This window comes from Vanellus vanellus, assembly GCF_965231255.1.
Source record: "Vanellus vanellus genome assembly, chromosome: 2".
In the NCBI taxonomy this organism is placed as follows: domain Eukaryota; kingdom Metazoa; phylum Chordata; class Aves; order Charadriiformes; family Charadriidae; genus Vanellus; species Vanellus vanellus.
The window spans coordinates 142,745,042-142,817,130 of record NC_138906.1 but is presented as its reverse complement, the minus strand read 5'-3'; the positions used below and the strand labels follow the sequence as shown (position 1 = coordinate 142,817,130).

The window sequence follows — 72,089 nt, the reverse complement described above, 5'->3', positions numbered from 1 at the left end:
TATTTTAATTGGGTTTAAAATTATTCAAATTGAGCAAAAAGCTTGGTAATGGAAACTAAATTTGTGCTTAAGTGTTAGGGCATTGCTATTGTTCTTTTACATTCTTATCAACAGATCTTCTACAAGAAGTACAGTGTCAAGCACAAAGAAATGAAATAGATTTAAAGCAGAATCATAAGGTGATGGCCAAACACTCTTGCTATATAGAACCTACCAATTTTTAGACCCCCCCCCTTTACAATTCTGTTGAAATGTAAATAATTTTCGGATTTGTATATCTGGACTTGGATATATAATATATTTTACCCTTACCTCCACTTGCTTTTTCCAGCCTATTGGAATAAAACCAGATCACAGACCAGCTAGAAAAAAAAAAAGCCTTATCCAAAAGGAGTGAAGGGAGGGGGGGTGGCTTTTAGCTAGGAAAATAGGTTAGCACTGGAAATTGCTAGGGTGTCCCTCTAAATATTTCTGTATGCTACCAGCAAATCCAGAATAAGGACAAATTGGGTTAAATTTGCCTTGACTAACGTATATATGTGCTCTGTATCAGTTTGTCAATGACATCTCTTTGTCTGCACCTGTAGGTGTATATGAATATGCTGACATTTAATACATGTTCTTAAAATGCTCGATATTGAAAAATAATAAATACTGGTTTATACCTTCTGCATTGTAGTTTCTTTTAGAACTTTATAAATTTGCAGCAAAGAAAAAAAAATGTCTTTTTACTATAACAAGACACTGTAATCAGGTGTTCAGACATAATACCCAATCCCATCCTTCAAGCAGGCTGAGCTGTCCTGTGTTTTGGTGGACTACAGACTTAAATCTTTCAGAAAAAAATGTACCAGAGGCTCCTTCCCTCCAGATCAACTATCCCCAGTCAAAGGGGATACATCCAGGGAGGTCTCTGCAGTGACTACTGGTTTTAGTCCAGATTTAGCAGTAATCCAAAAGAATATAGAATAAATAGCAATGACCAAATATGAAGTGCTAAGTGATGGTGGAGGTAGGTTGATTAAAGTGATCTTACGGTACGCTAGCCTCATTTGAACAACACATATCTTAATACAGTTGAACTCAAAAGTTACGCAGGAATGGAGATTTTAGGGCACACTAAGTACGAGGCAGTACGTTTTAGAGAATAGCGGTGCAATAAATGCTGGCGACGTCATGCTGCACAGCCAGCTAAAGCCAAGTTTCTTCTGCTGCCATGAAACCTGGGATAAACGAAAGCAATTAATAAGAGCACTACCCTTGCCAGCAGCAGGCCACAGGCTCAATGCCAACTTCACAAGGCCTCAGTCCTGTCCTGCAGGGCTTGTTACCAGCCTATGGTGAGAACCTGGTCTGCGAACTGGAGCTTTGTGCCAGACAGCTATTGTGAGCTGGAGTTTAACGTGGGATAACAGCAAAGGCCTTGAAAATATCGTTCAAAACAGAGGACCCAACCTTATAAACAACTAACTGATGGCCAGCTACTGGCTGAAAAAAAAAAACGCAACAGAGCAAGTTATGAAGACAAATGCTTTGAGCACACCACAGGAACGCAGCAGCTGCGCAAGAGAAAAACAACCAAACACGAGGAGGAGGCATTTGCTGGGACCTGAGAAAGTAACGCTCTCCAGTATCACAAGGTACGTGTATGGCTTAGGGGTGGAGACCAAAGGCTGCCGGCTGTTTGCAAAGCATCTTATAAAAGGGAAAAAAAAATTCATTTGAGGAAACCGTCATCATGGGGATGTGTAGTCATGACGTCTCTGTGGGATTGCCAGGGCTGCAAAGCATGCCACCTGCTCTCCCTGCCTGCGCCAAGGGCCCTGCCCTCCCCCCCACGCTGCCTGCTACGGGGGCCCTGCCTCTCCCTGCCTGCCCGCCCCAGCATCCCTGGCTCCTCAGGGACCTCTTGACCTGCCAGCTCATCAGGACCATCATGTCATGCATTTTTTCGAATTCTGTGCGTTTTTCATCTCTGGCAACGAAATACTTAAATAAAGCCTTACTGCATGTAAGCTCATCTTGACTAATTATGGTTCCTGGGTAGAAAGGGTGGTTTAACAGGTAAGGTCATAACAAAATATAATGCTTAGGAGCTGAAATGAAGAAAAAAACCCAACACTCTGATGTAACTAACTGTGAAGCACTATATCTAGGATGCGATAGGTTCGTTGTCACACAAGTCTTTAAATCAAGACCAAATGCCTTCCTATGCTTATGTAGTATCTCAGCTGTAAGTTATAGGCTCCATGCAACCAACATTTACCGATGTTGTTTCAGAATTCAAAGTCAGACTGGATTACCATAACAGCCCTTTCTGGTATTAAAATTTATTACTTCATTAATCTGTTTTGAAGGAACTTGAACCTCCCATTGGAATCAATGATAGCTGTAAGATGCTCTGTACTAACCGTAGTCTGCATCTTACACACTGCCAAAATTGGAATTTTTAGAATTAAAGGGCACTTTTGAAATGTGACTGAATATTGCCAGGTTAGTCACTGAAGTCAATGACTGAGGGTTACCTTTAATAACAGCAGACTTGGACATTGAATGAACCAGCTGCCATGTTCTCTTTGTTTCGTATTTCTTTTCTGGGGAGGAAAACATAAATGACTATTTAGATTATTACACTTTGAGATGCTTTCTAGTATCTTTCTCCCAGTGGTTTCAAACTGTTTAGTAAGCGTGCTGAAAATCAGGATGGTTATTTGTTCATTGGTCTTTTATAAATTGGGGTAGGACCTCTGGCACTTCTACCACTCTCTAAAAATCAGACTTTGTTTCTTCGGTTGCAAAACTAGTAAGCTAAGGCTGTCTACCAGACAGGTTTCAAGACAGTAGTAAAGAATATCCAAATCTTACTTCAGCCAAATGATATAAAATGTTGGCCAAGCAAAGAAGGTGTCTTACTACTTTTAGGGAAGTTTGTATCTCATTTCCCTCCATTATCTCCAAGATGTTTCTTGCTGAGCATTAAAGTGAATTGCAGACCAGTTGTAGCCATACACAAAACTCTTTTAAAGTGGCTCTGTTATTTCACTGAGGTTTTGTTGAGAGTTTTCTGATTTATGTGCTACACGAGCAGTCAATCTGGGTCCCTTGATCCCAGATTTTGAAGTAAAAGAAGCTAAACTTTTCTGTGGGAAACCTCAGCTGGTCCGAGGGATCAGAATGTGAGTTTAACATTGACCTTGAGCAGATACCCGTGCACCCTTGAAGAGACTGGGGAGTCCTGAGAAGAGCTAAGTAAAAAGATAAGGGTTGGCAAACATCCTGGCTTTGACCAGAGCATGAACAGCATGTGATGTGAGAGCGTATTGGGCAAAAGTAGAATGCTAGAATATATGCATAGATAAGCACCTGGGTAAAAGAATATAAAAAAGCACTGCTTGTTAAATAAAGAAATTGGATTGCTGCAACTTGATGTTCAGTGTCATGTCCGTCCCAACAACGACAACTGGTGACCCCGACGTGATTCTAAGGAAGAAGACAACTGGAAATAGTCGTGGGGACGGAGCCCAGTGAAGCTGAGGACAGCGGGCAGAGCTGTTGATGGATCCAGATCATATTTAAGAAGACACCTGTAGTAGGTGAGCCACTGGGGACATTGGAGGGAAGTTAACTAAGGAGGAGCAGACTATACTCTCCACATGGACGCTGTTGTTGAAACGGCAAGGTGTAATCCTCCCTGAAGTGACTTTGCGAAAAACGCTATTGCGGGGAAAAGAACGGGGAGTAAAAGTAACATCGGTTACAGCATTTAGTATAACACAATGGACAAAGCTAGGGCAGACTTTATTTGAGGAAGCTACGCGCGGCTCAAAAACGGCTGTTGAGTTGTTAACTACGTGGCGACTTTTATTAGAGACATTAAAGAACTTTAAGGAGCAGAGAGATTTAGCAGGAGGTTGTGAACAGCCGTCCGCAGCCCCTGCGCCGTTTGTCTCTAAACCTTGTGTTGTTGATTTAAAGGGGCAGGAGGTTGCTGCTCAGGAAAATAAAGGACTGCTCCCAATGAACGCAAAAGATAAACAATATAAATATGTATTACCTCGCGACCAAGTTGCAAGTGAAGGTGCTAACCGATCGGGATTTGTATTGCCTAAAGACCAAATTGAGAGCAGTCAGTGAAGAGGTCCAAAAATCCCCCGGAGGAGGTGCCTATCCCTTGTGAACCTCCTAATCCACTGTTCCCTTATCCACCTTTGCCCCCTGAATCGGACAATGAGGAGGAAAGCAATTTGATCAACCGGAGCAATTCTCCTCCAGTTTCTGTCCCTTCTGCCCCACCTCCCCCTTGTCCTTCTCCAACTGATGTAAAATCACAAATAGAACAAGGGGGTCCTCTCTGTTGTTCAAAGTATCCCCGAACTTGGGACTTACCACCAGTTCAAGTGACAGTTAAACCCTGAAACCCTGTCCGATTTTGGAGGGAGGTGAAGCAAAAAGCGATAGAATTGGGTGAATGGGACTCGTTGAAGAAAATACCTGTTTCACTTTCTCATGCCGAGTCTCCTAGTACTGAAATTGCCGAGCCTGCTGCTTTTCCTGTAGTAAAGAGGTACACAAGGTGCCCCTGGACGCTTGGGGACCAATTGGCAAAGGTTTAAGTGCCTTACTGATAGGAAGATCTAGTACCACCTTACAAGGCCTCATGGTACATGTTGGAGTGATTGATGCTGATTACACAGGACAAATATGTGCCATGGTATCAACAGCTACACCACCTGTGACTATTGAGAAGGGAACTCGACTTGCTCAGTTAATCGCATTTCAAAGTTGTGTTCCACGAACGAACAACGTTACACATGCTAATGGTGGTTTTGGCTCTACAGGAAAGCCACAAGTCTATTGGGTGCAAAGAGTATCGAATCAACGCCCACAAATGCATTGTGTTCTCGAACTTAATGATGCCACCCCCAAGAAGATCCGGCTGACTGGATTATTAGACACTGGAGCAGATGTGACGATCATCTCTTTACGGGAGTGGCCTGTTACTTGGCCATTAACCTCCAATGCCTTGGGAGTAGCAGGACTCGGAGGAGTTGCCAATAGTTATATGTCCACTAACCCTATTGTGATTGTAAACTCAGAAGGGCAAAGGGCTACAGTGCAGCCATATGTGACGTCAACTCCTTTAAACCTATGGGGAAGGGACTGCTTAGGCCAATGGGGAGTTCGCATAACTACGGATTTTTAGTCGGGGCCACTGTATTGCAAGGTGTTTCTCAACCCACTTTAGCTCTAAAATGGCTAACAGAAAAACCTGTGTGGGTTGATCAGTGGCCCCTTGGCCAAGAGAAATTAACGGCCTTGCAGTCTCTGGCAACGGAACAACTTGTTGCAGGACACGTAGAGGCCTCACATAGCCCTTGGAATACCCCAGTATTTGTTATCAAAAAGAAATCAGGGAAATGGAGATTGTTGCATGATTTGAGAAAGATTAATGATGTCATGGCAACAATGGGAGCACTACAACTGGGATTACCTTTGCCTACTATGATACCTATGGGGTGGGAAATTGTTGTAATAGATTTAAAAGATTGGTTTTTTACCATCCCTCTGGCAGAACAAGACAAAGAAAAATTTTCATTTACTGTTCCATCTGTGAATAACTTGGAGCCTACCAAAAGGTATCAGTGGAAAGTGTTGCCACAAGGTATGAAAAACTCGCCTACAATTTGTCAATGGTCTGTAGCAAAAGCATTGACCATTTACCTTCACACCCACTGATTAAATTGGGCACACAAATAACCTTTGGACAAAAAAATCTCAGTTGTAGAAACCCAGTGGAGGGCCTCACGGTGTTCACAGACGGGTCAGGAAAAACTGGAAAAGCTGCCATTGTCTGGAGACAAGGAACACAATGGCGACATAAGATCGAACATCAAGAAGGTTCGCCCCAAGTCGTAGAACTACGAGCGATGACCATGGTGTTTCAGAGTTTCCCCGGCCCAGTCAACATTGTGACAGATTCAGCTTATGTGGCCGGTTTGGTACAATGTTTAGATAAAGCTGTTTTAGGTAATGTAACTAATGAATTACTGCTTGGTGTATTGAAACTGTTATGGATAACAATACAGAGGCGACAGCAGGAATATTATGTGGTGCATATTAAAAGTCATACCCAGTTACCCAGATTTATTGTAGAAGGCAATGCACAAGCTGATGCTTTAGTGTCTGCAGTGGCCCTGGGACCTGTGCCCAATGTTAAACAGCAAGCGATAGCATCGCATAGTTTTTATCATCAGGGATATCATGCTTTAAAACGTCAGTTTAATCTTAGTAATACTGAGGGCCGCAATATTATTGCGTCCTGCCCCGATTGTCAAGATGAACATGTACCTGTATATTATGGCACCAATCCACGAGGATTACGCGCTTTACAGCTTTGGCAAACTGATGTCACACATATTACTGAATTCGGCTGTTTGAAGTATATACATGTATCAATCGATACCTTTTCTTCTGCCCTCATAGCCACTGCTCACGCTGGAGAATCAGCTCGAGATGTCTTACGCCATTGGCAGCGTGCATTTTCGGTTTTAGGTGTCCCACAACAGATCAAAACTGATAATGGTCCTGCTTATGTATCGCAAAAGGTAGCTTGTTTTTTACAACTCTGGGGCGTGACACATGTCACAGGCATCCCCCACTCACCCACGGTCAGAGTATTGTTGAGCGTGCACACGGGACTCTAAAACGTCTTTTACAAAAACAAAAAGGGGGAATGATAGGGGAAACCCCTGAAGCACGATTAACTAAAGCTGTATATGTATTAAACTTTTTGCAGTTTGCTGATGATACTCCTGCTGCGATGCCGCCCCTTCTTCGGCACTTTGGTTCCCTTGTGACCCAGGAACGGGTGGGTCCTGGAGCAAAAGTGCTGCTGCTAGACCTAATAATTGCAGCATCCTTTTTAGCCCCTGGAGTGGTGTCAGCTAAAGTGCTCGCTACACTTAACAAGCTTGGGTGTTGGCTGGCTAAGCAATCTAATGCTACATCTTCAGCTTTAAGTAGTTTACTACTAGATGTAGACTCAGTTAGACATGCTACACTGCAGAATCAAGCTGCAATAGATTTTCTGTTGCTGGCTCAAGGTCATGGTTGTCAAGATTTTGATGGGATGTGCTGCATGAACTTATCAGACCATTCTCAATCTATTCATGCACGTATACAAGAGTTAATGGAACTAACGAAAAAGTTAAAGGAAGACGACGGGTTCTTCTCTTTTGATCACCTTTTGCAAAATTGGGGACTCTCGGGATGGCTGGTTTCAATGGTCAAAGCAGGATTAATAATATTGTTGATAGTTGTAGTTGTGCTAATGATGGTGCCATGCCTCATCTCCCTACTGCAAAGGGCCCTGCAGCGGGTGATGGGGGCGGCATTTGTAGCACAAATACAAAAAGGGGGAAATGTGGGAAACCTCGGCTGGTCCGAGGGATCAGAATGCGAGTTTAACATTGACCTTGAGCAGATATCCGTGTACCCTTGAAGAGACTGGGGAGTCCTGAGAAGAGCTAAGTAAAATATAAGGGTTGGCAAACATCCTGGCTTTGACCAGAGCATGAACAGCGTGTGATGTGAGAGCGTATTGGGCAAAAGTAGAATGCTAGAATATATGCATAGATAAGCACCTGGGTAAAAGAATATAAAAAAGCACTGCTTGTTAAATAAAGAAATTGGATTGCTGCAACTTGATGTTCAGTGTCGTGTCCGTCCCAACAACAACACTTTTCTTTACTCATTGTCATAAAATTGGCTGGTAGTAAGATTTGCAATTATTCTACATGAATTAAAGAGTATACGTGACCTTGCAATGAAGCCTCCACAGAACATGAGGATCAATATGGCACATTCTGTTTTACACCTGAAATCTAGCATGGTATACGTGCTGCGTATTGTTGTCTGAAAGTTCATGTATATCTGTAAATGAACTTGCTGAGCTTTTCCTGATGTTAGTTTATGTTTGCTGGAAACAGTGCTAACAGGTTTTCGCGGCGGGACATCTGCAGCTAAGATTCCTCATCTGTGAAACTGTTTTCTAATAATTTTTCAGCACAAATCTGACAAGCGTGAGGACCTAATGCAAATCCAATTACTTAATAAAATCTGTAATGAGTCATATTTATCAGTTAAACAAAATAGTGGGATTTATTTCTGGAACTGACATTTTGGAGCTCACAAATCCCAGTGTATTTACCTTTTCTATTTGTAGCATGAGAAGGTGTAAAAAGAATCTCAGGTCTCTGTTAAGGCAAACAGATTCAGGGTAACTCATTATTCACAGTTATCTTACGAACGCTGGGATGCAGAGAAACTGTGGCTGTTACCTAGAGACATCCCTGATTTCTATGAAGACTGCTATGGAGAACTCGGTGTGTTAATGGTAGCGCAATTTTGCCAGCCTCTGCAAGGGTATTGTGAGCTTTGCAGTGTTTTGCTTTCTTAAATCTCAACAGCTGGAATGGTGAGATTTCATGAAAACCCACGAGTCTGGATTTTTTAAGCAGTTTTCTTGGCTATGTGACTGAGAGATGTGACCTATGTTTGACAAGAAGTGACTTGAATGCATCCTAAATGCTCAGAAACAATAAGCAAAAAGAAAAAGCCCAGCTCTTCACACTGCTTTTTAGCAGAAAAAAATTTAAAAATTGGACACTTGGGATTTCCAGTACTTAAGTACAGTCATTTAATGCATTCAGCAGAGACTGTCAATCGGGTTTCACAGGGTTAGCACTGACTGTCATCGCATTTTGCTGGTGTAGTCTTGGCAAGAATCTTGGCCAATAATCCACGCTCTGCTAAACCCCTTGAAGCTGCTGTCATTTTCACTATGGTCTTTATTTACTTTCTAGACTGTGGAGTTGCCAACTATAGTTCCTGTCATTGCTATAAAACAATGAAAGAGAGTGTCGCATGTTAAGCAGACATTTTTTTGCTAGGTAATCTTTCCAGACCTCATAATATTAAAAGAGAAAAAGAGAGGGACCCTAGGTACTCTTTAAACTGCTAAGAAGTATAACTGGACAGTTACTATAATCTCTGCGACTCTCAAGTCACATTAAGCATTCCAGCTAAAATTGTATTTTACTTGTACATATATGTCAAGCCAAAACATGGCTAAAAATTTGTACTGTTATTCATGCAATATAATTTCTCATATCAATAAAATACAATTACACCTTAGTCCAGACCATTGCTGTCCAGCATACAGATGGATGGAATTCTCTCCATCATTGGCACAACTCAACCAAAAACATATGTCAACATCAGCTGATATGCTTGAGCAGAGAACCAACACATGCATGCATACTCAACAGCCATGGGGGGGTCATAGAGAGGTTAAAGAGTAAACCTGCTGGGTGACAATCCTAAATGCTGGTGGTCTGTGAATAGTTTCAAATCCCACCTAGTGTACAGACCCCCATGCATTTAGATCTGTAAGTAGGACCTACAATGCTGTGCAAAGAACTCAAAGCATGGACTAAGTTTTTGCCCTAGTAATTTAATGTTTGAACACAAAAGCGAGGAAGCCACCAAAACAGGTCCTTAATTAGCTTTGATATCAGAAACACCTTTAGTATGGACATGGCAGATAGTATGATTACCAGAAAACTTTTATTCTTAGATTCATTTTTTTCCAAGTTGCTTGTCAGAATGCAAGATTGCATGAGCAGCCCTGGTGCTGCTCCAGCTGGGTACAGCTGGTCCCGCAGGCTGGTGGAGCACGGTCTGGCCAGGGATGAAGCACCAAGCCAGAACCATCCTCTAATCCCAACACTGGGCTGCCGTTACCCTCCACAGGGCTGAGTACTGGAGCCCACCTCTACTGCTCTCGTCTGCTGGGTACCCAGGGAGAGAAGAAAGGAATCTGCCGAACTCAAGTGCCCTAAGGACAAGAAAAAGATAAGCAGAAGATTCAGAAAGGGAGACTGGAGACCCTGACATGGGGAAGGGAAAGGGAAAACTCTGACTGAGAGCTGTGAAAGGAACATTGGCCTAGAGGGGTGATGGGTGGAGAGAGAGATCATGGCTGCAACAAAAGGAAGGAAGGCCTGGAGCTAGTATGAAAAAGGGAAGAGGGAGTTGGAGAAGGCATGTTTGACAAAGGGAGGGGAACTTGGGGGACAGACATTTTAATAGGGCCTGTAGCAACAGGACAAGGGGTAATGGCTTTAAACTAAAAGAGGGTAGATTCAGACTAGGTATAAGGAAGGGTTTTTTTTTACAGTGAAGGCAGTGAAACACTGGCACAGGTTGCCCAGGGAGGTGGTCAATGCCCCATCCCTGGAAACATTCAAGGTCAGGTTGGATGGGCTTCTGAGCAACCTGATCTAGTTGAAGATGTTCCTGCTGACTGCAGGGGAGTTGGACTAGATGACCTTTAAAGGTCTTTTCCAACCCAAATTATTCTATGATTCTATTAATTTTAAAATGGGGATGAACAATGGGAGTAGGACTAGTCAGAGAAGGAGACAGGGAATCCCTGATCCCTATCACAGATGGGTGGAGTTGGGAGATAGTTCTGGCAAGAAGCAAGGCTGCAAGAGAAAATTGGGATAAGCTGAGTGAGAAGCCAGAGAGAATCAAGGGATTGTGCACATGGAGGTCAAAAGCAAAAGGTAACGCTGGGTAAGGACCTGGAGTGGAAAACCATGAGTACTGGGGTAGGGGAATGGTTAAAAGATATTAACAAAACAGATGGTTGAACTCCAAAACTCTGTAGTGCAATCCCAAAGCGTGTGGGCCGCACAAATATTCTGATTGACACGCAGAGACATTGATGCACACACTGCAAAGAAAACTATCACCCTACATTCAACATTTACAAACAAAGAGCTGATTAAATAGTTGATGAGTTTGGCAACAGATTTTTGTTTGCTTTTGCAGCGTGTTGGGAGTAAACACCTTCTACATGGAATGATTTGTGACTGAATCGTGGAGAGGGATGAGATGGAGTAAGACAACAAATGATTAGACAACGAGCACAATTTAGTTATTTGAAAAGGTGCAGAACATATGGAGGATAGAGCGGTTGGTAAATGAAAAGAATAGGTCACAGGACTCATAAACCTGTGCATTACAACTATGGGGCTGCACCTACAAAAGCACTACTTCAAATGTTTCAAACCAGTGTTGGTACATAACATGAGCCATCTTTCAATCCTTCTCTGCTGCTTATCTCCAGATTTATAGAACCTTTTAATAAGCACCTGCCAGAGCTCTTCATACCTTTGCTGTGTATCATGCAGGACAAAAAAGAAAATCCAGCAGTTTCCCCAAAACCAAAGCAATACATAAACAAAGCTGATGTGTACTTCCATTCATCTTATTAAACATGTCATAAAAATCTTTTTACATACTTATAAGAATGTGATACTCACAGAAACAACTGACATTATTCCTTACAGGTTTCAGGTTTGGGTCTTTGGGGGGTTTTTGGTTGGTTTTGGTTTTTGGTTGGTTTTTTTTTGAGTAGGAAAGGTGCTTTTAGCACTTGAATCTGTGGCAGAACCGAATTTTCCATTTTCTTGGAAATCCTAAATTGGTGCCTTTGAACTCCAAAACTCCTCAACTTCCAATAGCATGCTCTCAAAAATATGTTGGAGAGTCGCATTTGTTCTTGGTCTGTCATCTCTTCTAGTAATGTGCCCAGAGATGATGTCATGTCTTATCACTGTCAGATGCTAAGGACCAATCAGAGAACTCAGATATTATAAATTTCATACAGAATCACAGAATCACAGAATTATCAGAGTTGGAAGGGACCTCTAGAGATCATCTAGTCCAACTCCCCTGCTAAAGCAGGATTGCCTAGAGCACATTACTCAGGACTGCATCCAGGCGGGTCTGGAAAATCTCCAGAGAAGGGGACTCCACAACCTCCCTGGGCAGCCTGTGCCAGTGCTCTGTCACCCTCACCGTAAAGAAGTTTTTCCATGTGTTTGAACGGAACTTCCTGTGCTCTAACTTGTGCCCATTGCCCCTCGTCCTGTCACTGGGAACCATTGAAAAGAGCCTGGCTCCATCCTCCTTCAACCCACCCTTTAGATACTTGTACGCCATAATAAGGTCTCCCCTCAGCCTTCTCTTCTCCAGGCTAAAGAGTCCCAGCTCTCTCAGCCTTTCCTCATAAGGGAGATGCTCCAAGCCCTTAATCATCTTAGTTGCTCTTCGCTGGACTCGCTCCAGCAGTTCCCTGTCCCTCTTGAACTGGGGAGCCCAAAACTGGACACAGTATTCCAGTTGTGGCCTCAGCAGTGCAGAGTAGGGGGGGAGAATGACCTCCCTCGACCTACTGGCCACACTCTTCCCTATGCAGCCCAGGATTCCATTGGCCTTTTTGGCGACAAGGGCACATTGCTGGGCCATGGATAATTTACTGTCTACCACAACCCCCAGATCCTTCTCCTCCGAGCTACTTCCCAGCAGGTCCGCCCCTAACCTATACTGGTGCTTTGCATTCTTCCTCCCCAGGTGCAGGACCTTGCACTTGGTTTTGTTGAACCTCATTGGGTTCTTCTCTGCCCAGCTCTCCAGCCTGTCCAGGTCACGCTGGATGGCAGCACGGCCCTCTGGGGTGTCAGCCACCCCACCCAGTTTGGTATCATCAGCAAACTTGCTGAGGATACACTCTGTCCCCTCATCCAGCTCATTAATGAATATATTGAACAAAATTGGACCGAGAAGTTTGGGGTTTTTTTGTTGTGTGGTTTTGGTTTTTTTATCAATAATAGATAGCATACTAAAGATGTCAAATGCTATAGTAGGTCATCTGGGAGGAGTTGTGGAAAGAAGGCAGAGCTGGAATTGTACTTGCTGCCTGCAGGAAATAAGGGAAGTGGAAGCTGTCCATACTGCTGTGTGCACATTAAATAGGAGCACGATGCAAGGTCTTCCAGCTCTGCAGGGAGAGAGCAAAATATTATAATTTAAGTGAGTAACCTGACAGCAAGATCACAAGAAAATTAAGTCATTGGCTTCCAAAGCTGATGCACACCAAAATAACTTTTGCAGAGATACACTGGAGCAACTATGTCTCCCCCTCCCCTCACCCCCCAGATAAAAAGATCACGGAAATCATGCATTATGTGCTGAGTAACAATGTGCAAAGACTACATGCTTATTAGCTCTTCATTAGGAGAACTACTTATAAAGATGCTGCAATGGCATTAAGCGCACTTATTTCATTGCACCTTTTTTCAATTGTATGGATCTTGAAACTTGTTTGTATTACCAGCAAAGGGATTTTTTTCTATTCAGTTGTTACCTTAATTGCACCATTTTGCATTTGTTGTCCTTGTTATACATTCTGCATCTTTTCCTGACAATTTTAACACTGGTCAATTGATAAGGATAAGTAGCTCCTGGCTCTGTTTTGACCTTTCCCAGGAGAATATCAGGTTTTATATCAAAAATGCTGTAAATCATTCTACTCCTGAAGAACATGATACTATTGGCATGCTTCTCACATCTTTTCCATCAATGGGAGAATAATGTGTGTTTCCACTGTTCCATTTTCAATCTGTACTGATAAGATCTAGATACAGACAATAATTGCTGTTATTTTTATTCTTATAGTGGGAAAATCATCTTTCTAGTAGCTGGAGTCCCTCCAGGCTTCTAATTTGCCTGGTTTCTCATTCCTACTGTGTTTTGCCATTAACTACAATTTCCTCTGTATTGGTGTCTGTGATTAGACTAGCGGTTGCCACCCTTGCATCTCATGCAGAGGCACACACAATAGGACTCCATATCTGTAAAACTAAATTGTTTCTTTATGAAAAGAATCAATTAAAGAGGTTCACCAGGTGCAGCCAATATTTAGATGCAAACATGCAAACAGTTTAATTTCTGTGTATCTACAGTAAACTCATCCCCCCTCAACCTCTTTTCTTTCCCATCCAGTTTTGTGGAGGTTTCCTAACTCACAGAAGTCTTGCAGAACCCCAAGTCATCGCAGAGCCAAGCTCAAGGCACCCGATGCTCTTTAAGAATTCCCTTCAATCAGATTTCCAACATCTGCACATTCTTTCAGCAGCAACATCTCTTTTGGCAGCTCCCAGTAGTAAAGCTTATCTTGGAGACAGGCCATCACCAGCATTTTCACTCCCCCAGTCTGATTTCAGATGTTTACTTTCGAAGCGCTGGAGATTCAAAGATCGCCAGTTAAATATGACCAGCCTTGATCACGTTTGAGCACTGTGTTATAAAACACAGTTAAGTTTAAAAAGCAGCACCACGCAACTTCAGTCCACACAATCCATATCTATGTGGAACAGTCTTTGCAGTATAATTTGCAAAATTGTCATGAATCTACTAAGTGTTAGATCATCAGCAAAACTGCTACTTGTCTGAAATAGAGAGTGATGCTCACATAAAAAAAGAGTAGCAAGCCTTGACACTCATTTTTTATTCTCCTGGATGAATCATGAACTTCTTTATGTAAATCACTTCATCCACTCCAGAAATGGAGCAACTCTTTAATGAATATACTGCATGAAATGAGTTCTGATTGAAAGCGTAGAAGGCCGCTCATTGAGTCTGAAATTGCAAAAGGAATTCAAGTCAGACGATTAATTATCCAAACTAGAGTTTGACCAAGATGCTGCTGTTCTTGTGATATGTGTCATGGGATAGCTCATGATCAAAAGCTGTTGTAACCTTGACTTCAGTTTTAAGCTTCCTTCTTTATACCTAGTCTCCACCTGGTACCAGGAGGGTACAGCAGCTCCATTCTTGCTCAGAGCAAAGGGTGCCATCTACTGAAGCACCAGAAGTAACTTTAGATCTTTACCTATTTTGCTTGGATGTATCTCATCTAGGTATTGACTAAGCCTGATATTGCTTGGTTTCATGACCAGACTCAGAGGTGTTTCTGGCTAAAAAGTAACTACAGTTGAAACTGAAAAAAAAAAAATGCTCAAATAAAAAGGTAAGACAACTTTTTCCCTCTTGTTGCCCCCAAGCCCCCACCCTCAGAAATAAAAATCAGAGGTCAGATGAGAATTGAATAGGATGCCATCATTTAGAAGTGTCTAAAAATTTAGAAGTATCTAATGAACTCTGTCATACTCATCCATTCAAGAATAGAAAAGAAAGTAGAAAAACGGAATTAAAAGGTTATTCAAAAGCTACTAGTACAATACCATTTGACTGACATTAGTTAACAAATGGAATGCTTTTACAGAAGGAAGGGATCTAGATACAGGTATTTATTGAGTTGCAGCCTCTGACAAATAATAAAGGAAGGAATCTTGAGTATATATAATGTGATTAGGAGGAGAAGAATATATTACATTAAGATTTTTGAATGCAGCTGACGTCTTCAAGATGACCAAGAAAGCGCTTAGCAGTTATGGTAATGCAGTGATATGGAGCTGGGCTAAAAAGGAATTTAAAACCTATAAACAATTTTCCTGCCAATCAAGATTATATTTTCCAATGCCAACTGCTTCTGAATTGAGACTGAAAATTCCTCTATTATTCTAAAAATAAGGTTAACTAGAAATAGCACCAAGACTGTAAAAGAAATGACAGATGTGCAATCAGGAAAAGATGATAACAAGAATAAGCTTTACAAGAATTGCAATTCCAGATAGGAATAACAGAAGAGGTCTCCCTTTGTGTAAATGAAGACATCTTTACCATGATAATTTCTGTCTGTCTCAATCTACTGTAGTAAAATTAATGCAATCCAGTAAATTGCAGCTTTGCAACTGCAGCCTCCATACATAAATTTGCATGAGTGCTCTGTAGTGACAGGAATAGACTATACAGAATAAAAAGTTGCCAAAAATAGACTTGTCTAGTCACCGGCCAAATGCTACATGTCGCTTTTGGGAACAGAGGGTGATGACAAGCAGAGGCTATGAGTGCAGTGAGCGTGCCCCTTCCCACTGCTCTGGTGTGCCGCTCTCCTGCCTTCGTAGCCCCGCAGGTGGGAAGGAGTGGGTTAGAAGAACAACCCCTTTCTGCAGCATTAGCTGCTGTCAACCTCCTAAGTCATCATTGACTAATACAATGTTCTTTGTGTTTTGCCAGTGGGAGGGTGACTTATCACACAACTGCAACGGGATGAGCAGTGTTGATGGCACTAGAGATAAAATCCTTCTGCGCATAAGAGGTTCATATCTCGTTCCTGTGCTCTATAGACCAACTATCTAATTTCTGCTGTACAGAGGGGAATCAGACCTTTACCAAGTACAGATAAATATGGAATTGTATGATGTTCCCATTTTCATGGTGCTTGTATACTTTGGCATGTGAATAAATGAAAGACACTTATATTAAAAGAAAAAAGAAAAAAATAAATTAAACGTCCCAACATACTAACAGTTCCAGCGGTTATGACACTGTTGCTCATATCAATGCCAAGTCACAAACCTATCTTGAGTCAGAAGTCTGCGCTAGGTTGTGGCATGACACAAAGGACAGAATCACAGAATGGTCAGAGTTGGAAGGGACCTCTGGAGATCATCCAGTCCAACCCCCCCGCCAGAGCAGGGTCACCTACAGCAAGTTGCACAGGACAGTGTTCAGGCGGGTTTTGAACACCTCCGGAGTGGGAGACTCCACCACCTCTCTGGGCAGCCTGTTCCAGTGCTCTGCCACCCTCACAGTAAAGTTCCTCCTCATGTTAAGAAATGTTTTCAAAAGGCTTACCCATCTGTCAAAATATGCTCTCAAATACTGTCCTCGATACTGTATCATAGTTACAATATTAGTTTATGTTGCCTTATCTTCCCTGAAACCACATATGCAAACCTACAGTTAGTTATTTTTACAGCTGGTGCTAATTATTATACCCTGCATTTCCTACTATACAGAGTAATGTAATTATGTTTCTCAGACTATGTACAGTATAAAATTTTATCTTGTAGACTTGATCTTGCAACACAGGATACCTCTGCAAATGAAAATCAGAGAGGATTTTGTGTACACGGTATATGCTGCTCCTATGCACGGAATCACAGAATGGCAGAGGTTGGAAGGGACCTTCAGAGATCATCTAGTCCAAATCTCCTGCCAGAGCAGGTTCACCTGGAGCAGGATGCACAGGAACACATCCAGATGAGTTTTGAATATCTCCAGAGAAGGAGACTCCACAGCCTCTCTGGGTAACGTGTTCCAGTGCTCTGTCACCCTCAAAGTAAAGAAGTTTTTCCTCATGTTGAGATGGAATTTCCTGTGTTCCAGTTTGTGCCCGTTGCCCCTTGTCCTGTCGCTGGGCACCACTGGAAAGAGTCTGGCCCCATCCTCTTGACACCCATCCTTTAGGTATTTATAAGCACTGATGAGATCCCCTCTCAGTCTTCTCTTGTCCAGGCTAAACAGACCCAGGTCTCTCAGCTCTTCCTCATAAGAGAGGTGCTCCATTCCCTTGATCAACTTTGTAGCCCTCCGCTGGACTCTCTCCAGTAGTTCCCTGTCTTTCTTGAACTGGGGAGCCCAGAACTGGACACAGATGTGGCCTCACCAGGGCAGAGTAGAGGGGAAGGATAACCCCTCTTGACCTGCTGGCCACGCTCTTTTTAATGCATCTCTCTGTATTACAGTTTTGAAAAATAAGCCAGGTCTTGTGTTATCTTTCTGTGCCTTTCTACTGTAGCAGACCCGAGAAAATGTAAGTATAAGCACTTTTCCTTCTATTTTTATTCAACATACTCACCAAGTAACAGAAGAGAAATTAGTTTATTTCAGTAACACAGGAAAACAGACATTAATACAAAGGCACAGAAAACAATCTCAGAAAGCTTTGGTCACAATTTACCTTCTCCTTCCCATCATGGCCATATTCAATATCTGATATCTTTAGAAATTCGGATATTTTACCAGTTAGCCATAGACCATAGCCAGATCCTTCAAAAATTGTTTGAACTGACAAAAATTCTGCAAACTTGTTAAGGCAGGTTTGTATTGTTTGCTTTTACTGTCTTATTCAATATCAAAACTGGCAGTAGATGGGCTTTTCATTGTTTTCAGCCGTTCTCAGGTAAGATTGTACCATCCAAAGCTTTGGACATATCACACAACTTTAATTTCTGTCTATGTAGGTTATTATAGTCTTTACATAGCATCTGAAAACTGGGCTCAGGCCACAGCAGGGCGCAGAGCCTGGGCCACGTGCGAGACAAATCATTTCAGGCTTTTATTCCCTCTCCCTTTGGCCATCAAGGAAGAAACCCGGTTTAGCAAACAGCCCTTTGACTGCACTTGAGAAAAAAATGTATTCCATTTCTTACACTACGAGTGAGATGTTATGTGAATTTGCATAAGCTGTGTTACGCCTGATTTTTTTTTTTTTTTCTTTTTTATCTTTTAAATGGTCAGGGTATTCCTCTGTCTTTTAGGCTTGCAGTCCCTAAGCATTATTACAAAAATAAAAATAATAGACAGATACAAGATCATTATTGGAGGTTATTTGTTCTTAAATATAACACAGGAATTTACAAGGTTACCTGAAAAAGATCTGTAGAACACAGACTCCCTAAGATACTTTTTGCACTTAAGCAAGATTATCAGAGTTGTAATTGTTTATAGTATTGATACACAAATACTTTTGCATTTGACAATGAGCTCCAACATTTGCAGTGGTTTGTCTCATGCTAAACTAGTTTGATTCTTTCTTTTATGTAGGGAAAATAAAAAAATAAAATAAACAATGAGGATGATACTTTCAAAATAAAAATAAAACTTGAGCATTACCAAGCTTCTCAAAAGATCACGCTAAGCATGAGAAATTATTAAAAATAGTAGACAAAAATATCTTAAACCCTGTTCATTTTATGCCTCTATTTGATGTAAGCCTTGTTAGTGACTGATGTGCTGCCTTGCTCAGCCCTCATTTATTTGCTACAGAAGTTTACATGAAACAATCCAACTTTGGGGCAGGACGGAGAGGTACATATGTGATTCAGTTCTGTGACACAGATGAAGACACCTTGCGAAACCTTCTGTAAGGCTGGTCTCAGGGGTATAGTTGGTTCATTTGCCTGTATCATTTTCAGAGCTCTGTGGCAGCATGTTTTCAGTTTACCTGCAATTACAGAGATATTTTCCATGGAGACACGTGGTTGGATCCACACTCATTGTCATTCAGCCTTTACTGCTGGGAACCCACGCCGTGTTGGCATGTCTACGTATGGCAGCATAAACAGGTACCGCAGTACAAGAGTGAGGCACAATGCAGGGTGTGCTGTCACTCGCCAGTCACAGAATCACAGAATCACAGAATGGTCAGAGTTGAAAGGGACCTCTGGAGATCATCTAGTCTAACCCCCCCCGCAGAGCAGGGTCACCTACAGCAAGTTGCACAGGACAGCATCCAGGCGGGTTTTGAATCTCTCCAGAGTGGGAGACTCCACCACCTCGCCGGGCAGCCTGTTCCAGTGCTCTGCCACGCTCAAAGTAAAGAAGTTCCTCCTCATGTTAAGATGGAACTTCCTATGTTCAAGTTTGCCCGTTACCTCTTGTCCTAGGTCAAAGGAACCGAGGGACAATGAAGCTAAGTGTAGAAAACCACCGTGATGTGCCATGCACTGTGGCTTGCACCATGGCACCGAACTCGAGTAGTGATGTATCCTCTGGGTAGTTCAGTCACAAGCAGGGCTGCTCAGGGCAGAGCATCTTCCCCACTGGACAACACAGGATTTTCATAGAAGGAAAACTGTCCAGCAGTGTAATTAAACACCTATGACAAGGCATTTGTGTCCAGAGGAAGAAGAGCAGGAAGAAAGTGGCAAGTCCTCACTGCCTAAGTTGTCTTCAGCCTGCCCCTATCTGATGTTTGACTTCTTCACTTTACAGCCCAAGTAACACCCAAAGGAGGTTTGTTACCAGCCGAGTACATCACCTTGTTTCCCACTACACCTTTTGGTACCCGCTGTTGTTACTAGCTGGGTCCATCCAACTTCACGTGGACACTGCAGCTAATGCTCGCAGATCTACACGTCAGTCTGCAACGTGTGAGTCGGAAAGTCCTGTAGACCTTTGGCTACCTTAAATGCACGGACTCAAAATACTGAAAAACAGAGGCCGATGACTGAACTATTACCTAATTTCTGCTATTTAGACTATTTAGCAGCTCAGGTTACCAGGGTTTAAAGTACTCTGGCAAGTCAAGTCACAGGGGCTAGAGGAATGTGTATTTTTTTTTTATCCCAAACGGGTACTTATTTAGATGACAATCATATTTCCCAGAATAGGTCAGCATGCTGGGATGCTTAATAACAATAATTCTCAGCTGTATGTGCAGGCTTGAGCTGTCAGACTGAGCTGTGACATAGCTTTCCCTGTGGGCCCCTGGAAGTGATTGTAAGGTTTTCAGTCTTCTTCTGAGGCACAGAACAGCAGTTCAGTGGAGAATGAGGTCCCACACAGACAATTTGCTGTAATTGCAGCAGGATGGACCAGGCATTGATGGAACTCGCTGCTGCCTGCTTGGCAGCTTTAACAAGATCTAAAATCTTTTCTGTGTCCCCAAACAAGATAAATGGCAAAGAAACCTGGTCACAAATGCCAGTTCCTGCATCAGGACTCCAAAAGAAAGCCTACGGCACTGTACTTGTTGAAAATGGGCAAGATCATGGGCTGAAGATGTCCTGAAGATATGTCCTGACCAGTAATATTAATGATCTACTTTTGACCTGCCAAAGTCTGCCTCGCAGTACCTCATCAAGACAAAGGATTTGGGGGCGCAAAACACCTGGAGCCCTAAAAATCCTCACAAAAAAAAGCTTCTAAGTATTGATTTGAGCTTGAGAGAGTTATTCTTAAGCTGACTGAAAACTGAAAGCTCAATTTATACCAAAAAAAAGCATCTTCCAAGTTAGTTACCACATTTTCCAAGGAAAGAGCAGTTTGACGTGGCATGACTGCATTTCTTGCGTGATGAAGACAGTTGGTGTAACACAACCAAGCTGCCTTATAGCACATTATTCCTTACATGGTAACATCAGAGGTCACTCAAATTCAGTCTTTATTCCTGCAGTAAATAACAACGCTCAAAAATGTAATTTTGTCCCAAATGAGAAAGAATGAACAATATTTAAAATTTGCCTCAAAATAAAACCTTTTTTTTTTTTCTGTTTTGGAAACATTAAAATAATCTATGAAAACATTGTGGTTTGCCATCACAATATTACCATACCTTATTAATTCCATATGAGAGTTATTAAAGAATTCCATATTAGAGTTATTAGAGTAAAAATGAATCATTTAAAATCTTACAGAAATAAAACACATCAGCCTCCATTTAATTTAATGATTTGATTATTTCTTAGAGACTCTCAAATGCATCAATCTGTTTTTGTGGAACAGTTTGACTTCCTAGATGAAACATTTTTTGGTGAAAAACAGCTCCCACAGAAAATTTTCAGCATGATACAAGAAATACTATTTTATTTTATTTTATAAAATGTATTATTAAAGAAGGAATATGACCAGCTTGTGAACTCCCAGGCCACAATCTCATCTTTACCTATTTTTTACAAAAACATCTGCACACCTGCCACGTAACGCACTTCAAGAAGCTGCTTGGCTCTGGGTAACGTCGCCATGGGGATGCTGGGTGGCACTTGGCTGTCATCTCTGCGTGTGTACAAAGTAACTGCTTATCTTCTGGTTTTACCACAGCCTGGCAATCTCTGACCTATGGACAACAGAAGGAAACGATACACGGGTGACAAACATCTGTCTTATTCCAATATTGGTTGAAAAATTCATCAGGGAAGGCTATTCTTCCTCTGTGCTGGAGACTTCCAGATGGTGCCCGAGAGGGCTGTCTAGCAGAAGGAAATGAAGTCCTTACGTCCTTAGAGAGCTCACTGACACGAGGGGTGAGACTCCTCGGTTGAGCAGCAGATTTGATAATGCGTAGATTTATCCCCCCACGTTTACCGTGCCCTTAAGGGTGACCACCATTTTCACACCCCAGTGGGTACCGCCTGGGCTGAGTCCCTCGCTGCCGGTCTGCATCCTCACGCTCCTGGAAAAGGTGGCTCGTAGCGCTTAAATCAACGATAGCACTTCCCTAGTATTGATATTTATAACCACAGCGTTTCAGACAAAAAAAAAAAAAAATCAAAACCACTTTAAAAAAAAAAATTAAAAAGAAGGTTGTTATGTTTCCCCTCCAGACACCCTCCTGCCGAACTCGCCCTCCATTTACCGCTGCCTGCTACGGCCACCACCCCACGGCCTCAGGCTCTTCCCCCTCCCCCTCCTCTCGGGGCTGCCCGGGGGAGGCGGGAGCCCGCTCGGTTCCCCGGGGCACCGAGGGGCGGGCTGGCCCGCACCGCCCCCCTCCCCCCCCCCGCCGCCGTGGCCGACCCTCCTCCTCCTCCTCCTCCTCCTCCTCCGCCTCCTCCTCCTCCTCCGCCGGCGCTGCGGCTGCCGGCAGGCCGCAGGGAGGCTCCCCGGCCCGGGAGGCCCCGGCGCGGCCCACCGCAGCGGCGCTCCCCCGCCCGCTCCGCCGGAGGGAGCCCGGCTCTCCCCGCTCATTAGCCCGTGGCGGGGGGACGGAGGGAGGCAGGCCCGGCTAGCCCAGCCCAGCCCAGCCCCCGCCCCCGCCCCGGTCCCATTCATTCCCAGCCCCTTCCTCTGCCCTTCCTTCCCCTTACCCGGCCCCGTCGCCTCCCCGCCCCACGCCGAGAGCCCGGTCAGTGGGAAGGGCCCTCCGCGCCGCAGACCATGGCCGCCGAGGGGGTGGACGAGCGCTCCCCCCTGCTCTCCGCGCCCGGCTCTGGCAATGTCACCCCGACCGCGCCGCCCTATCTGCCGGACAGCAGCCCCCGAGGTAAGGCGCCCGCTGCCGTCGCCCTCACCCGGCGCCGCCGAGCCGCCACCCCCGGAGCTGTACCGGGCGAAGGGGGGGGGGGGAGGGGGCGGCTGCCGGCCCGGGAACCGCGGGGCTGGCGGCGGGGGAGGGGGGCCGGGAAGGCCCGGAGGGGCTCGGCGCGGCCCTCGGGGCGGGGACGGTGTGAGGGGGGCCCGGGCCCTGCGCCCGCTAGCGGGACGCGGCGCCTTCGCCCGGTTGCGGCGGGGGCTGGGGGTTGGGGGGGACGACACCTCCCTCCGTCTTTCTCGGCGGGCGAAGTGACCGCTGCGGCGGGGCCGGGGGTAACGGCGGGGCCGGGCCGGGCCGGGAGCCGCCGGCGAGGGTCGGGGGGGAGCGGGGGAACAACAGGTAACGCCGCTGAGGGCCGCGTAGGCCGGGGTCCGCGCCGCGCTCCGCTCCGGCGTGAGCTCTCCGGAGGTGTGTGTGGGGAGGAATATATATATATATATAAAATTAAAATAATTGTTTGCAGTGGCAGAACAAGCCCGAACCGGTCTGCCTATTATAACTCGCTCGCATGTCGAAGCTTGCAAGGTAATTGTTGGGAGTTTGGTGTCGTCCCCCCCCCATTAATTAGGCGCAGGATGAAGCAGACGATGCCGAGCGCCGCACGGGCGCGGGAGAGCCGCCGGCTGCCGGGGGCGGAACGCGGAGGGACGTGCGCGGGTCTCCCTCGCGTCTCCCGTGGAAGTGGGGTCACCCAGCGGTGCCGGTGGGTCCCCCCCCGCCTGCCCCGGCCGTCACCCACCGGATTGAAGTCACCGAGGGGGTCTGCGCAGGGCGGCAGCTGAAGTCCAAAACCACGAGGATGTCCTTGCAAACCCATTTCAAGGCCATAGCTGGTTTTGGCTTTGTTTTTAAAGCCGGGCAGATACTGCGGTTACAAATCTAGCATCGTGGCTTAGCGATATGGTATTAACTTTCTTTTGCAGACTTAAGAAAATCATCTTGTTGATCAATACTGAATATTTAGTGAGCAGTTTGTCGTGTTTTGTTTTTAATTTCACTTAGAAAATACAAATCGGGAGCTTTACAAAATACATTAATAGATTTTTTTTTTTCTGGTTAAATATTTTAGAGCAGAAAGCAAGTGGGGGAGAAAGCTGAAGGAATCAAGACTAAACAAGATTAGTGTAGCTTTGCTAGCAGTAGCCTTTAAAATGTAAGATTACAGTCCTAATCTCACTGGTTCCAGTGTGTTGGCCCTTTCTTAAGGATTTTTATATAATTGCATAGTTTTGTTACATATGTATGTAACTAGAATGCTATGGGTGAGCATCTGTCTGTTTTGAATAATATTTAAACCTGTGGCAAGCTAGTCCTCTTTGCCTTGATATGAAAATGTATTGCAGTTAGTGCTGTAGCTGATGTTGACTGTTCACTTTCATTTGAATTGTACAAATGCTGGCCTGAAAAACAGCAGGGGGTTTTGGTGGTTTTTGGGTTTTTTTGTTGTTTTTTTTTCCCAATCAAATTGTGTAGGGTTGGCATCATCCCTTAAGTTTTGCAGTTTAAAGAAATCTAGAAATCTACCTTAGTTCAAAGTCAATGTTTTAATTCTTGGTAGTCCTTGTCCTGTAACTAGTATGTTTGCATACGTTTTAATCTATTTTTTAAAAAGTCTTTATAGATTTTAAAAAGTAATGAAAATGCATTGGATCAGTGATTCCTGTTTGAACCCAGGGTAAAACTCATGACCTGGAAACAAGGTGGACCCCAAATGCACCTTTCAGTTGGTAGCTGTGTCCTGCTGTACCTTCAGTGCCGGTCTGTAACTTCTGGTAACTCATTTGGCACCGGTGGTGGCATGTGGCACTTGAGATAAATGGCTTGCTCCCAAAAGTGAGAAGGAACCATAGAGCTTTCTAAAATGTCAGACATCTCTTCGCAAGTTGAGGAACTCTTGTTTGATCAGTCCACGAGCAAGCGTGCTAGGGAGCACTTCAAAACTGCTATACAAAGCTTCCAAAAAGATACCCGCAGAACAAAATTTTGCGGAGCCGTCACACAGACCAGGTAGCTGTAGTTTCCTTGCTTTGTCAGTTATCCTTAGTGAAAGGATCTATGGAGCTAAACAGCCATTTTAGCTAACGAGCAGTCTGTGTCTCTCTCCCTAGTGCAAGTCTAGGCGTACAGGGAAGAAGCGTTCTTGTGGGGAGATGGGGTTTGCTTCCAAACCCCTTTCTGCAGAGCTTCCATGCTTAACATTGCCTGACTGGTGCGGAGCTGGAGAGGTAGAGGAAGGAGGAAGAAGCCCTTTGCACTCCAAACTACCACCTGAATACACATTAATAGATTTATCCCTGTAATTTTCTACTGTGCCCAATATGTCATCCTGAGCTTTAAATTAGAGAGGCCTTGGTTTGAAAGTAGCCTCCTCTTCCCTAGTTGGGCTGCAGCCGAGACCCAACTTTCACATAGACAAAGGGTGGGACCATCAGCTCTGCTCCCTGTAGTAGGGTGCTTATTCAGCACTTTTTTCCTTTTTCTTTTTTTTGGGGGGTGTGATGGTTTCAGGCTTTCTCACAGTTTTCTAAGAGCTGTCATAGATCACTAACTCCCCCCACGCCCCGGTCAGGATAAAGAATAATTTAAAAAAAACCAAACAAACAAACAAACAAAGTGCAAATCAACAAAACAACCCCCCAATCAAACTCATTTCTTATTGACCCAGTAAGGGTTTCTGCCCTTCAAATACCAAGGGAGGAACGTGCGCAAGTACCACAAGGAATTTCAAGGGTTGAATATGTGCTATCTTCTACTGCATCTCTGTCCTGTGGGGGTGAGGAGGGCATCGTAGGTTAGAGTCAGACGTACTGCCTCGCAGGGCACTCTGCTAATCTTGCTAAACTAATTACTATTGATTTTATTTTTTTTTTTTAAGAATAAGGCTGTAAACTGGTATGTCAGCAGCAGGAAATTCAGTATATTAAATGTGTCCCTGAACACCAGGTTTGTACCCAAAACCTGCCTACCATCCAGTCATATCCAACATGATGGACCTTTATGAGCTGTTTTTAGATGTTATAGTTAGCCTGGAATTCAAGCTGCCAAAAAAACCCTCATACCAAAGTACATATGTTAATGTGCTTTGAAACCTTTTTATTAAGGGGTAATGAGCAGCTAACATGGAGACAATGCCTTTATTTTCCTTTCAGACACACACACAAAAAATATACTTTTCTGTAAAAATAATTTTGATGGCTTTTGCTGGTTTGTTTTTTGGACCTCTTCCAAATGCTTAAAGAAAAAGTGCATGAAGGTTGCAGGGCCAGGATACCTCCGGCTTTCTGCTTCATAGCAAATGTTATTTGCTGCAGCTCTGCTCTGAAAAGCAGCCATTATTCACTTGCTATCTGCAATTTGCTGAGCCAGCAGGACAGGAACGGAGAGGCTGCTTACCTGGAAGCGGAGCAGCTCCAGTACAAGGCTGGAGAGGTGGGTGGTAGTGTCTGTACATGCTCACGTACCTCATTTAACCAACTTTCAAAATCCTAAGAGTTGACACTTACAAGTAGGGTATAGAATATTATAAATGTCTAGAAGGGTATAGTTGCCAATTCTTAAAGTATTTTAGGATCATGGAAAGCTGAAAGGCTGGGGTGTGTGTCTCTTCGCTTCCTAGTACCCTTCAAGATACCGTTTTGCCTTTCCTTAGTACGGCTGCCCTGTGCCCAGCCGGTAAGAGTTGAGAAGTCGCACTGGAATTGGAGAGGACAAAGCCAAGAAGTTCTGTAACATGACTGTTGCTTTTCAGAAATGCAGCCTCAAAGCTGGGATTGAACTGTAGGGGTGTCTTAACAGAGAGTTTGGTATTCTGTCTGCTGGACACACCTTTTGTTTTATGGCTACCTATTCTCCTAGCCAGAAAGTGCATCAGCTGCTCGCTGCAGGAGCAGTTAGGCAGCCTGCTTATGGCCAAAACCCCCCTCCAGCAGCTTTGACTTTGCCGTTCACAGCTAAGACACTGCTGTTCACATCATCCACATCTCAACCCTGGTTTCTGCAGTGATCTCCTAGGCTTGAGATTGTTTCCAGTTGCCAAAGTGGAGGTTTGACTGTTTTGTTTGTTAATATCTTGTAATATCTCCTCTCTTGCATGTGGCAGTCTTGTACTGAAAATAGGCTATCACAGTACTGCAAAGTATTGTTTTCCTTAAAAAAAAAAAAAAAAAAAAGTTGACTGGATGCTGTATTTTCTCAGAATGTAATTCCTCAGAAACAGAAAACATCAATACAATCCTTGAAGTTAGCTGATATTTCTTAAGGATGTTGGTTTCTGCAACTGGCATGTAAAAGCTGAAGGGGTGAAGTTCGCTTGCTAAAGTAACAGAGCATCAGTCTGTGTGAGGACTTCAGAATTGCATTGCTGCATATAAGTTAATTTTGTTTCTCATCTGAAACATTCCAAGTATGCTGGATGCGATTCTGGGACCCTCAAGGTGTCCACCTTCCTTCTGCTGCCTCTGTGAGTTAAAATCAAGTATGGGTCCGGGTTGTTTGTAGGCCAAGTAGCAAAGAGAGAGAGAGCACTGAACAGCAATGCTGCTTCAAAGGTTTGTGACAATTTTCTGGATCTGAAGGGCAGGCAGGGGTTCTTATCCCTGCAGCTTATGACATTCACTTTAAAACAGAGTGAAGGAGTGATGAGTGCTTTCTTACAGGCTTAAATTTAATACTTGGGCTTGTCAGCTTCGATAGCAGGCTGTGACTTCCCTCACCACCCCTCCACCAGATACTGCTCTGTTCAGTGCTCTTTGTAAACTGAAAGTAGGTTGATCTCTCATTGCTTCCCTGAAGATTTTGTTGGCTGCTTGGATGTAATTATGAAATCGTCTATTGAAGTCCGAGGCTAATAATTTCAAATTATTAGTATAAGAAGTTAACTATGAACTACTAAATATGCCCGTTCCTTGTTTGCTTACCTGAAGAACCATGAACTTCTTGATGAAATAAAAGCCGGTGCTACTACGTGCCAAATAGTTGTGTTAATAAGCTCGTGTGAGGTTGCTGTGTTGAATTGTTTTCATTCCATGGATTCTTAAACTGAGAAGGATCTTGAGTGTTTCCACCCCGGTTTGCCATGGGCTCAGGACTGGCGAAGCTGAAATCTGCTCTTCCACAGGGGCCTGAGGCCACTTTATTCTCCCTTGTGTTAGCCTGTCTCAAGTGACTTAAAAACATCCTTGTGCATCCATGCTTTGGGTCTTGGACAACAAAAATATTAGGAAACCATACAAACAGAAGTTCTGATGGTTCAATTCATTTTCTTTTCTTCAACGTAGTATAAATTTGCTGTTGTTGTGCTCAAAAAAAGCAGTTTATGCCAATTCCTCTCTTAAGACCTGTTTTCTTAACAGGACTTTTACCTGTAGTATTTGATACTATATGGTAAATAGTTGACTGTGTTTCAGTCTCTCCAGATGCTTGTAAATGCTGGTTATGGCTCTTCTGCCTACCCGTGTCTTGTTTTATCTTCTGTGGGTTTTTTTTTCTTGTTTTGTTTGGTGTTTTTTTTTTCTTCAGAAGCCAGGCTGTGGTTGCTACTAATCTGTGATGGGTTTGGGTGTTTTTTTCCTCCGTTTTCTAAAGTCTGTAAAAAGATGGTTTGAAAATAAAGTTGCATAGATGAGCCTTTTGTCTGATCCACTTTTCTGGTGGTAATTTACGGTGTGTTTGTGTTGCTGGTATGTTTCATGTACAATTCCGGTTGATGTTCAGGTACACAGAAGTTGTGGGGAAGGGAAAAGCAAACTTACATTTGTCGTATGTTTACACTAATTATTAACTACTTTTTTTTTTTAATATTTTTTTCTTTTTTGAGGCTGTGACTGTTAGAGCCTGTCTTTGCTGATGGTATTTTAGGATCCCCTGTTTGGTTTTTCAACTGAGATTTCCTGATCTGTTGCAGCAGAGCTTCCTCCTCCGTATACTGCCATTGCAAGTCCAGATGCCAGCGGTGTTCCTGTAATAAACTGCCGCGTGTGCCAGTCGCTAATCAATTTGGATGGCAAGCTACACCAACATGTTGTTAAGTGCACAGTTTGCAATGAAGCTACGGTAAAGTGGATTTTTAGCACTTTCTTTTTGTGGAGGGAAGTGGGGGGGATGTTGAAGTACTTCCTTGGTATAATTCATGTCCTCACCTACAAACGGTGAGTCCCGTTCTGCTGTCCTGCACAGGACCTGTCAGCGCAGCTGGATGCTAGTGTAGGTAGCGTGCAAGTTCAACAGTGGCCTGCACAAGGATGGTCATAAGCAGTTAGAATGAATCCTTGTGCTGTCGAGGAGGCTGCGCAGGATGTTTCCTTCTGAGGCAGAAGACAAAAAGCAAAGACGTTGTTTAAGTAAGTGCCCTTCTGTAAAGAAGAGTGAAACTGGTTTTGGTGGCATGAGGAGAAATGAAGAATTGAATTATTTTAAGAATGGAAGAAACAAAGTAACCAGCCCACACCTCTCCTTGGATGTGTGCTTTCCTCCTGCAATACTATTCAGTCAATTTGTTAACTTGCTAACAAACCACAACACAACAGTTTTGAAATGCAGAAATTGTAGGTTCTGTTCCAGTGATCGCAGACCTCTTTGCTCCTCCTCCTCACCTTTTCTTAATTCAAGTCTTCAGCTTTTGGCCTCCTGCTTCTAATTTTTTTTTTTTTTTTTTCTTTTGTGCTAGTTTTAGTTTCAGGATCCAATACTGCAGCACTCCGCAGCTACTGGAGGCATTTGCATGAAAAGCACTGGATTGGATTTATTTTACGAAAAGGACTTTAAATTATGGCCAGAAAACAGGAAGCCATAAATCTGTAGGAAAACGTTCTTTTTTTCACTTAAAAGAGAGAGTAGAGAACCTGCCATTAATACTTACTTTCTGTGCCAATATATAATGTTTCAGGCCAAACAAAGTACTGTGCGGCTTTTGAGACTTGTGATTTGCTGTATGAAAGGGACCAAGAAACTTGACTCCCAGGCTGGAGAAAGATAATTTCAGTACAGTTTAAAATAAGAATACAGTTCAGCAATGTCTACTTATTCTCTTAGTGACTGAGAACCAGACTGTGATCCTTTCACTGTTGAATAAAGCTGTCGTACCAAGCAAGGAGGCTTTCTTGATGTTTTGAGTTTAAAAAAAAAAAAAAATGCTACTTAAGCTCACATTAAAAAAAAAAATAAAATAACTAAACTGAAGTCTTGAGTTCTTCATTGCTAAAATATGAATGTTTTTTCCATTAGTTTGCAGAATCTATTTTTGTTCTAGTGAGGAAATTTGTACTTCTTTCTCTGAGCGGAGAGGGAAAACTTCCAATTTTGTCTTGACTCTCAAGTAAGAGGAACTGTATTTCTCTGTTAGTAAGAACTTGTCACTGAAGTTGTTCTGCTTTGTCATAGTGTTATGAGGAAAAAAGTGAATTGCTGTGGCTTCTGATGTGTGTTCTCTGGTGTGTTTTTTTTGTTGTTTAGCCAATCAAAAACCCTCCTTCAGGGAAGAAGTATGTTAGATGTCAATGTAATTGCCTCCTTATCTGTAAGGATACGTCTCGGAAAATAGGCTGTCCAAGACCAAACTGGTAAGAATAAAAAACTGTAAGTGCCTTGAGATAGTGGTCTTTAAAGCAATAGTGCTCTTTGTGTTGAATATTTAAAACTAAGAGTTCAAGTCTGGGCCTCTGTACATGGACACTTACAGAGCATTACGAAATTACTGCAGAGATAGGTTATGGCAGTATCAATTTTGAATATTTTTTTTTAAGGTTAAAGAGGAAAATTTTTTTTTATTTAGTGGCAATGTCAAATGTGTGTTTCCTATTTTAGCTACTTTATAAGGAACAAATGGTATAAAGAAAAAAATCACTTCTTGTTTCTGGGAGTTAACATGCATAATTCTTGCAAACTTAAATTATTGTAAACACACAGGTTGCTCGCTTTGTCTGGTTCTGACTGGGGATTTCGGAATGAAACGGGAGAGGGAGCAATAGGTTGTCTTCAGTCCTGTCCTCCCTTCTTTAGTATACTGAGTTTTCAGTCTCCTCTCAGCTCTCAACTTTAATTTACACATTTGTTGTAACAGAAATAAGCGCAATTGTCATAGCGAGCGTTCTCACCGTTGGGCTCAGGGTGTTAAAGATCCCACTGAGGTAGGAGTAATTTGATCATATGTGGCGCAGCTCTAATGGGAGGAAACTGAGATGAAGGCTAAATCTGCAGCTACTTGAATGAAAGCTATGACACGCCAAGTGCCCTAGACACCAGTCTGTTGGCTATTCTGGTTTTGAAACATAGTTTGAGACTTGGGGGGGAATTTTTTTTTTTTTTTTTTTTTAACTAATGCTGTGTTGGGGAAAACTTGAAAACATTCCAAATATTTTCTCAAGAGTGACAAAATGTTCATGGGGTACTTCAGTTGTAATAGATCATACGGGAGGTAACCAAGCTGAATCAGAAACTCCTTAATTTTATTAAAATAATTTCAAAAGCATATATCTTGGCAGTTTCTCTAAGATAGCCTATGTGTTTGTCTTACCAGAAGATGAGCAAAATTGAGATACTTTGAACGAGAGAATTGGGAGTATGCCCTAAATGGAAGACTACAGACTGAAGGGAGGCCATCCAGAATACAATTTTGGTTGTATATGGGGAGAGATGCAGTGCAATTTAAATAATGCTTAATTCTTCCCTTCACTTTTTTCATGCTAGGGAGTCTGATCCTCGTTCTGCTTTGAGTTGGTTAATTTGGGTACTGTCATTTTGGATGGACAAATTGTATAATTAAACTGGAAACACATTGAACATAAAAGCAAATACTTGCAAACTGTTTTTTTAAAGTAAATTGATTGCATTTAGTCAAAGTGTGGTAGTTTCCCTTTTTAGTTCACTCAATTTGAATGGAATTTTTATTGTACAAATGTGGATATGCTGCTTATATTGACATGGTTGTCAGTAGTGTGGGAAGGAGTATCTGACTTGGTAAAGGAGAACTAGGTTATGGAGGAGTCCTTTACATGTTTCACATGGGTATGTACATTCCAATTCATGGGCTTGTTCAGCCTGGGTATTAAGATTTCATTTTCCTGAGGAGTGTTTCTGCCATATGATGGCAAGTCTTTGATCTCCGCAGGGTTCTGGCTTGCGTGGCTGATCTTACAGTGAAAGAGAATGTTTTCAAAACTGAAAAGGAAAACACTTCGGAGGGAGACCAAAACTGGGTGTATCATCTGTTTAAAAAGCAGATTATAGTTTAAAAGTGTAAAATATTTGGTCATAACTGAGCTAAGTGCTAAAACACATCGTCCTTCTCTTTTGCTAGCTTAATTACATGTACATCTAATGTTCTTAACGCAGTAGACGCATCATTACTCTTGGTCCAGTAATGCTGATCCCAGAAGAGCAGCCAGCTCAGCCTGCCTTGCCAGTTCAACCAGACGGAACTAGAGTGGTATGTGGGCACTGTGGAAATACCTTCCTTGTAAGTAAAGCACTGGATTCTCCTTCTCACCTCACTGTGTTATCCTTCAAGGTGTTTGTTTAAGGGCATATAGCCTCATCTATGGCATCATTGAGGAGCTAAAGCTGCTCCTGTGCTCATATTGCTGTGGATGTGTGGTCTGTATTTGGTTATCTTTACATGCAATTCAAGAAGACTGTTAACAGTCTTTCTGCGCATGCCTGGATAAAGCCCAGAGTCACTCTTAATGCTTAGAGATGTGAGAGTGGATGGTGCTGGAAAAGGAAGTTGCGCTTCCAGGTTCTGTTTAGGCTTGCAATGATGGTTATGTTCTGCAGTGGCTAAGAGAGCAGTTCTGCCGTTGCCGTATGGACCCCTGAAAGCTGTTTGTTATAGTACTTGCCATTAGCATATCTGTCAGGTGTTACAGAACTGGAGATTTTTGGTTATATGTGAGGCTGACAGTTGATCTTGGTTTTGAATTGGAACGATGCAAGAATACTCTTTTGCTGTTGAGCTGTTTGCAGCCTTTTATATGGTTAAGGGCCTGCCATACTTGAATTTTGACTTAGGAAGAGCCTCTGCAGTACACAAGTGTGTACTGCACTAAAGTGAAGCTTTAGCTTCAGCATCTAGCAGTGCTTGAATGTTTGTCAGGTTTTGTGAGTTATGGGAAATGGCTAAGATAAGTGCTACAGCTGAAGGACCTGCATAGTCACCAGAGTGGTGTTACATTCCTGAAACAAAGGATCCTAAGATACATAAAGCCCAGAGAATACTCAAGTGCATTTTGTGAAAGGAAAAAGGAAGCTTAGGGGATGGCACTCCATGTTGGTTTGTATCAGCAGTGAGAGAAGGATTCACTTGTGATAGGCTCTGTAATGGAATAGATTTGTGCCTTCAAACCTTTACTTCATGTTTATGGATCAGTGAGGTGTGCTATAATGGCTTAACTACTACAGTAGATGATGAATGCAGGAAGCAGGAGATGGCTTTTACACTTTTTTTTTTTAAAGGGAAACCAGGGGTTTGATTATGAATTTACAAGTAATGTACTATCTGAGAAGCCATTAGAGAGATGCTTGAGAAATATTCTATCTACCAATTCTGCCTATATATTGAAAAAATAAAATGTGTTTCTATTATAACCCTTGCTGAAGAACAGTAGTCTGTAACTGGAGGTAGCTGGAGTGGGTTTTCTGTTTGTTTTTTTTTTTAAATGCAAGTCTATACATGACCTTAACTAGTAAGAACATTGTATGCAATGTAGAATAATGTTACTAAATGAAAACTACTGGATCTATGGAAGAAAAAGGCCATCTCAAGTACATACTCTAAAACAGGAATCTCTTACTAAAGGTTGCATTTTCTTTTAGCTTTTTTTTTTTTTAATACAGTAGCATTTTGCAAACAGTGAAGTATCTGCATGAACACTGTAGTTTGATACAATCATAATTTAATTTTGTAATGCAATTATGTGTTTTAGCACATTTTTAAAACTGCACAGGCAAAAGCAATGTTGTAGAACAGTTAGAGTGTTAAGTTTTCATGTGGCTTTTAACATAAAAGACCATCTCTATTATGTGATTTTTTTTTTTTATTTTTTTTTATTAGGGACAGTCAGTATTATGAAGTAAAATTCTCGTTGCTAAAACTATTGGCCTATCTTTGGGAGCTTTCATAAGCATGGGAGTTTCATTTGTCTTTATCCCCTATTTGCTTTCTGTAAGTGCAGCCCAAATTAATTCTGTAGTTTACACTAAGAACTTCTTTAGGTGAACATAAGGGGAGGGGAAGCCCAAACCCATAAAGGCTGGTTTTGCCCACAACTGTTAGATTATGCCTTAAAAGGCTAATTCTTCTTATTTGGAATCTCTGTGTGTGACTTCAGATCTGATGGTTGATTTAGGGAACTTCATAGTCCTATCTGCCAGTACAATGAATTTACTGCTTCATGATACATTGAAAAGAAACCCACAAAATCATTAGAAATTTGACGCTTGTATTGTTTTTATGCTGAGTTATCAAGAAACAAACCCTGATTTCTCACTTTACACAGCTTTCCCAACACTCTGCTTCTACCTTTTTCTGTTACTAAGTTTGAGAGCCTGCAAATAACATTTTTACTTAAGAAAAATCAGGAAATCGTTTGGGTTTGACAGTGAGCAGAAAAGCAAAAAAATAGAAGTGCTTTAGCCAGCTTTGAAACTCATCTTTTGTGAGGGTATTTCTGCCCCTTGATATCTCCACATGAAAGCAAATAGATGCATCTAGTGCTAGATGCATCTCTCAGCAACTCGGTGAGGTATCTTACTGAGTAAGGTATCTTATCTGAGATTTAGATTAGATATTAGGAAGGAATTCTTTGCTGTCAGGGTGGTGAGACACTGGAATAGGTTGCCCAGAGAAGTTGTGGATGCTCCATCCCTGGAGATGTTCAAGGCCAGGTTGGATGGGGCTTTGACCAACCTGGTCTAGTGGGAGGTGTCTCTGCCCATGGCAGGGGGGTTGGCCAGATGAACTTTAAGGTCCCTTCCAACCTAAACCATTCTATGATTCTATCTCTTTTACTTTACTTGGGAGTTAAAAAATAAAAGACAAGCAAAGTCATTGTCAGTTACTTATTCTTTTAAGACTATCAACTTGTTCACCTTTCTAAGACTTTTTTTTTTTCCTACATGAAAGTGTAAGTATGGGTTGTGCTTTCCCTGCCTCTGCATGTGGGGGGTGTTTTTTACAAATTATTAAAAGCATGCTGCATGCTCTGCAGTGCTTAAAGTTTCTCTGTCTCAGCTGGGGTAATGACTTAGTACTGAAGTGGTACTGTAGCTGAACTGTCCCTAGATATTCACATGTTGTTCATCAGATTATTTTTTTCCTTGGTAACCTGATAGGAGTTTTTTCTGTGTTAAGGTTTCCACTGTTTCTAGCAGATTTGGAGTTCAGACAAGTGGAAAAACTGGTAGAATAGAAAAGGAGGGCAGGACGAGAGTTTAACTGTCCTGCTGAACTGATCTGGTTTCGGCTTTTTTGGGGAGCTTCTGGACTTGGGCTGTGGCTGAGTAACTGTTTCTGCCAGCAGTAAGTCATTCCCCACAGCCCCTTCCCCAGGGCCCTCTGCCTGCGATGATTTGTGGCTGTCGAGGCTGAGTTGGCTTTGGAAATGGTGTCAGGCAGGGGAGGGGTGTCTCTGTTCCCCCTGCCATCCCCCCGCTACCATCCTGCTGTCAGAGAGACCCTCAAGGACAAGAAGCCAGGAGCAAGCTATGCCAGCCACAGGCTGTAGGCTATGCACTGTGGGTTGTCAGTTGTGCTCTATCAATTTTATGTTTTTAAAACTAATCAAATACAGAAAATATTTCTTCTAAAATAGTTGAATAAAAAACCCTATACATTCTTTAAAAGACTAAGAAATGTTTTAATCTGCAGAAGTATTTTGCTTTCCCAAAGGACCTGCGGGGAGTGAAGTGGAAGCATTTTTTGGCAGAAGCAGCTGTATGTAGGGATTTGTGTGTATATATGTTTGTTTTTTTTTTTTTTTTCACTGTCTTATATTGAATGCATTGAGAACTATTTGAGGCTCAGAAGGACGGAAGTTTGACATATTCTTCTAGTAAATCCCTTGATGGATGTCCGGTTTTGTCCACAGTTGAAACCTTTAAGAGCTTTCTGAAATCCTCATCTGCGTTTCAGTACATCTAACCAGGGATTTGGGCTATTGTTTATTGTATTGTTTCAATGGGAAAAATACAGTTTGTATTGTTGGCAGGGAGCTAAATTTCACATAACTGTGACCTCAAGTTTTCTTAACAACATGAAACAAGGTTAGGTACTTTAAAGGACTCTGGGATGTGAGTGAAAATACCAGCTTTAAGCATGTTTTAAACTACTTGTTAAACCTGCCAAAACTCCAAGAATTAGGATGTGCATGAAAATAACCTTTCCCTACTGTGCTAATGTGATCTGAATCCTTGTAGTTTGAATGTCTTGTTGCATTTTTGCCTTTATCCTGCAAATATTTCTGATGTGTGCAGAAGGCATCATAACAGTTAGTGCTTCTCTTACTTCCAGGTAACTCTCAATGAAAACAGATTTTTCAATGCCTCTATTTTTTCCATCAATATTTGGAGCCCAAGCGCATTTGAGTTTGTATCCATTAATAAATAATACCCTAGAAAGATCATTAATGAGTAACTTTGGAAATGGAGTTCCCTACCCTGGAATAAAACTAGTCTACAGAAGGGAAGTTGCATTACAAATCCATAAAATGTAACTCCTGGTTTTAGATTTGCTTCTATTTCTGGAATTGCAGTTTTAAAAGCTGAAAGAAGAGCTCTGAAGAGGCCCGTCTCCATGCCTGGTACTAACAACCATACCTTATCCCAATTTTGCTGTGTAGAACTAAGTGAAACAGTAGTTTTTGACAGGGATGCAGGCAAATAGCTAACTCTGGCAGGAATGTGGAAGTAGAATTAATGCTCCTAAAATGCATTGCTCAGATGGGGAGTATTACAGCAGATTTCATTTTATTAAGGGATAAAATCCAACTATGCTAAATCAGTTTGGCCAAGTCTTTGTAAATAAATACATTTTAAACAACTATGTAACTGGTACTGTAATTGGATACTTCAGAAGCAGGAAAAAATGATGGATTTCTTTTTAGTGGCGAATTAACCCCATTAGAAATAAATAAAACTGAGGGAGACCTTCAAGAGGCAGGAAAATGCACTCTACTACAGATCAGAGTCTTGCTCACAGCAAAATCTGCTCATACTGGCAAGGCCTTACAAGCCACATCCTCTCTTCTTTGCACATAAAATCATAAATTTCTTTGCGGTGTTTAAATGGTGCTGTGCTGTAGGTAGGTCCTGTTTTCCGTTCAAGGACGGGCTCTGATTTTGATGGGTGTCTATAGCAGTTACAACAACGAGATTTACTTCAGTAGACTGACTTCTGATTTCTCACAGAGATAAGGAAGATCTGAATGGAGGCATCAGTGGTCTGTGCTGTGGCTTCTTCCCCAGCTAGTAAATTGCAGTGTGACTCTTTCGAAAATTAAGAGGGGAGGGGAGAGAATAATTATATTTCACCAAGAAACTGTGCTACCTACCTCCAGTTGAGAAAGGCAGCCGGAGAGAGCTGCAATTACAATATAACCGCTTACAGAGCGAAGAACAATGAATGGTCTTGCCTCTTCTTCAAGGCAAACAAATTTAAAATGCTTGTTTAGTACTTATACTATCACAGAATGAAATTTAACAAAAAAAATGCTGGTTTTAAATGAGTATACGACTGTGTATCCTCCAGTAGGCTACTTCCACTAAGGCTGTTTTCCAGATAGGTTTTAGTCTGCATGGAAGTTGTGATCATACCACGTGCGGTTTTACATACCACCTTTTTAAAATGTCATGTAAGTAGCCAATAGTGCTCTCTGTTTTATTGATATAAAATTTAGACATCTACTTCCTAAAATATTCTTCAGCTAATCTTTCTGTGCGCACTTAACTTAGTTTTCACAAATGGTGCATGGGTTAGGGAAAGATGGGAAAATGCATCTATCTGTAATTGTGCCAAAGAAAACACATTTATTTTGATTCAGGGTATATTCATAGTTGTGGAAGTAAGAGGAAAAACTGTATTAATATTATCATGTTGCCCGTACTGTGCCTGTGGATGAAACCGCATTACGTCAAGCGAATCCTGTAATACTAAGTCAAGTCATGGGAAATGTTCACATGGAAATCCCAATCCTATGTTGCCACTGACAAAAGGGCATCCCATTTACGGAAGAAAGCAAGAAACAAGTCAAAGAAAGCCTGAGAAGCAAAATGTTTTCACAGTGATACTTAGCATGAAATACAACAAATATTTTCTCAGGCCAGTTTTTCAACCTTTTTGTTTTTTCTTTTTACAGTGGATGGAACTGAGGTTTAACACACTAGCAAAATGCCCACACTGCAAAAAAATGTAAGTTCTCTGAAAGCGAGGTTACGTAAATGAACTGTTAAATAAATTGCCAGCATTTCTTCCGTAAAAGTCTTTAGAGTAAAATGTGTTTGCTGTGCTGATTCTTTCGCTGTGCTCATCTGAATTTTAGGGCTAAAGAGCATGTTATGTGTACATGAATTCTCCAGTCTTTATGCACAAATCGGTAACTTTGACAAGTCCAACCTGCGTTTATTAAAATTCTCTGACTGAATTGCTAGAGGTAAAAATAAGCTGCTAACAATAGACAGGAATGGGTTGCTAAAATTAACAGCTTATGTCCTTATGAATTTTACCAATTCATGCAGTTAATCAGATGTCATGTTTAAATGTAGAACTTGAATTGCCTTATTGTAAAAGTTGGAAAGCAAATAATCTTGTTTCAATTTGAAAGAGGTTTTACTGATTTCTCAGCAACTAACTTGTGTTTAGCATCTTAATGTGTTAGCTTGTTTAATGTTTACGAATTACTGTGGAATAACTTGTCTACTCCTTTGCTATTACTTCAGTAAGAAGAAAAAGTAGAACACAAGAGCTGTAAGAGTTTTTTATATTTTGGGTTTTGTTTGGGGCTTTTTCAGTTTTTGTTTGGCCTTTCTTATCCAAGGTCAGAAATACTTGGTTTGAAGCGTTGTTAAAAGCTACGCTACTAACATACTTTTAAATTTGTATGGAATCTCAAGCAAAGGGTGTGAACTAAGACTTGAAAATACGACTTCGGAGACTTTCTTGCCCTGCTGATTTATTTAAATATTTGTCTTCCTTTGATAGGCAAGTGTGACTTCCAGTTAAAGGAGCAAATGTGCCTTCCACTGGGAATGGAGAACCACAGCTGTGTTGCATGTTGTAGGAAAACTAGCAGGTCCCTTAGGAAGCAGAAGGCTTAGGATAAATGTCCTGTAGGTCTTGGCACATCCTGGCCTTCAACAGCAATGGAAATCTTTTCCCAGAGTAAAAGACTTTACTCTTTTATCGGAGAGAAAAGTCAGTGTAGTGGTACGTTTAACCTCAGGGGTGTAACCGATCAGGTGTGGGGTAGTGAATATGTTCTAGTTTGCTTAGATCAAATAAATTTGCAGTCTTGATGAGATGCTGCTTTGCAGCGATGTTTTTACTGATTCTAATTGCATTCAGTCTTTTCAGTCATGGGGGAAAGGGTTGGTGTTCTGTGGCTTGATTTGTTTGTTTTTAAACTAATTGCAGTTATGTTTTATCACGTCACACTTGATATCTGACCTCAGCTTTTCTCTGGGCTCTCCTTAGGTATAAAATTATTTGCTGTTTAACCTTAAAAAAAACAACAGGAAACAAACAAACAAAAAACCCAACCCCAACAATAACAAAAAAATCCCACTCCAAGCAACAAAAAGTCATACCATGTGTTCTTTTGGTCTGTCTTCTGTTGATTTATGTTGCTTGTATTTTAAAATCCAGGTGGAGTGTAAGGCTCTCTTAGTATTTTTGCCTATAGTCTAAAGCGTGATATCTGTGTGTAATAAAACCAGAGCATCTCTGCACGTGCAATTTGTGAAAATTACAGCTTGCGTGGCAACTGAATTGCAGAATACAAAACAAACTTTAATAGGCATTTCTGTCCTCAAGCTGAGGTTGCAAACTCTGGAATATTGTAATTTAGCTTTGAATGAGTTGCTTGGTGTCTTCCCGCATTTGAGATGCGATGGTCAGATGCACTTGTGGCAGCATAAACATTTCTAATGCATGGATTTAGGGCACAGCATAAGTGAGGCAGAGCTTTGAGTCGTGATAATGGAATAAATGACTGCAGTGACCTGCTGCTTTTGTCGTCATACCTTGTAACCAAGTAGTCAGAAGGGAATGTGGGGTTCTTTATTTCAGCTTATTAATGCCAAACTTCTTTCATTAGTAGCTGACTAGTCAGATGCAAAACTATTCATTCCTTCTGTTGACTCAGTTGATGGTTGTCACTGAAAAAAAGATAGTGTAGACCGAGGCAAAAGGCACCTTGAATCGCTGCAACAGTAGGAAGATGACGTTTGCTGAGACGTCTAGATTCTCAAATAATTTTCATGATTTCGTCCAAATGTTTTTTAAAATTGCAGTGAATCTCTGCAAATAGCGTGTTTGTGACCACCTGTTTGGTTGATGGAGACTACATCTTAATATGAAGAATGCCTTAGAAAACTGCAGGGGAAGTTAGGAGTGATTACACGATAAGGTCAATAACAAAACAATGTTCAGTGAAAATAAAGCAATCATGCCCAGAGTATGTAAACAAAGGAATCTTTCATATCTGGGTGTTGGGGTAAACAGGATCTTGGATTTCTTGTTTGTTTTTAATCCCGTCTACCTGCTACCATTGTGTCACAAATTTATTATTTTGTGACATACAGTTTGGATTTTTTTTTTTTTTGTTCTGAGTCATTGTCCTGCATTCCCCTCCTCCCGCAAAATAACTTGGGAAATACAGGAAATTAGTTGTGCAGAGAATAAAGTCACTAATTTGATAAATGACAGAGTCTTTGGAAATGGATTACAAACCAGGTTATGCCAGTATAGGTAAGGTGTCTGCAGAAGCCTGACTGGTGCATAGTGGTTCTGCCTGACATAGGCTCTTAGCTGCACCGTAGCTGCTGCTTTGGGACAACAAATGTAGCTAATGAGGAAATTGTTGCAATATAGTTCTATTTTCTAGTGTAGAGGATGACACCTTGGAATGTGGGAGAAACTGTTTCCTTTTACTGTTTTAGTGTTCTTGTGTTTTCAAAATACCAGATGTTTATCAGCCTGTTTCCCAAAAGAGTGAGAGGTTTAAGGAAGGCTTCTGATACTTTTCTCATCTAATGATGGAGAAGAAGCAGGACCTGTTCTTTGTTTGCTACTGTCTTTCCCAAGCTGTATATTAAATCATCTAGAAGCTTCAGGATCATGAATTCAGTTACTGGAAAGAGAATTGAATTGTACAAGTTTTTATTTCAGAATGCCAAATATCTTCATTTCTGTTCTCTTTTGTTTTCTTCAGGACCTCCTTATTTTTTTTTTTTAAGGTCTGACAAAATTATGGACCCTAATGAATTTATAACGCTTTTGCCCCATAAAGTTTGCACACCCTTTAGGAATAAAAGAGAGATGTTGGAGCCCCGTCACTACTGTGGAGGCGAGTTTTAGCAGTGCTATTCACCTCCAAAATACAGGCATTTTGATCTTCCTCTTAAAAACCTTTCTAAAAGCATATCTGAGATCCCGGCAATAATTCCTATTATTGGGAGCACAAGAGACCCTGCATTCTTTCCTGTGCTAGTCCTTTAATAGCCTCTGTCCCTTGTGTCCCTCTCCTAATTACTACCTGATGGTAAATTGGCTTTGGTGTCTTTTATATCTGCTGCCACTGCCCGAAGGTCTGGCAGGTGCCTTTTCTTCCTTAGCAGCAGCTCGGAAAGAAAGAACCACTGCTTTCTGGATACCTTTGTAGTGAGTTACCCTCATTAGTCCCACAATGGAAACAGCTGCTTCTGTGATAGAAAAATGTTCTTTTGACCCCAGTTTTAATATTTCTAGGTGTGCCTGTCAAAGTTGCACAGTTCGTAGGTTTTGGGGTAGGGTTTCAGCTTTCTTTATTCAAAGTTATTTTTTTTTTTTATGTGTAATTTGGGGTGGGTAGAGGGAAACCTCACTAAATAGAGTGGCCCAGTGGCTTAATATCACTGTTAGGAGATGAAAAATAAATTGTGATTTATTGGGATTGCTAAATATTCCCAGGTCTGTTATGCTATCGTAGAAACTTAATATATTTATTTTATCTTTGTTTTCTGTGGAAAGAAAAAGGCAGTTAAGACCTTCTTTACACTTACTTTTTGTGGTATTTGAGATGATGGTGTCTCTTCCAGCTTTTCTTACTGGATAGGAGGGGACAGAGCCTGAGGGAAATATGGATGGAAAATACACACGGCACCTGCAGTATCATGATTTACAGCTCTGAAAGTGAAGGTCTCTCTCCCCAAAATGAACTTTGTCTCTGTGTGAAATACCCAGTGCGGTAAATATCATGCGTGTTTTCATAGGTGTTTTTAGGTGTATTGAACGTGACATTTCTGCTGGCTTATCTTAAGGTATCCAGCTCTGTAATAGAATTAACTTTCTGAGTACATAGCCAGGAAATCCTGCAACAGAGGGAACCTGAGGTCAGTTTGGCAAGCTCAGTGCTCATCGGTTCAGCTTTTGGACAAGTCTCCTCCCTGTCCCCTTTTATAAAACTTCTGGTTTATTTGGGTGTTTTCCTCCTGTAACTTGGAATCAGACAACATAGCCCTCTTCTAGAATGGCTATAGAAGTATTTAGGGTGGCTTTCGGGGAGTGGTGAGGGGGAAGAGGGTGTGTGAGAGGGTGGCAAGATATCATTATTTCCTCAATTGCAAATTCTTCCACCCTATCCACACCTGCCAATCTCCATCCCAAACGTGTGTGGTGAGGCTTTTTGGTAAGAAGTAATGTCCCCTGGGAATTCAATGAGCAGAAGAGTTTTGGGAGTTCTTCTTCTGAAAATATAGAACAGGTGGCTTGTCAGTGGTCACTGTATTCAGCCCTTGCCTTGCAAGGTGAAGCTCGGTGTGTTAGCTAGAGGACTGTGGTTGTGTGTTTTGGGTTTTTTGTTTGCTTGTTTTTGGTTTTTTTTTCATTTTTTTCTTCTAGGAGCGTTTTGGAAATTCCTTGTAAAGAAATAATATTGGAGTAAAGCTGCTTAAACCAATCTATTTGAAGGCTTTCTAAGATGAATGCTTAAAAAATTCTAGTCACATGCTAAGCATATGAGGCCTACGTGGTTAATTAACTGGAGCCGGAAATTTGGTCAGTCATATGACAGATGTACTACTTCAGTAGTTCAGCAGTGCTTTCTTCTGTTACATGCTTATCTTGAATATGTTGAACTATCATGAGATGAAAATGAGTTTCCCTTGCATCTTTGAACACAGAGTACAAGCATCCCAGTATTTCCAAAGTCATGTTGATGTCCCAGAATGCGATGAAGTACTTAAATAATGATAGCCTGCTTTGGGATGCTTCAAAACTACCTCTAAGATAGATGGTACATGCTTTATGAAAGCAGCTCTGCCTCTCGAGTCCTTTCAATGGACATACATGTTCACTGTGTTTCAATGGAATTAAGTCATGTTTCTATTTTCCTCATTAGCGTAGCTGTATGTGATTGCAAACGTGTGACTTGACGTATTTGCTAAGCAACGCTGAGCTTCTGGAATAATTTTTCTAACCTGTAGTAAAGAATGTAATGTTTTGTTTGCATTTTATATTTTGTTTGACTGAAGTACTGTAATAGTTAGCTTAACGCAGCAGGTAGAGACAAAGCTGTTTGTCTTGGAGTTCATAGTCTAGATGATGAGTGACAGAACTTCAAGGGGTTTTATTTACCATGGTTGTCAACAGTGATTTGTGCAGCTCGTGTAACTTGTGGTAGAATTCTAGGAAAAAAAAAATAGGGTAGTAAAAAAAACTTGTCAAGTTTTTGAAGTTACTAAAAATTACTTAAACATGTCTAAAGAATTTCAGTCTTTGGAAATGTTGACATGAAAAATTTTTCATGTTCTTGACTAAAATACTTTGAGTTTTTTATCTTCAAGAAATGGGGTAGGGTTTAGCCACTCAACAGTATTGGGTGAACTGTTCCAAGAAATGGGTAGTGCAGGTTGTTACTGTTAATGACGTTTAGGGGTGGTAGAAGTGACTTCCAATTACTTCGATGCAGTGAACGTATTAAAGCCACGTATTGATATATTAAAAGTCTAAAGTGTGTCTTACAACTTACATAGAAGCTGCAAAACAAGTTTGGGCGTTGCAATCCAAAGGCTATTGAAGATACTTATCTGGGTGCACTGTGGATATAGGAGGTAGACACTCAAACTGGAGGTGTGGCACCGCTCTCTTTGTTCTAAGTACCTAGATTTTTAGATACTAGATAATCTTCACCAATAGTTCCCCTTTAAAACAAACCTGTGGGCTCTGTCTTTTACTGTTTGGTGTAACTATAGAGTTTCCCTACAACTTTATAAACTTAAGATGGTGTATGTGTATTGCCATTCTCTTCCCTGCCCCCCATTTAGACTGAAGAGTTACTATTTATGTAGTTTGTTTGTTGGTTTGAGTTGTTTTGTTTTGTTTTTTTTTAATTTAAAATACCATTTATTTTCTAACAGTTCTTCAGTTGGAAGTGCACTGCCACGGAGACGCTGCTGTGCATATATTACAATTGGAATGATATGCATCTTCATTGGAGTTGGATTAACTGTGAGTGATGTACTATGATATACTTGCAACTGTGTGCAGGGGTGTGTACAAAGGAGCTCCCTTGGTTGACCAGCTCTTCTTTCCCCAGCATGTCAGTAAAACCTCTTAAGTCTGTGTGATTTTTGTCTCCTCTATTAAAACTATGGACTCAATCATCTGAGTTAGCCAGAAAAATGAAATATTCCTAAAATACAAATGTTCTGGCACTTTGAGAGTCTCTTCTTCCTGATGTTAAATTTGACTCTTCATCTCTCTAAAAACCTCAGTTTTATGAAAAATGGTTTTACTTTACTCTAGAAATACTGGAACATCTTGCTCCTGTTAGTGCTCTCAAAACTTCCACATTTCAGAAATACATATTGCTGTATAGCCAGGAGCGTAAGTTCCACTGCAGTGAAGGGGAATGGGATTCCGAAAGTTAGGAACATGTATATGCAAGGCTCATGTACTTTTCTGAGTAATAGAGTAACAACAGTCTGCCTTCCTTGGTTCTGAAGGATCCGGTACTGGTTATTTGAGACCATTTTCTACCTGGCAGTCCCAGAAAAGTATCTATGAGGAAATACCTGCAGTTAAATTCATATGTGTGATCTTTACTATACTTCTAAGTTGCTCTATAACCTTAATTTTTTTTTATGTGTGAGCTTAAATGAGTTATGAAGAATTTTCTAATTTCCCTAATAAAACCAGTGATAGCTAGTAATAAAAACAGGAAAGGACAGCTGTCTTTTTTTTTTTTTTTTTTTTTTTTTTTTTTTTTTTTCGTTTAACAATCTTACTGAGTTTGAAAATGATGAAAAGGTTTCACCATGAGGTGTGCCCAGAGGCTTGTGTAGCCTCCATCCTTGGAGTTTCTTGGGACCCAGCTGGATTAAAACCCTGAGCAACTTGGTCTGATCTCAGATTGGACCCTGTTTTGATCAGGAAGTTGTCACTAGAGATCTGATATCCGTGCCAAGCTCAGTTATCCTACGATTGTGTAAAATTAAGCTAATAAAGTACCTGATTTATCCTTATCAGAGTAAAAAAGGTGCTGAAATCCTTCTCCTTAATATAATTTGCTCTTCCCTGAAAAGCAGATAGTGCTGTATGTTTTGACACTTTTGTTTTCTCTTTTTAGGTTGGTACACAGGATTTCGCCAGGCGATTTCACGCAACATATGTTTCTTGGGCTATCGCTTATCTCTTAGGTTTAATCTGCCTCATTCGAGCCTGCTACTGGGGAGCCATTAAAGTCAGTTATCCAGAGCACAGTTTTGCGTAGAGAAATTGTTAGATTATAGCTGATGAACATCTAGTAATTCTGGATATTACATCTTGGACACTTTTAAAACCTTTCCTGTAAGGATTCCATTCTGTTCAAAGTAGTTTTAAGACTGGGAGTCTCTAAGAACAAATGTTCATTGCACTACATAATATGCAAATAGTTTGTTTTGCTGCTAGATTCCCTAGCTCTGAATACTAAAGCTGTGTTTACATGTTCATAACTCTGTCTTTATAGGTGTTGAATTTTATTTCAACAGACAGTATTAAGTTTTACATTTCCTTTGTTACGTTAAAATCCGTCTGCCATTTTTCTAGATGATCAGTAAGAATTCAAAAGCAAGAGTGTTTATAAGTGTTTCTACAGTAGCTTCACATTTGTACTTAACATTTTAACTGAAATCATATTAAAGTGGCTTGCTTTAAAACCTAAGCAATAAGCATTTTGCTTGAACTGCTTACTGTATCTTTTGCCTAAGATCATAGTGACCTTATTCAGGAAACGGAAGTTATGAGTGTACTTTAAAGACTGACACTGTTGCTAGAGAGACATTTGTAAACACTGTACGCTTTGAGATTTTTCAGGTAGAGAGATGCTATTTTGGTAGTCCAATTAAATTTCCATTCATCCAGGATTGGATTTCAGTTAGGATAAATGCTTTCTTCTCAAGGATCCTGGGACTTAGGTGTTTGGTTTTGGTGTTCTGTTTTTTGTTTTGTTTTTTTTTTTTGTTTTGTTTTTTTTTTTAACTGGCAAATTCTAAAAGCCATGCTCGGATTATGGAACTTAACTCCGGTTATTCGTACAAGTTCCTTTACAGGGTCTAAGGGAAGCATTTCATATGACTTGTTTCATAATACTTCAGTGTCACCTAGGTGACAATAAGATGGTGATGGGTTGCCTCTTACTTTCCTCTGATCATGTCAGATTTTCCCTGGTTGGGAGAGTTATGCACTGGTCACTGCAAAGGGAGACACTAAATTCACGTTAACTGCTGTAATAAGAAAATAAGTAAACTCTTACTTGGACCATTCCATCAAAGTACATCTAGTCAATTTAGCACTGACTTGCAAAGAGAATACGGAAACAGAAAGCTTTTTCTAATGATGTATTCACAAAGGATTGAGGGACCAGTTCTTGCACTGCCCATCTTTATAGTTTTAAACAAGTTTTTGCTAAATTCAGAAGGAATGTCCTGAGTGATTTAGACGACTGTAGTAATTTAGATAATGGGGTCAGATGGGTAAATTAATGTGGATGTTTCAGGGATACATGTAATTTAAATTATCTATGTTCCTGCTAGGACAAAATGATATTCAGATAAGGATTTTGGAGCACAATAAATGTAAATGATCAAACTGTAAATGATCTGTCTTTGTATGATGCTAAATGTATAAAAGCAGTAGCTCAGGATTACAATGTACCTTTTACAAATAAACTAATAAAGAAATAAAGATTATTATTCAAAATCAATAATTCTGTTATTTACATGTAAATAAAAATGCACAAGTGGAAGAACTACCTAGTATGTTACAGGAACAACAAAGGCGTTGCGCAGCAGAGGTGAGCTCTGTGGCTTTGCCGAATGGCAGCCGCAGGAATGTAAGAGAGCAAGAACAAATTGCTGTTTCCTTGATGTTTTGGGAAGAATGTGGAAGTGGATGAGACCACTGTTGGGATTATGTGTTCTTTAGTCAATGGGTTATTGAGGGAATATGGTAATATACTCTCTTCTTTTCCTAATGCTAGTTACATCCCTTCACTGTAGGGATTCGCTGCGCTTGTTTGCATCTTAAACCTTTGAATACTCTTTCCGTTTGTCTTGTATTTCAAAATACTGCCTGCCCTCCGCATCCTGAAATCAAATAGGCCGAGGCTGTACAGAAAATCATCCACTGCTTTTATAACTTGGGTGGGGGTGGGAAGCCTGGGTATAATCTTATATTAAAGAATCAAATGAATTTGTACTTCTCCCCCCTGTGTTAAGCTCTACTTTATTTCCTGTCTTGTGTTTCTCCTTTTTCTTCTCAACCTTCTTGATCAGAATGGACGATACATAGGCAAAGTAATTTAGTTTTGTCTGGATCAGGATAATAGCACAATATTTGCTACTGCTTCCTTTCACAAAGTGAACCATTGTAGTTATTTCTATAAAATATGAAATGTATTGTGTCATGAGACTTCAACCACTTCTGGGGGCATAAGAATCGTGATATTTTTAACTGTGTAAAAAAATTAACTGTAGAATCTGAAGGGCCTCTACAACTGACTGTAAGAGATTTGGCTCTTTGTGGAGCAGACTTGTTTGCAGTCATGATGTTCTGTGTTGGACTACATCTCAATCCATCAAACTTCTCTAAATTTAAACTTAAAAAAAAACCCTGAAACATAATCCTGTCCTGTGCATACTGACCACTAGAAGAACTTCAGCTTTTATAATCATTCATTTATTTTGTTGACTTTTAATAGTCTTTTCCTTAATGTATTATTTTTGTGTTAGGTGGGAGAAGGAGTTATCCAAATTCACAGTGAGAGGCTTTAGCACTTTCAGGTTTTATCTCTCCCCTTTCTTACTCTCTTTCCACTCCTTCCCACCAAAGAGTTTGTATACAAACTGAGTGTTGTTGGCTAGGAAACGCGTCAGACCTTAACCTGTGTTTTATTTTTTAATAATGAACCTACTGATGAGTGTGTTGCTACTCTTGTTTGTACCTGTCATACTCTTGATATGTCATCTTTTAAAAATAAAGACTTCGAGGGTAGTGTTTCTGAAAATTAGATTATCAGAAGATCTGTCATGAGTAGCATGTTGACAGAAGCTAGAGGTTTCAAATCGGCCTTACAAGAAAATCACCATGAAGTGCTTAGAGAAGATGCTGAAGCAACTGTGGAGTTGTCCGCGGTTATTGCTGAGCAATGGATGATGAGCAGTACTTGCTTTTTCCTAGTCTTTCAAACAGTGTCTGTCTTCACAGAGGGAAAGCCAGGGCAGCTGCTTAATATCAAGTGTTAGAAAATCCCTGTAACTAACAATAAGGACTTGAATAATAAATAGGTGAGTAACAGCAAAGATGATTTGTCACGTTAGATCAATCTAACTGCCTTTTCTGATGGCAAAAATTCTGCACTGAATGCAGTATGTCCTCTAAAAAATCTGAAACGTTTTTCCAAGCAAGCTTGAGAAACTCATCAGTAAAGTTATTCAAAGACAGTGATTATCAAACTGGGAGGATGTGGCAAATACATGCCAGCTATTTAATATTTTTGTGAAGTTAATATGCTATTTACTTCATCTGTTTCACTCCTAGCTGACAGACACTGAGAGCAAGCTGAATGACCGGATTAAGTTAACCCATCCTGGTTTTTTACTTATTTTTCTTCCTATGTGTGACTCAGATATAAAATGCCAGAGACTGAGCTTTCTCTTTCCGAAAAATATGTTGTCAAGAAATCAGTTAGTGTTGGAGATATGAATATCACTTAATTACTTCCAATAGAAAATTCTAATCATAACATTTAGGATGATGTTCAAAAGCTGCACTCTCATTATAATCAATCCCCCTTCATACCAAAGGTTATTTTCTTTATAGTGAAGTTACAAACCGCATTTGTCTCAGTAGCTGTATCAGACTAAATTGTCCCCGTTCCTCGGCCTTCCAATTGTGTCCATCCCCACACCACGGCTCGGCAGCCGAGCTCTACTCCCGGAGGAGTGTGAGTGACCCCATTGCACGCCCACCACTGGGTGGGCAAAGCCTGCTTGAAAATAACTTAAAAAGTGCCTCCTTAATGCAGATTTCTTTCAGTGATTTTACTGGTACAGTTGACATGCAGCATTGCATGAAGGTGAAGGAACAAAAGGCTGGAGGTCATGAAGGAGAGGGGAGAGAGAAACATAATCCGATTTAAGTTATTTGCAAGATTTTGTTATGGTTATTTGAGCCAGCAAGAAAAGAATATCTAGGCTCAGTTTCCTACAGCTTTAACCACAAAAGGGCTTTTATTTTAGAACAATAAAGCTACTTGTTAGCCTGATTATCTAGCAACTCGTCATGTTACACTTCGCTGGAATCCGGAGAAGACTACCAGGGAGGTATCCCTGTATCACTTTCTCTGCTTTTATATTCATCTGTGGGCATTCACTGTTGTCTGCTTCTGGAAAAAAATAAAGGACATTGGGCTGAACGCATTTTTGGATCTGGATCTGTACAGCTGCTTTTATCATTCTTTTCTAATAAGTTATGCCATTCTATGATTAGCAAGAGGTGTGTTCAGCTAGATCTTGTGAGCAAAAGTAAGAGATATAACAATTGGAAATTGCTGATCCAGACAAGTTGTGTGTCATTGCAATGACTTAGTAAAATTATCAAATGAGTTTAAGAACACTTATTGTAAATAATGGCTAAAAGATAAAATTGGATGAGATGCATGGGGTCAAAGGACAGTTGCACATTATGGTTTTATCCAATAACAGTGCATCTTGTAATGGGGAAACAATTTATTTCAAAGTAAATTTAATACTAGTTCTTTTGCATAACTTTATATCTATTTGTAATGACATGGTTATAGTTCCAGCTTACTTAGATTTAGTGTGTTGCTTAGTGTTTTAAAAAAAAAATTGGAGGAGGGAGAAAGAGACTGAGGTTATAAAAACACCTCTGAGGGCATGCTTCTTTTTTCCTTTTTTTTTTGCAATATTTCCTAGGGAAAGTGATGTGGCTGATGGAATTTCAAGACTGATTTGAGTTCAACTGCATGAGAAAGAAGTTGCTACCAGGCTTATGGGTCCAGGCCAAGCGACTCACGGCATATTACTTTCACAGAAAGATCAGACTGAATTTCTAGGATTTCCAAAGGAACATCTTTAAACTTTCACTGTTATTTAATGAAGTCTCTTACCCATGTATAATACATCTTTTTTGTCATACTTTCTATTAGTTTAAAAAATCAGCATAGTTGCCTAGATAAGAAATAGGTAGAGAATTTTATTAGAGAATCTGATTTTTTTATTATTTGCCTCCAAAATTTTGCTTATGTAGTGTTATGAGTATTTTGGGTCCTCTTTATTTTTGTGATGTGATTATCATATTGTTCCTCGGACATGTTTTATTTTATATCTGTAACTGATACTGCTGTGTGTAGTATCTGCCAGTTTCTCAAGTCAAACTTTTGAAATAATTTGAATTCTTGCCTATTTAAGGGGTGCCATTACTACACACTGAACGTAACTTCTAACCATTTCAGAGAGATAAAACCTAAAGCACCTCGAAGAAATGAATCTTTAATACAGGATTTCTATTGAACATCACTTTGAAAGGTATAACGCACCTCCTGAGGAGCTGTGTGAGCTTGGAGCCTCCCACCCCGAGCAGGCTGCGTGGCAAGGAACCCCAAGCACCCACCGGATGAGCCAGCGGAGAGCAGCAGGTTTCCACAATAGCTCTGTCTGTATGTCATGGGAAATGCAATCACTGTAGGAGCCTTCCCTTCAGAAATCTGAGTTTGGCAAACTGGCATTCTCTGATTTTTTTATTTTTTTTTTTCCATCAAAAATTACTCAGCTAGCTCTAATCAGTGCTGAAGAGGGCTGAAAGAGCCTCAGTGCTATTTATAGTTTGCGTACCTTTCTTATTTAGTAGTAAGAAAACAGTACTTTACATTCCTTTTAACATAAATGCACACTATTGTTATTTTGATGGAAAGGTCAATGAACTAGAAAGCGTGCTTTAAAAAATATTTAGCTTGCCTAACATTTCCATTCCCTGAGCTTTATTTGTCTCTTCTTTCTGTTTTGATGCTTATAATGTCAAACATTAACCTTTTAGATCAAAATTTTCCATCTCAGGTGTCTGTCTCAAGAATATTTTCGGTGCAGTTTCAGTTTAAACAGTACTGTTTTTCCAGGAATGACAGCAGGGAAAAAACCGTTTATTTGTTTATGCTTAAATAAAACCACATAGCCAGAAAATTCCCGCTATCCCCATCCCGTGCTTTGGAGCAGTTTGGCAGGATCCGTTGGCATTATGTCAGGCATGTTTTCAACTCTCCTGCGGAAGTGAGCTGAACTATGGCAGAGTCACAAGGCTTAGAAAAACATCACCTGTTGTGTGCTTAGTAGACATTTGTTAAATGTAGTCGGCTAAAAATCTGCTTTACACTGGATATCTGTTTCCTCTGAACTGGTCAAATTGGTACCTTCGCTCTGGAGGTGCAGGAAATACCCATGGCTCACCCATAACTCCTACCGTACCTGAGAGAAGAGGAGGACTGCCTCCTCCAGTACTGCGGACTACTTTGTTGGCAATGGGGCAACGTAAAGGAAGAAAAAAAGTAACACAGAGTGTCAGGATGAAGAAGAAGCCTCGGGGGACAGAGTGATACAAAAGACAGGCAGAAAACACAACCTGCGAGAGTCAGACCAAGGAACAGGAACAGAGGAAATCGCACTATGGAAAATGAGGAAGAATCACAGAATGGTTAAATTGGAAGGGACTGTAAAGATCATCTAGTCCCAACCCCTCTGCCATGGGCAGGGACACCTTCCACTAGACCAGGTTGCTAAGAAACGCCTAATAATTTCTTAACAACATTAAATTCTGCTTAAACCAACCTTTATACAGATTGCTACTATTTTTTTTTTATTTTATTTTTGCGTGTTATGCCTTTTGGCATAATACCTAGTCCACAAAGGGTTGCAGCACCCCTGAGAAGATGCTTTTAGTACTCCCGATCGTTATCCACCTGACTTCACAGCAAAAGGATGAGAATGGAGAGAACCTGGGCTAGCAGCTGGTCCTCTGGGCTTACTCTTTGACATTGCCACTGTCTGCATCAGTCTATCTTGTATCAAGCAACAGGAGCTGGAAGATCTGTAGAAGCAAGACGAGATGAAAAGCACGCTTGTGAGTCTCCTCCAGTTGTCTCCATCAGTGCTGTCCCATGTGACTGAGGGACCTCGGAGTTCCTGGCAGAAATGTGTATCCCAGGAAAAGGGGGAGCCAATATAAACTAGTTAAATCCACCTCCCAAGAGACAAAACAACTACGAAACAAGAACTACAAGGGCAATATTAATTTCTGCATTTTTTAAATTATGAGTAAATGTCACTCATAAAGCTGTTGTATTTAAAGATATATTTAGATTGTCTAAACTGGAAGCAAATGGAGCTAAGCAAAAATGTTAAAAATGCAGGCACAGTACAAAACAAAAAATAATCAGAGCCTGCTATGAAATAGCTTAGATTTTCCTCTGAGATCTGGCTCTCAAAAAACAAAAAAGATTCTCCTTGTTGTTATGTATTAATCTCTTTTTAAGTTTGTGTGCAGTCAGCCTCTTCGTTAGCCCTGAGAAACACTCATCACTGCAGACATCACTGTGTACCTGCTGTCTTACGCAGTAGAGAACTGTCCCCAGATTCATGAATTTCATTCTGATTAGAAAAACACTACAGTGGTTTCATTTACATATTGCTGAACAGAACAGATGCTGTAGGTTTCCTGAAAAGTCGTTAGAATCTGCTTTTCTATTCAAAATACTTCCAGTTGTGTTTAAAATGTTCTGTCACCAGTATCAGAGGTGATGTGCAATCAACTTCATTGACTGGTAGGCTTGTGACTATTAACAGTGAAAAGAAGACACAACCTTACAAATGGGTTTTTTCTTTCCAAATTTGGAAAAGATAACATAGCAGCTGTTATTAGTAATAAAACCTCAGATGTGTAAACATACTGTAGTTTACTTTGCAAAGGCAGAAATGGTGCAGTTCTGGTATTGCAGCTATGGCAGGAAGCTTAACAAGAATGCTTTTTCCAGATTACCAAAGTAAAAATTAGTGAGAACAAACCTTTTTTTCTTCATCTTTGTTTTAAAGTAAAAAGCAGAAAACATAATCTGCAACATAGTGATTTTAAACCAATGCCATTAAACCAGACCAAAAAAACCCACTCTGCAGCCCTTCTGTTTCAATTTAGTTTAAATCAAAAATTTAGTGCAAGTGGCTTGAAAAAAAATAAACACTTTTTTTTTGTTAGGGTTTTTTGTTTGGTTGGTTGTTTTGTTTTGGTTTTGTTTTGGTTTTGTTGGGTTTTTTTTTTTTTTTTAGAAATCCAAATGGAAAGCTTGGGATATATCTTATTTTGGGAGACAGTGAGTGAAAGCCTTCCATAGTTTCCTACCTGATGAATTACAGAAGGAATACTGATGGCTCCTCTCATCCAGCGGTTGTCAAACCAACTATCGAATCTTCCTGTGCTTTTAGTGTTAATAAGACAGAGAAGGTCAAGAGTGCGGAGAACTCAATGTCATGCTTCACTGCTCGTGGGAGGAGCGGTGTTTCTGTCGAGCACAGAGAGGATGGCACTGTGCGGGCTATGAGACTGCAGCAGGGAAGTTTCCGGGCCGTAGCCGCAGCCGGCCATTAGCACAGTGACAGGAGCAAGAATTTCCAGCAGCCACAGAAAAGACAATATTGCCGTAGCACAATTTATAATCTTGCTATGCCCAAACCAGCTCATGTGTTTTTAATACAGCATTAAGTGTGTTGGAGTGTTGCTAATACTGATTTGATTTCAGAGAGTAGGCAGAGGATGAAGAAAATGATAAAATTTACAATGTAAATGTTTATATTTGTGAAATTTAATTTACTTCCCTACTAGGATTATCTGCTTTTAGTTTCACACTTGTAAGCGCGCAGGCTGGCTGAGCTAGAATGCCTGAATGGAATTTTCAAATAACAGCAGATCCTAATCTTGGCTTGAAGGAAAGCCTTGGTGTGAGCTGATTTAATGAGATGTTTATGTGAGCTGACTGAACCCTAATTTTCCTATTTCGTTATTATTTACGGAATCTCTGTTATTCTTCTAAGTCTATAATATTTTCTAAATTGATAAGGAATATATGCTTTAATGAATATAACCATTTTTTCCTCTTTGATTCTCTTTGACTAGAGTGATAAAACATTTTCTGTTTAGTACAACTATCTATAATACAGTTTCACCGATGGCCATATTGCTCACTTTGCTTGGATTCAAGACATCAAGTCAGGATTTACTTATCCTGCAGGAAATGGTATTGCTGATAAGAGACTGATACCACCGGAGTCCTTGGAAGTCGCTTTCCAGGAGTGAGATCAGACCGAGCAAAAAATTCCTGACCCAGGGCAGCACATGCGTAATGTGCAGAATGGGACCCCCACAGTCCTGTTTAACTTTCCAAATACACATACGTACCCCTGGGTGGGGGTGGGAGAGGCCAGAGGGTCCCAGCAGCGCACACGATGATTTCTCATTGAAACCGATACCCTCGTAAGAGACTTCTGTGAAGAACGGCTGGGAAGACTCCCTTCCCAATCTCAACTTCCTAAAATGTGTTTGTGCTTAATAAAAAACTTTGGATTACAAACTAAATAAATCTGAAAACAGTGTGTATTTGTTGATTAAACTGCAGTTAATACGTTATTATATTAAAAAGACTATTCCAGAAAAGTTCAGGATTCTCATAAACCTTGGTTTTAATTGGCAGTGGCAGTTAAAAGCATGTAAAGTGAAACATTTGCCTATAAATCTTTTTCATATTTACAACCTTTGAGGAAAAATGTTGGGTTTTTGCGACATTTTATATAAACAGAGACTTTTTCTTTTTGCAAATTTCTTTCACTACACTTATATGATAAATATTAAATGTAGATTAAAGCTCTTTGTAAAAATATTTATCCCAAAATATTTTTTAAAAAAATTTGTAAGCTGTGGTAGAATAATATAAAATAGAGAGATACAACATACTAGTATAGATTTGTTCCAGACCAAGGCATATTATTACTCTAATACTTTTAAAGCCCTAGAAAATAAGATTTGTAAATGAAAACAAAGGAATACCTTATGTTAACTACCTTGTGGGGCCAAATGCCTCTGTAAGCATATGCTCAGAGAAGAGACCGATTAACAAACTGTATTTCCTATACAGAAATAAGAACTTGATCTGATTTTTTTTTTTATATTTCCTTTTTATCTTTAGCAAGAGGAATTGAAAATCCTTTAGTTTTTGCCAGTTAGGGGCCACATTCTGTACTTATTCTCAATGTCAGACTTCATTTTGCAGGCAGTGAATTTCTTTTTCCAATTCATATACTAAACAAGAGATTTTTGCATATTAAAAAAATCAAAATCAGATTAATTTTTCTTCCTGTGGTGACTGTATGGTTTCAGTCCCAGAATAGGGTTTCTAGGCACTATTTTTGTGTGTGGTGGTTTGTTTTTTTTAAATTAATGTTATGCTTGGTTAATGACAGCAACAATTCTTTTGTTCCCGGCCTGCTCTTGTTCCTTTTTCTCATTTGCTGTTTGGTGACCTTTGCTTTTTCCCTACCTTTGTCAGTGTTTAAGAGGCACACTGTAAATTACAGGATAAGATCCAGAACATCTGAGTGAGAAAAACAACCTTCTTGGCCAGAAGAACCTGCTGCCCCAAGTTACGTAAACAGCTGAAATCTGATGGGTCTATCGCTACAATGAAGTGGCAAGCTTAAATAACTGACAGTAAGTAAATGAGGGTCTACTGGAGCATAAACTATACAGTTTCTGACTTCTGTTAGCAGGGTAATCTCCAGTAGGCAATGCCAAGCCAAGCCCCACAATGCATTAACTCTCCCTTGGTGCACCCCTGTGCAAGCCTTTGCTTGCCAGAGCCTTCCCGCTTCTGGCAGTTTCTGTTGCAAGGAGTCCCTGCCCAGGCAGGAGTTATTTCACTAACTCCATCAAACTGCTATTTCTGGCAGAGAAAAGGCAGCCGCTAAGTAGACGGACTAAACCTCCAGTGCTAGACTTTCTTCTCTGTTCCTCTTAACTGCTATTTCTCAGATCATTTGAATGCACAGCCTTGGTTCTCTTGTGCTAGTTTGCATGGCAGGAGATCGTGGTTCCACGCAGTGAAGCAGAGAATTATGCTCTTCTGTTTTCACTGTCTTCAACAGCGCACACAGCAGCCAGCTGATGTCTATGCTGTAGGTCGGTGTATGCTCCAGACTCTGTTTCAGGCTCATCCCCTGCCTTTTCCTTGTCCTGCTTCCAAGGGGATTAGAGAGTGTGAATTGCAAAGAAGCTGCAGTAGTTCTCCCTGTCCTTTTTCACCATTAGAATATCTGCTGGACATTACATGAACCATTATCTGTCCTGCAGTATGCATACTGCACAAATACAGAAAGGGCTGGAAAGCACATTTGCTGTAAAAAGCTTTTAAAACCCTGATACACATGAACATAGAAGAACACAGAATTGGAGACAATGCAGTACATGATGCAGAAAGATCAATATGCGCTGAAGTTATACTGACTGCTGCCTTGGTATTTCATCATTACAAGCTATTAGATATACATTATCACCTAGAAGAACAGTGAACTGACTTAAGACAGACATCAACTTAAAAGCTATAGCAATATTAATCTCTTTCTCCTGTAAGTAATTAAAATTCAAATGGCAATATAAGTAAGAAACTTTATTCTGACACCTTATAAATCAGCCATACTTTGCATCTAGAAAAAGCTGAACAAGGTCAGAATTCCAATATGTGGTAATTTGAATTTAGTAATTTTACAATAGTATATTTCAAGGTAACAAAGCATGACAAAGGATTCATTTACAAAGTATTATTAATTTTCACTTAGGTCATTCTTACCCCCATACGTATGTACAGGCATCTGGGCACATAACAGTTTTATTATCTTGAAATCCTATTTCCTATTTGGCTTGTAAACTAAAATTATCAACAATTTTGATAACCATTTTTCCCCACAGCTGTGACATAAACATTATTATCTCAATCCAGTGAAGCATAAATACATAGTTTTAATGTGTGCAATTTTTATAATCACTACTCTTTTGCAGAGCTAATATGTGTCTCCTTGTGTCACATTCAAAGTTTGTTTTTTGGTTTTTTTTTCCTATTATGCTTTTGGTCCTGACTCTTCTATCCCCATTTTACTGTATCCTTATTTATCAGTACAGATTTTGGCAGCATTTGCTGAAACATGCTTTATTTCAGCTGAATCTAAAGGTAGCAATGTCTTAGTCATAAGACACTACACCTACTCCTGGTATTAAGAGCTGTGACAACCACCTCAGCCAGCACAAGAACTAAACCCCATTCCCATGACTGAAATACTGGAAAGCAAAATTGTGCATTCTGTTGGATCACAGGGTGATTTCTCTTGAAGTTTCTTTTCAGGTTCAGAGACTAACTCCAGAATATATAAAGATTTTTAGGTCTTGTAATTCAACTCTGATAGATATATCAGAGGTAAGAATTCAGAGTAAAGGAATCTATAGAAATAGCAGGTGATATTCTGGGCCAAACTCAGAAAAAAAGTGCAAACCTTGCACTAAACTCATTAGACCATGATTTCAAAATTCTGTTCTCCTAAAGCAAATTGAATTCTCCCAGGATATTATTAACTATTAAATGTGTGAGTCTCTTTTCCTGTGCATATATGAAAAAAAAAAAAAAAAACCCACAAGAGAAATATATTATTTTTTTAAAATCTGTCTATTACTAAGTGTACGTATACATAGTATAAAACTTTGTTGTTCTGAATAATGATAGATATGGATGAATTTTTATTGATTCATACAGCACCACAACTCTTTATCTTCTTTTTTTTATGCTTTTGTTAATACAAAAAAATAAGAAAACAGCAGATATCTCAATGCTTTCCAATATCTTCCTTCACATACAAAGTTAGTTCATCAAGGTGTTAGCTGCAGCCTAGCAGTTTTCCTTTCATAGGGATCAACTGCCCCATGGCGTCTTCTTCCACTGTTCAATACAATGACAGCAAAATAAAACTCTGCATCTGCCATGTGTCCCCCACATGCTAGTTCCTTCAACAGGCACACAGTTTGGCCCACCAAAACGAAAAGGGCAACTCTGAGAAGCTGGTCCAGGCAGTAAGAGCAGACCCTGCTACCAGGGTAAAAGCCCAGTGACATAACAGAACCTACAGGTTCCATGGGCGTTTCTGGCTTTTAATCCTCCTGCCAGTAACTTCTGGAAGCCCCTTCGAGAAGCAGGACATGCAGGTGTTTTTTCAGAGCTCACAAAATAAGGTCAGTTGAAATTTTGTTGTTCAGGGTCTGCAGTTATTGAGAATACTCAGTTCATACATCCTGACTGTTCAGGTGCGGTAATTAACTTCTGCAAATCAGTACTGCCATCTCTGAGTGATGAGAGATGAGCAAGGCAGTCCTCCCCCAAAATAATGAATGCTTAATTTTGATATATCTTTTATATATTTATTTATAACATTTGTTTTATTTACCATTCAGGGATTTTTTGGTACTTGTGTGGTGCCTTTGATTGTTGTCAACATTCTTCTCCACATTCACAGAAATCAGAAAGTTTGAAGAAAAATGTTGAGAATCTGTTATAATTAAGGATCCTAGAAAATTAATTTTAAAGAAAAATACAAAATCCTTCTCCTAACAGAAACATGACAGTTGACAGAAGCAAAAGAAGTTTTGTATGTGACGAAAATATATTTGCATATATGAATGTACATACTATTATACGCTGATCATAAACATTCAAACCACTATTTCATTACACTTGGTAAGCACTAAATACAGCAATAGCTTCCCACTTTTAATTCAACAGTTTCTCTAGTCAAAAAGAACAAGATTAATGCTCATGATTAATTTTCTGAATTCTCAAACCTATTGAAAGAGCAGCATCAATACAGTAAATAGTTCAACTTCAGGAACGGGCAGGGGGGTAAAAAAGCATTTGCATTCTTTCCCTGCACTGCCACCACAGCACAAGTCACTAGTTTAGCTGAGGTAGCCCATTCACAGACATACAACTAAAATATTCTGTGTGCACACATATACATTTACACATACATTCTTGTCTCTCAGTGTTTGTTCTATTGACTGACTAATAAAGCATATAACATTGGAAATAATGCTTTTTGCTTTGTGATGAAATTACTTTGAAAGTGGCTTTAGAAAAAAGTGTCCCAAAAAAGTACTGCTAAATAAATCAAAATTACATATGCAAATACACTGATTACATTTGGCTGCACAACTGCATGACAAATTACACTGAAAATGTTTTTTTTTAAACTTGCAACTACAAGTCTGCCCCCAGGCTGACCCAAGAGTCCTTTCATTTCAGCACAAAGCCACTACTTTGCTATTAAGTGCCATCCATTACAAAACTAGAATCACGTGCAATTACAATTACACGCTCATTTAGATGTGCAATTGCTCATTTTTACACGTGCAATATTGATATTGTCTTTCATAAATGTTTTATGCTTTCCTGAACCATATCTAGTAAAGGGAGTAAGTGTGACTGTGGCTTTCTGCCACAGCCACAGCCTTCAGAAGCAAAAGCAATATGGTAAAAAAAAAAAAAAAAAAAAAAAAAAAAAAAAAGGAAATAATCTCTCTGATTAGTTCACCAAGTAGAAAAAGCCAGTTGTTTTGGGGGTGATTTTTTTCTACATATATGCATTTTGATCACACAGCAATAAAGCCAGTAATATTTATATTTTGCTATATATAATTAATCTGTCTTGGCTAGACCCGTCATCAGCTCTTCAAATTGATTATTGTATGTATCAGGTATTTGAGAGAACACTAGATAATTACTACATGTAATGTAAGAACATAAACAATACCAAAGGAAGTAGAAATTTCTAGTAGGGTAATTACCAGCACCAGGCAAATTGGGAGACAAATGATAAGGTATAAAAAACATTAGCTTATGCTTTCATTTCCCACAGTCCGAAGCAGGATTCTCTCTAGGCACAGGCAAAGTTGCTTAAAACAGCAGGTTGCTGGGATCTGCGAAATGGCTGCAGTCCAGTGCTCCCTCTGCCTATGCCAGACTGCAGGAAAACTGGCCTGGCTGCTACTGCTGGCATTGCCAACTCATGGGTGGCAGTGTGTGAGGCGATAACTACTCCTGCTGGGACAGTTGGTGCCTCAAAAAACAGCTATTACCAGCCCTAATATTCACATCTTCCCAGCAGGCCCCAGGAGCAACAAGCTTTCAAAATATCTGGCACACTCCACTTCTTCGCTCTTGGCCTGTTTCTGCTCCTGCACCTTCTTCTTCCCTTCTATATTAAAAGCAGCAGCCCAGCCTACAGCCTCCATGAAATATACAATTGAGGTTTTTTACTGTTTAATTAATCCTAAACATATTTAAATGTGCAAAAATACTGGAAGGATATCTAATTCTACATCACTATACATGATATCATTTTGATATGCCAACCACAAAAAGGGTTGTGTTAATCTTGCGTAAATCCGGTTTGCAGCACCTGGCACACTTCTTTCAAAAACCACAACAGCCCCATGAAAAACCATACCTCTATCTTGCGTGCCCCATTGACTTTCCTGTCGGTAACTGTTCTGGAGTAGCAGCAGACATTTAATATTTATATGCACTTACATATTAATAATTGATAATTAGCGCTGATTTAGCTAAGGGAAATGGCTGACATGAATAGGGCAGTAACCATTTTACATGATAATCTTGCGAGAACAGATGACGGGTCAGAAGAAACATGGTTTGTCAGAGCATAAACTAATTCACTTGGGAGAAATTACTTCCAATGAGACTTTAAATGGCAGCAAGTGGGTTAGTGGGTATGCAGAGGTACTGCATCAGTGACTGCAAAAAGAAATGCGATGGCACATCATGCACCATCAGTTCAGGAAACTAACTGGAAGATGATGTGTTACAAGAGAAGACTATACAAGCATGACATCTATATATTAGCCTCTGCTTCGGGGACAGTATTCAACTCTGCATACCTGACTTAAGAAAAATAACATTCAGAGATTGCAGCAAAGAACCACAATGCTTGGTGGAACAAAAAATTCTTTATATATAACAAACCAGGCTTGTAAATCTTAACATTGGATATTAATAATTAAATAACTATTATTTAAGTACTTGCAATTTATATAAATAAGTTACATGCTTGATGTTACGTACCTATTCTGAACCTCTGAGTTAATAGGTGCTATGAAATATTAAAAAAACCCAAAACCACACCCAAAACACTTAACAAAACAGTTAAAGGACTTTTCATTAATGTTGTGTACAACGGTAAGTAAGCTGACTACCTGGAATCTACCTAATTAACATCAGGGAATTTTAAATTTTAGTCTGCCCCTTTGGGAGTTAGCAGGGTGTATCCGTTGTTATTGTTAATTACAGGTTGTAAGAAAAAATACATTTACATTTCCAAAACGTGCAGGATGCTATCACTTACATAAATGAAAAGCCAGTGGCCATTCTCTGGTCCATCATACCTGTGTAACTGGTTGGTGCAATTGGGCAGGCTAGCAAGGCTGTTTGCTGGTTCACAAACTGCACTGGACTGCTTTCCCAGGCTTGTGGATTTTCCTTTCCTTTCTGGATGAGTCTAGTTGCGGAGACCTCACAGCTGGGTTCAAAAGTCACTTATTTTCTCCTTATTTCTGCTGTAAGGCATTGCTGAAACATGACCACACTTTGCAGGATGGAGTGGTTCTAAGAATAATCAGGTTTTTAGAAGAGTAGTTATTATTATCTCATTAACCAACAACAATGGTACGGAGGAAGAGTATGTGGAGAAGCGCTTTCTGTTCAGCCAGTAAATCACCCAGACACAAGCAGACTCCTCAGTTGCACATTTTATGGGCATTGTAGTGACTGAGATCAGAAATGACCCCCAGAGCGAGAGCACAGGCTGTACCGGCCCTCCTTCCCACCGACCCCGGCCCTCTTCCTCACACCGCAGGAAGGAGCCCTGCCCCTGACTGGCAGCAGTTTCCCTGCGATTTTCACGTTGGTGGTGCACTAGCTGCTATACAGTAACATAAAATTTTAAAGAAATATTTAAAAAAAAAAAAAACAAAACAAAACACACACAGAAAACCCCACGCAAAAAACCCACCCCAACCCAACATAACCACCTAACACTCAGCAACCTGAAGCGGCCAAAACTTCGAAGTCAAGTGGAAAAAAAGAATCGGCTACAGCTTCCCCTACGAACGACCCCACCTTTATTTCCTCAGTCCTGACACCAGAGGGAGCCGACGGCAGCGCCTCACCCGCCCTTCCCTCCCCCCTCGGCAGGCCCGGCAAGAACCGCCGCGCCTCGTACGGCACGCTTCGAGTCTGCGCCCCCTCCCTAAAACACAGCGGGAGGAGAAGCAGCCCCCGGCAACCCCGCTGAGGGACGCCGCGACCGCCACCCGACGCCAACCCCCGCCTGCTGCCGGCGTGGCCGTTAAACGGGCGCCGGCGCGCGGCCCCGCCCAGCACGCGGCTCAGGCCGGCGCCGCCGCGCGAAGGCCGTCCCCGCCCGCCGCTGAGGGAGAGGGGCGCCTCGGAGCCCGTTCGGAGAACGGGGGAAGCCAGAGGTGCTGCCGGCGGCTGTGGAAGCGACCCCGGCAGGCGGTTAGAGGTGGGCTGGGGCGGCCCTTGGCATCCCTCGGCGCAAGGCGGGGCGGGAGGGGGGCTGGCGAGCGGCGAGGTGACAGGCCGGGGAGGGCCGCCGCGGGACACCAGGTTCGGCGCGGGGGGGAGGCGGCTTCTGTCAGACGGTTCTGCTTTCCTGGGGGTTGCGGTAGGCGTTGGGGGGCTTTGACTGAAGCAGTGTTGTGCCTCTTTGGGCAAGGGGAGATGGTCAGTTTCTGGTTAACTCGTGGGCCTGCTGGGCTCGGGGGATTTTTCTCAAAAATTGTGTTAATTCTCTTAATTCTCTTCCGTGTCTCCAGGAAAGAGTCTTCCAAAGAACATTTTTGCTGGGCCCTCGTAAGCTGTGAATGTCCAAACTTGTTAAGATTCTCACAAAAAAAAAAAAAAAAAAAAAAAGGGTCATAGAGAAGTCCTGCTGTGCCTGATTGCTACTGCAGAGGGCTTGCTTTCTGGTGGACAGGGCACCAGTTGGAATAATTCCTGGGAAGCAATATGGTCTTTGTAAGGGGCAGGGGAGGTCTTGGGGTGCAGGAGGTGCCCCAGCAGCAATGGTCTGTCCTGGAAGCAGTTTGTTTCTCAGCTGTTAAAAGTATTCTTTCTCCACGTTTCTTGATATTGGTCAGACAGAACACTGTATTAATCCAGAAGGTTAGGTTGGATAACTTGTTGAGATCTTCTCTAGCCTCTTCCTTCAATTTAAAGAAGAAAATATAGCTGTTAGAATACTGCACTTGATTTCACCCCAGCCCAACTCCCCTCTTCCTCTCATATTCTCTTCTGTTTTGCTTTATTTGGGAATATGTGATTTCTTAGACATCATCCTCATGGAAATTGGGGGGGGGGGGGGGAAATATGTTGTCTTGCTGTCACTACAAGTCATCTTGTTTTAATGGACAGGAGAATGCTTTGAAAAATACAGGTGTGCTACATTCTAGAAGTTAGGCAGCCTCTTAAACAGATTTTCCTGTTTTTAAAAAGTTCACCTGCAGGAATTTTCATTGTTGCTTTTGACTACAGCTTTCAGATGTTTCTTTTTTAAGTTGAGAAGGTAGGAAAACCAGGGAACCAAAACAGCAGGTGAATGAACTGAAACTACTGACCAGTTAAAGTAGGGATTGATACTGGATCATATAGCTTTAGCAAAACTTGCTTTTTTTATCTTCTGATGCAAATATCATTACTGCATTGCTTTATGTGGAAATTTTTTATGTAGTATAAATATGGTTTAAAGAAGCATTCTTGATCTGGATAAAATGAAATATATCATCCATGTCAGTATTGTCAGTTCATTTACCTGCAGGAATGTTCATTGTTACTTTTGACTACAGCTTTCAAATCTTTATTTTTTTAAGTTGAGAAGGTAGGAACACCAGGGAACCAAACCAGAACTTCTTTCCTAGGTTTAGCTCAACTGTCCTAATTCAGACAGTAACCGCTTAACAATTGGTTTCTGGACTTGAATGGCTTCAGACTGTCTATGTTGGAAAATAGTTACTTCAATATAGTTAAAGTTCAGTGTTCAAGTTCAAAAGATTATAGATGATTTTTTTTTTCTATAATGCAAAGACCAATTAAAGTAGGGAGTGATATTGGATCATATTTTAAATAGCCTAACTTCTCTTTTCCTGTTCCATACTGAAATTTTAACTCTGGATGTCATAACAGTTTCCTTTGAATCTTTTTTGTTACAAAAGTTCTTACCTTGTCTTGTAAAGTTACCTAGACAAAATGGAATTTCAGTACCATTATTATTGTGTTGATTGTTATTTCTGCTAGTCTTTTTCTCTAAAGAAGCTGAAGTTCCTTCAAATCATGAAATCTCCCAGTTGACAAAGGAGATGGGGGTGTGAAGGAGAAGGATTAAGATGTAGATATTACAAATTAAGATATTACGACTGCTGGTTTACTTATAGGGGGAGATTTGTCAGCCCAGCACTGCCTTAGCAGTTTTTGGTGCTTCTATAGCAGCTAAACTGAGTGGGAAGATACAAAACTCTTAAATTAACTAAAGTAGATACTAAAAAGCAATTATGCAAGATTATGTAGATGTATATAAGGAATTCCTGTGCAGCCAGCAGACTGTAAAGGGTACACTAATGAAAAGGAAAGTTTATGGCCTATGAAAGAAGGGGCAGGCCACTTAGGAAGACTACCAAGATTGTGTGAGGCTATGCAGGGAGAAAATTAGAAAGACCAAAGCCCAACTAGAACTTAATCTGGCTGCTGCTGTAAAAGACAATAAAAAATGCTTCTATAAATACATTAACAACAAAAGGAGACCTAAGAAGAACCTTCATCCTTTATTGGATGCAGGGGGAAACAAAGAGACCAAGGATGAAGAAAAGGCCGAGCTACTTATTGCATTCCTTGCCTCAGTCTTTAATAGCAAGACCAGTTGTTTCCTGAGTACTCAGCCCTCTGAGCTGGACGACAGGTTGGGGAGCAGAATGAACCCCCAAGAGGGAATGGTTAGCAACCTTCTACATCACTTAGACATGTGTAAGTCTATGGGGCCAGATGGGATCCACCCAAGGTTACTCAGGGAGCTGGCAGAAGTGCTCGCCAAACCACTTTTCATCATTTATCAGCATCCCTGGCTAACTGGAGGTTAGCAAATGTGATGCCCATCTACTAGAAAGGCTGGAAGAAAGATCCGTGGAACTACAGGCCTGTCAGTCTGGCCTCGGTGCTGGGGAAGGTTATGGAGCAGATCATCTTGAGTGCCATCACATGGCACATACAGGACAACCAGGTGATCAGGCCCAGTCAGCACAGGTTTATGAAAGGCAGGTCCTGCTTCACTAACCTGATCTCCTTCTATGAGAAGTTGACCTGCTTAGTGGATGAGGGAAAGGCTGGACTTTAGTAAAGCCTTTGACACCATTTCCCACAGCATTCTCCTGGAGCATCTGGCTGCTCATGGCTTGGATGGGCTTATGATTCACTGGGTGAAAAACTGGCTGAATGGCTAGGCCCAAAGAGTTGTGGTGAATGGAGTTAAATCCAGTTGGTGACCAGTCACAAGTGGTGTTCCCCAGGGCTCAGTATTGGAGCCTTTTCTGTTTAATATCTGTATCAGTGGCCTGGACAAGGGGATCGAGTGCACCCTCAGTAAGTTTGCAGATGACACCAAGTTGGGTGGGAGTGTTGATCTGCTTGAGGGTAGGAAGACTCTACAGAGAGATCCGGACAGGCTGGATCGATGGGCTGAGGCCAATGGCATATGAGGTTCAACAAGGCCAAGTGCCAGGTCCTGCACTTGGGTCACATCAACCCTATGCGGTGCTACAGGCTTGGGGAAGCTGCCTGGTGGAGAAAGACTAGGGAGTGTTGGTCAACAGCTGACTGAATATGAGCCGGCAGTGTGCCCAGGTGACCGACAAGGCCAATAGCATCCTGGCTTTGATTAGAAATAGTGTGGCCAGCAGGACTAGGGAAGTAATTGTCCCCCTGTGCTCGACACTGGTGAGACCCATCTTGAGTACTGTGTTCAGTTTTAGGCCCCTCACTACAAGACAGGCATTGAGACTCTAGACTGTGTCCAGAGAAGGGCAACAAAGCTGGTGAGGGGTCCAGAGCACAAGTATTATGAGGAGCAGCTGAGGAGCTGGGTTTGTTTAGCCTGGAGAAAAGGAGGCTGAGGGGAGACCTCTACAACGACCTGAAAGGAGGCTGGAGCGAGGTGGGAGTTGGTGTCTTCTCCCAAGTAACAGGCGACAGGACAAGAGGAAATGGCCTCAAGTTACACCAGGGGAGGTATAGATTGGATATTAGGAAAAAATTCTTCACTGAAAGGGTTGTCAAGCACTGGAGCAGGCTGCCCAGGGAAGTGGTGGAGTCACTATCCCTGGAGGTATTTAAAAGACATGTAGATGTGGTGCTGAGGGACATGGTTTTGTGGTAACTTGGCAGTGCTAGGTTAATGGTTGGAGTTGATGATCTTCAAGGTCTCTTACAACCAAAACGATTCTATGATTCTAGTTATAACCCCATTGAAGTAAAATAGCTGTTAGAATATACCTTCATTTCCATCATGTGTCCCCATCTCCTTTCTCAAGTGGGGTACCAATAGGAAAAAAATCTTTTTGAGAAGCAGCTAGGGTAGCTCCATTTGAACCAGAAATGTCTGATTCTGTCTTTATGCAAATTGTATCCAGCATATTCTGTCATCTATGAAAACTTCTGTGTTAGGCCTTTCTTATTTTTCCTGCCCAGATACTAAAAAAATAGTATATTGTCTTGTCAAATGCAACTAACGAGAGGTAGAGTGCTCTTCTCACTTAACATCTGCATGTGAAACTGAATGCTCTGTATTGATTTCTGCTGCTTTTTTAAAGTGTGATGCTTCAAAATGTTAAAGGAAACTAAAAAGTTTATTGGTAAATCCCTTCAGCCAGCACGACCTGTGCGTCATCTGCCTTCTAAACAAGGTGAGTAGTGTGGCTAAGATACAGATCTCTTTGCCAAAGCTTCAGTTGCTTTTAAGGAAATAACAAGGATGTGTAAAGTGACTTTTTTTTTTTTTTTAATGCTTTTGTGCGAACTACAGTGATGTATAAATATCTTGCTGTGTGTTGATCTTACTACACCATCACTGTGTTAAAATCTGAATTTTATGTTAGATTTATGCAGAACTTTTTGGTGTTATTCTAACTTGACATGTGCAATTCTGGTTTCAGAAAGCTGGACCAGGCTTATCTGTCAAATTTGGTTTTCTTGGGTTAGTTGACTCCTGGTGTTGAAAACATAAAATACATATGATTTAACAAATAGATTATTGTTTAGATTTTATTGCAAGTGCAATATAATGGTTCTTGTCTAGCCTTCATAAGAGTTTAAAACAAACAAACAAAAAAGCTTAAGAAAAAACCTGCAGTATTTATGTTGGGTGTGTATATCTTGGGGTTGTTTGGTTGTTTTTTTTTAAATCTCTGTATGCTTTCTAGATATTGCAATATTACAGCTGTTATTATTGTTAAGTTAGAACATTTTGGTGGCCAGAGAAACAATAACAGCAGTGATGATGTGGACAGAAGCTAAGTGACAGGATAAATTTTTACTTTGTTTAAAATTCATGGAAGAAATAGAAAAATGGTCCTATGGTGATTTAGAACTTTTAAGTTGTGAATAAATGCCCGTATAATCTCTTTGCAGTTGGATTTCATTAAAGTTTTTGTGGCAACTATCAAAAAATAAAAACGTGGAGTCTATTTAAAATATTTTTTCTTAATGTTTTCTCTTATCTTCACCGGCATCAGGCATTGCATTAAACTTTGAGACTGAATTACCTAGCAACACTGAAGTACGTTTGCAGAGTAAGGTTGACTGGGTGAGTATTGAGTAAATAGTAGATCACAAAGTTGATGGAGTGTGTTCTAGAGTGCTATAAATTGGAGGTCAGCTGATCTCTTATGTTACCAAATTAAAAGTAAACTATTTCCAGCTAGGAGTGTCCTTGACTCTGTACGTTATAAACCAGAAGTGTTAGAAGTGTTAAAAAGAAGTATGAGTTTCAGGAATGTCTTTCCCTGATATTTGCATGCACTAGTAGCTGAAAAACGCACCTTATGAGTTACTCATTTAAGACTCTTATGAAAAGTTTTTGTGGTGTTTCTTTAGTCTTCATTGAATTAAAGACAGCTATTTTAAACTTAAAGTACACATACTCAGTCCTTGCTTATTATATGTAAAGAGTAACATTAGAAATATTTTTTTGTTAGCATACACACACGTTCATTTGAGGCAACAAACTTCACAAAACTAGATAATTAAACAGTTCCAGTGCATTCTGTAGTTCTGTTTCACTGACTCTGCTCGACCGGGCAATAAATGGGCCTTAGTATTCAAAAAAACAGAAGCACTCTAGTACTTTATTGCCAGAAATACTTGGTTTTAGACAAGGTACAATATTTCTTTAAAGTTTTAAATTGCTTGTAGCTGTTTGCTGCAAAATGCAGTTTGTGATGTTCCAACTGGAATTCTTGATATTTCATAGTCTGAATTTGATTCTGTTGATAATGATTTGAGTGTTCTTCAGAGTGTATTGGAAGTTTTTAATTTTTTTTTTTTTTTGTTAAGCCAAGTATCCCTTCATTTTTTTTTATTTTAGAATAGGTCTAATAATCCTGTAATCCTTAATTTATTGTATGAAGCTTCTGGAAGCTACAGTTGACTTTTTTAAAAAATAAGGTGTTGGCTGCTTATCCTTGATCATACACAGGGAAATTAAGAGTTATACTTGTCTCCTGAACAATGTGTATTTAGAAGAACAAACTATTCCCTTTTAGAATAGGCCTGTGGTCAGCAATGTTGTAGTACTCAGTTTCATCAATATTTTGCTACATGTAACTAGATACTGCATTTCTTTGATGTTAGTATAGCTAGCTGTATTTGTGTTTTTTAACATTTTCTTTGGCATAGGATATTGAGAAGGCTTTTTAATACTTTTGACTGTAACCTGTTTCATGGGTACCTCCAAATACCAGCTGATTAGTACCCTGTGAAGTTTTTGATTTTAGTTGATAGGCAGCATTGGGCTGGAGGCAGGCATAGCAGCTTCACAGAATATTTTGCTAAGCAGGAACATGCAGTAGCTGGTTCTGAAGATACCGAGACCTGAATCTGATGAAACAAAGTTGTTTATTACCACTCTTTTATGAGAGTCTTGCCAACCATTCTCTTTATTTAAAAAAGAGTCAGTGATGATCTGAAAAAACTGTGCGTTGTTATCCATTTGCTCTTTGGCTCCTGATAATGGTGAAATAATGTCCCCATTCCTAGAATAATATATATATTTCACTTCAAGAACCTGTTCTTCAAAATTGTATTTCAGGTGCTTTAAATTTTACTGCCTTTTTGTCAAGACAGTAATAGTACTCTGTATGTACAATCATAAAACTTTAATTATCCTTATGCCCTTTCTTCTTCCTCCAATATATTTCCTTTTACAGAAGATAAATGATCACAGGACGAAACACACTGTAAGGTAAAAAGCAAGAACAACTGTTGAAATAACACTTAGTATTGCTAAATCAAAACCAACTTGTTACAACTTTTTATATCAATCATGGTCTTATGTAGTGATGGTCTATGAAAGAGAATATTCAAGTTGCTATAGGTTAGAATACAGGAAATGCAGGGTACTTTTTGGAAAGCTTGGTGAATGGTGAATATTTAAAAAAGTAAAAGTAAAACAGATTGCATTTGCCACTAACTTATGAATAGATTAAAAAAAAACAAAAACAAAAACAAAAAAAAAAACAAACCACAACAAGAACAGACTTTAGAAACAACAAAAAAAACCCCAACCGAACTCTGTCAAACTAGGTTCTTAAAGCAGCAAAAGAACTGAAGAAGAATTGGGCAACCAAATTCTTCAAACTCCTTTTTTACTCTGGGATATTTAGTATGCACACTTAAAGCTGCTTAGACTTCTGCTAGAAAAAAAGAATCATCATTATGGCACATTAGGAGTGGTAGTCAGTGTTAGATTCAACTCTGAGTAATCTAGAGAACAGTGAATTGTAGTATTAAAACTACTATCTGAGGGACTAACAGTCTGAAATTTCTAGTCTTAAGTCTTAGAGGAAGCAGAGAAGAGCTAATGTGAGTAGTGAGCACAGTGATAGTGTTTGTATCTAAGATGTTAGCCTTGATTCCAGGGAATTTCCACCAAACTGGTGTTCTGAGTGAAAGTGCCTGAATACTGTGCCCTAACTGGCTAATTTAAAGCAAAGAATAATTTTCCTTCATGGTATGCAAAGAATTTTCAGAAGATATGGAGAGTATTGAGTTCACTACCTCAGATCTATTTAAGGTAGAGAGAGAGGCTTGAAAAGTCTCCATCAGTCAATATCAGTTTTAAGTTACTAGTTCTTAACTACCATTTAAAAATTGTATTGAGCTTCAGAAATACATGCCCTGGTCAAGGGATATTCTTTATAGATGGATTCCATTTTTTGTAGATGGATTTTGGATAGGAACATGTATAAGAGTATTGTTGTGAGCAGTGATACTCAACATTTGAGTTTGGGACCAAAACCCGTGCACAGTAGAACTCTTGATATTATAAAGCAGTTGGCAGGATGATGTGATGGGAGATGGTGCAGGAAGAAATGTAAAAATATTGTGGTGACATTGCCTGGCTCATTGCTGTAAATTCTGCTTTATCATGCATGTCTTGTGCATTTGAGAATGTGTTAAATCCTTGTTTTTACTTGAAAAGAGCCTTTGAATAGCTAGTTGAACATCACAAAGCAGTTAGAATTAGAAGTATGGCTCTCTGTTAACTTCATTCTCTGAAATCCCTAGATTTTTCAGATATTCCCCCCCTCGGAATTTTAGACAAACCAGGAAAAGATAACTAAATTTCAACCACAGAAAATGGAAGTGCAAGTAGGGTGGGTAATATACTAGAAATATGTTGCCGTTTCACAATTTGTAGTCTTGGCACACCATGAAAGTTGGTGGTGCAGTTATAATACAATGTGTTAATTGCTATCTCTGCATAGAAAATAGGATCTCTTATGCTTTTGACAAATGCTTCCCAAAATTTTCAGTTCTTCTTGCACTCTCTGCCCTCCAAATCTGTTTCAGAATGAGATTAAAATTCCTCACCCAAACCTGCAGAGCCTTTCGGGAACCAAGACAAACTGTTGAGGGTAAACTTTCCTACTTTGCAAAACACTCACTTCAAGGTTTTGGCAGCTGGAAGTAACTCAACATTATACTACGGATGTTGCATCTTGATGCTTATGAAACCTTTTGCTAAGTGAGAGAATCCAAGTCTCTCTTTTGGTCTTAAGGAA

General features: G+C 40.6%; 1 protein-coding gene and 1 long non-coding RNA gene across 2 annotated transcripts; one reads left to right on the top strand and one right to left on the bottom strand.

Annotated features, from left to right (window-relative positions):
* Positions 1–18,798: 18,798 nt before the first annotated feature.
* On the bottom strand, positions 18,799–21,971 carry LOC309669251. The gene is made up of 3 exons (XR_014268890.1): positions 21,910–21,971; positions 21,491–21,661; positions 18,799–19,048 (listed from the first exon to the last, which is right to left on the bottom strand). It is a non-coding gene; the product is annotated as an uncharacterized lncRNA (long non-coding RNA).
* Positions 21,972–22,701: 730 nt separating this feature from the next.
* On the top strand, positions 22,702–47,256 carry PIP4P2 (phosphatidylinositol-4,5-bisphosphate 4-phosphatase 2; the record flags this gene model as incomplete). Its single annotated transcript, XM_082479302.1, has 7 exons — positions 22,702–22,807; positions 28,761–28,909; positions 30,308–30,414; positions 32,186–32,309; positions 38,203–38,255; positions 44,459–44,549; positions 45,670–47,256. The coding sequence occupies 7 exons, from the start codon at positions 22,702–22,704 to the stop codon at positions 45,811–45,813; spliced, it is 774 nt and encodes a 257-aa protein (XP_082335428.1). The 3' UTR covers positions 45,814–47,256.
* Between the last annotated feature and the right edge of the window lie 24,833 nt (positions 47,257–72,089).